This window comes from Haemorhous mexicanus, chromosome 1, assembly GCF_027477595.1.
Source record: "Haemorhous mexicanus isolate bHaeMex1 chromosome 1, bHaeMex1.pri, whole genome shotgun sequence".
Lineage (NCBI taxonomy): Eukaryota > Metazoa > Chordata > Aves > Passeriformes > Fringillidae > Haemorhous > Haemorhous mexicanus.
The window spans coordinates 134,403,174-134,475,262 of NC_082341.1; the positions used below are offsets into that span (position 1 = coordinate 134,403,174).

The window sequence follows — 72,089 nt, forward strand, 5'->3', positions numbered from 1 at the left end:
AATGGTCCCTGAACCATAAGGGATTCATAAGGGCCTTGTGTTCAGGGAAGACAGTGCCTGCAGAGCCACGTGGCTGCCTCTCCATTGCAGGGCCAACAATCCTGCAGAACTGTCCCTGAAAAACAAATAGTTGAGGATAATGTTTTTCTTCAGTACACACAGTCCCAGCTTGGGGGCTGGTCACAAAAAGAGGAGATAGTTGAGGCACTCTACCACCCCAATCTGAAGCATTACTGTGCCTAACTACGTGACTAAGTACCACTTTTTCTTCCAGACACAAGAGATCAGATTTGGTTTTGGATCTGATTCATCCAAAATAGCTGACAAGGGCAGTAAATCCTGGATTTGTTTTTTTCTGATTTTTTTCCAATGCTGCTGAGTAATTCCCTTTTATAGAGCTGTGTTGTTGAGATACATGCCTCACTCTTAACTTCCACTTCCTTTTACTTCTCTGTCTAACTGTTTTCTTGCAGAAGATATAAGTGGAAAAGGGAAGTAGACGGGGACATGGCACACAGGCAGAGGTTCACTACAAAACCCTCCCCTACTTGCTGTAACTGAAGATATATGAAAGCCATGACAGATACAAAGCTGGGTTTTACACAGTATTCTCAAATGTTGTTGAACTCTCACTTGTTACAGTTTTGACTGCACTCTTTCTGCTGCTCTGAGTTTAAACAATTTTCAGTGGAGTGCTTTACAGTGGATACTTCTAAGTAGCTGGCACTGATTTTGTATCTCTTATAGTCTAGTCTCCAATTCATGGGAAAAAACATGTCCTCAAAAAAAATGTCTGGGCTGATCTAGAAATCTCTGATTTTAACATAAATTAGTATCATATTTACATCTCCTCTTCTGTATTCTTTTCAGGATTTTGTGTCTGAGGTGTGAGTCTTGTCAGCCCCCAACCTATGCAGGCCTGAAGTGAGACATATGGCTGGCTCTAGGGAAACGCTAATGCTTGCAACCCTCTGCCCTTGCTTTTAAAACTGAAACTTTGATAATCAGCTTTAAGAGATCTTTCTGCATGTCAGTCTTGTAAGACATTTGCTTTGGTGATCTTGGTTATTACTTTCAGGGCTGTTGCATTATTGTAACTTGGTTTATCTGTAATTGGCATGACACAAGCCAGCCTGACAGCCTGACATTGCCAGTGGGACAGGGATTGCAGCTCAGCAGCCAGCAAGCAAAGTTCAGCTGCCTGAGGCTGTCTGTAATATGATAATTGCATTACCACATGTTGGTGACTAAAAACCCATAAGAGAACGATGGGGCAATGCAAACCCCTGCATTTGGAGGGGTCTCTGTGTCCAGCCTCTTCCCAAAACCCAGTGCACTGGCAACGATTTTTTTCACAGTGTAAATGCCCTGAGGCCATTTTTCAAATGATTCTATAGTTCCAAATAGAATGGTGATATTTTGGGAGCTGAACCCCATGAAAACAACTCAGGAAAGTATCTTTAATCCATTAGTTACTTCTTTTTCATTAGTGCCAGTGTCATCCTTAATTATTCTGGACTTTTACTTTTGGTGCCTCTTTAGTTTTGCCCTGTTTTTTGAATGCCAATAGTCAGATATACATGATTAATAGCTCTGAGCACTGAAATAATTAATAAGTGATAGTTTTTGACCTTTCCTTAGAGAAAAGAGTGTTGTGCTGAGCACAATAAATCATGCCAGTAACCAAAACTTCATAGAAAATGTGGGACATGAGAGAAAAAAGCACAAAACCTCCCAAGCACTGAGACTGAGCCCATGCTTGCTGAGGATGGGTGCCTCCCAGAAATATAAACCCCCATGCCTCCCCACCCAGTCTTTTCAGATGATGTTAGAAAAGGTCTAATAAAACATTCCTGTTGTAGTTAATCATTCCTTCAAGCTCTCCCAGCCAAGCTGAGTTGCACTTCATGAGGTCAGCACACTCCTTGTACTCACAGCCAGCGTTCCCTGTTTTTATTAGTACATCAACAGCACAGTTTACTCCAGTAACACAGCAGCGTCAGGGCCTCATTTTCCATGGCATGAAACTGTTCCCACTTCACCTGACAGCAAACACAACCCTGGCTTTTTTTGAGGTAGACAGACTGTTCCTATCTTGTATGCCTTGACTTTGTCTTGGAAGTTTCTCCTGACAACGTGCAGGCCAGTTTGTGAGTTATTACCCAGTCCCCCAAAGTAGCTTAATGCCTTTCCCACGGTGAGGAAGGTAATTTAGAAAAAATGTTCTCAAAGCCAGCTTGGTTGCAACTGAGTTGTTATCTAGAGTCCTTATTCCTGGCTTGTCATATGTGGACACTCTAAGGCTAACAGCAAACTGGGAGGCATGAGTTTAAAATATGCCAGTATTGTCAGTGTCCAACGAGTTCTAAAATATCAGGATGGTTTGGAAGGTTTTGGGACTTTCTCAGGCTATCGGAAACATGCTAATTAAGAAATCCAAAGGAATTGCAGAATCAGAGAAGCCCCCAAGGTGAGGGGGACAATCCTCCTCTTCCCAGCTGTCAGTGATGGGAAGAAACTAAAAGCGAGAAAGTATTTGAAAGCTGAAAAAAATAAATAGGCAGAACAGTTCCACATTTAACAGGCATAAAAAAAAAAAGCTGTGGGCTCTAAATAGCCCTGGAAATCTTGGGAGATAGGAGAGATTTGATCCTGGTCTCTGCAAGGTAAATAAAGCCCCAGATCAGCTATGGAGGAGCCTTGCTGATAACCAGGGTCTGTAAATGCATTTCCTTGTTTGATGTTTTTCATTTGCAATGCTTGCAATTGCAATGACTAAAACATCATTCTGAGCTTGTTGATGTGCTAATTTCTTCTGATTTTCATCCAGCATTAAAAGCAGTTCCAAAGAAATGTGACACAGTTCCTGTGTGATTCCTGAAGATGATGTACCCCAAATGCCATTTTTAGTATTAGTCACAAAGACAGACACATTTGGGGCTCCCGTGCAAGATGCTTTCCCCTCAAACTGTGTTTGTGAGCTGAATAACCTGATGTTTAGTGAAGGAGGGAAGAGAAATCTTCCTCACTGGTCGTCACCGTTCCTTCTTCTGCTACAAGGGAAAGGCAGCTGCACAGCAACCAAAAACTTTGCAAAGATGATAAAAGCAATGGCCAATAAAGGTGACCAAATTATTGAAAATTAAAAAGTAGGATCTGTGGGGAAATCTGAAATCAAAGAGTCTCCTAATCAGGCAGAGGACTGCCTGAGAGAGACTCAGGGATCACTTATCTCCCCCAAAAGAGAAAGATTTTGTGTTTCTATGGGGCAAATCAGCATAGATTTGAGAGCATGGAAAATATGCAGGTCCTGCAAAAAGGCAAGGAAAGTTACCTTGGGGCAGCCTTGCTTTCATGTCTTCCTTCAAACTTAGTAATGGAATTCCAGAAGCCAATAAATATTTGGATGTCAAAGCAAGTGCTCTTACATTTTCAGAAAACATAGAATTAACAAGAACATCACAGCAACTTTTTTCCTAAACTAAGCAAGCAGTGCTGAGCGTTTTTCACGTGTTAGATAATGAATCTTGAAATAAAGGATAATTCACAGACTGCTTTTCTGAGAAACCAGTGGGAGGATGGTTGGTTGTTTATTTTAAAATTCTTTGTATGGGTTACATATATCTCCCTCAGTTTCTGCCTGGAGGGAAGCTGAGAGCAGAATATTCTATTGTAAATTCTTCTGGAACTGTATTTTCAGCATTGGCTGTTTAAGGGAAGAAATTGCAAAAGGGAGGCAAAATTTAGCAATATGTTAAATCAGTGGTTACATAATTTTTTTAGCTGTCTTTTTATCCCAACATGCAAGACAACACGTCAGGAATTCTTCTAGCTTGAAAGGGATTAGGCTGAATCTTATAATTTCAGGCTGAGAGAGTCTCACTGGTAAGCATGGAAGTCCCCTGGGTCTTCCCAAAGTGTGTGAAGTGCAGTTAAATTTACATTTCCTAGGGTGCTTGAAGTGGAGAAAAAAAAAAGTGGTGATTAGTTTTGAGGGGGGAGAGCAGGCAGACACAGGGGTGGCTCTGGGAGGAGCTGATCCTGTTCTGGCATGGGTGGTAAGGAGCTGGGGCTGAGGAGCACTGGGGAGCTGGGCCCTGCCTTGCTGAGTGGCTGCAGGTACTGGCTGCATCATCTCCAGGAATATTACTGTGTGTCACATTTCTTTGGAACTGCTTTTAATGCTGGATGAAAGTCAGAAGAAATTAGCAGTTCTTACTGTACATCAGCAGGCTAAGAATGATGTTTTAGTCATTGCAATTGCAAGCACTGTTGCAAAAGAAAATACCAAGTAAGAAAACGCAAAGGACACGTTCTCAGACTGCTTTCCTGGACTCACCCAGAGTGTTTTCCCTCTGTGCTACCAACTCCTTTTCTCCCCAGCATCCAGTTTGCCTGACCCTGGGAGCAGACCCTAACCACACCATCTCCCATTGTGCCTGGTGTCCCTGGTGGGGATTTGCAGGGTGCAGGGCATCCACCCAGCTGTACAAGAGCTCGGCATAACCTGGTCCTGTCCAATCTACATGTCTAGCCAGAGCCCACATCTCAGCCAACGACAGATGGAAAATAGCATGAGCTGGACAGAGAGCTGTGCTTTAAAGTGATGTTAAATAAATGTCCAAAGTGGTGCTTGCATGACTGCCCCCTTCAAGCTCCATTCAAATTGGTTGTGTGTTGACAGTGGCAGGTCACTAGTTTCCATTGAGATTTCATTGTTGATCAGCGAATGTACAGACTAGCCACAGGGTAATTTCTTCTCCTTATTTAATCAAATGGAAACTTTCAATCCATTCTTGTGTTCACAGAACAGCCATTGCAGTTTATTTAAGTAGGTTAAATATAAACCAACACCAAAATACCCAGCAGCATAACAACGCATTCCCTTTTATTTCTTAATAATGATTTGATACAATTGGCAATAATTTATGTTGTCTTTATTTTCCTTGGTCTTGTGACTTCTCAGAAGCATTTCCTATAGTGCCCATTGACATGTGTTTGTTAGTGCACAAAGCTCTCTGATTTATAGGCTTTGACTTGGTGCTGGGGCTTCAAGGGCAGCAGATCAGCAACTGCAGCTCCAGCCCAGGAAGAAAAAAGTGACACTACCCTCCCCACTTTAAAATCAGGAACAAAGCTCTCCACGGATTTAAATGGAGCACAATGTGGACAGTTTTATTTTTTCACTAAATATAGACAGCACATTCTGTCCTCCAGATGTACAGAAATAGGAAAGAAGAAGATGTAGGTTTTATACAGTGGGATTCACTTGAACAAAGTGTGGTGGAAGGAGGGTGGGGGTGGCTTTTCCACAGGCACTGGGGAGCTCCATGTGGGTCACAGCCATGGTGTGCATCCCATAGGAGCACAGGTCAGGGACACCATATTGGCATAAGGCATTTACAGAAATTGACTGACTGGTGCTGTGGATGATACTGGGATACAGGTGCAGCAGGGCCAGGCAGATTTGGAAGGCTGGAAAAATTCCTCTTCACAGGAGAAGTTTGGGTTGGGGATTTTGTGTTGTTTTCTCCTTTTCACATTCCCTGTAACAGCTCTACACATGGAAAATCAAAAGTAGGAAGTGAGGGAGCAGGAGGGATGTCATTTACTTGAGGAGATCTGGAGAAGATTCCTGTCAGCACCTGACATGGCTTGGCTCCTTGAGTTCTGTAAAAGAGAAGAGATGGGAATAAACTCTTCCCAGCTAGTGAACACTGAGCCATTGCAGAATTAAAAGAAAGTCAAACAGCTCTCAGGAAGATGTGATTGTTTGATAAACAAGAACATTTTATGGTAATCTCTGTATTTACAAACACAAGGATGGATCAAATGTCTGCTCTTGGAAATTTTTTTAGTAGAAATTTCCTTTAAAGCCTAGCAGTTAGAAAATGCTTCTGCTAAAAATAACTTGTAAAAGGGATATATCAATCCATTATCTTTTTCTCACAAAATTTAGTATTTTTCAAATATTGCTGGTTTTAGATCACTCTATTTTTGGCAAGGTAATCTAAACTCCTTCATATCAGACCATAGCACCTGTAAATTTCAAAAAGCACTTAACTTCAGGCACATCTAGGAAAGATTTCAAATACAATGTCTGATGCTGAAAACTCAAAGGTGCCAAAACTGAAGAGGTTGTCAAAGACATCTACTTCAGTAGCTTTGGTGACAGTATATCCAAGTGTGCATATACAAATGGATATATATTGACATTTATGACATTATCCTTGTAGATGCCATTTTAACAAGCAAAATGTCAGTAACAAATGTAAGAAAAATTTACAAAGCCATCATTGAAATATATTGACAGAATTTGATGTTACATCTTTAATCTATGATTATTTTGATATACTTTGCTGATGAAATTATAGCTAAGGTAGAATTTAGAAATCTATCCTGATTGCTTGGAAAAAGTATTTACATTTCAGACATCCTGGCTATGAGAGGTTGCATGCTGTTTAGTGTTTTTTATCATTTAAGAAAAATGCAGACAGATGAAAGGATCAAAATGCCAAGAAATGTTCCTCTAACTACCATGGTCCACATCCCATAGTCTCATTTCACTGAAAATTCTCATTGTCTTCAGTCCTGCAATAGAAATTTCATGGAACTAGAAGGAATTCTGCCTACTAGGACTATGTAAAAGCCAAGCCACCTCTGTAGTGCTTGCCTGTTTTGTTTGCGCTATGTGTTTTGGAAAGATATTGGTATTGATCTGAAAGACCTTTATGAAAGTTGCCACTGTAATCAGATATTGAGTCCAGCTCTGAATCTGTAGTGCACAACAGCCCATAACAACTAAAACTGAACATCCTCAAAGAATTAACAGTTTTGTGTAACACATTAGGAAAGTCCATTTATACAGAAAAACATTGAACAAGACTAGTCATAATGATATTCTCAGATTTGACATAACACGTTTTTTGTTTAGAAAAAAAGCTATTTTGGATTAGCCTGCCCTTTCACAATATTTTCTACATCCAGCTGCTAAGGTATTTTTGTTAGTTCTAATGTTTTGCAATGAGGATTCTGTGTATACTTTTAACAGTTTTGTTGTTAATTTGCTATTGAAACAACAACTTATGTCATTAAACAACTACATCACAGCTTATAATAAGTTAATTTTAATACCTAATGTAGGAACAAGTTTAGGAGTTAAGTCTAAGTCTTGCTAGAGAGCTCCAAAATAAGATTAATGAGATGAGTAAGATAAATGCTAATTCCAAAATTGCAAATTGCAAGCTTTGATGCAGCTGATGACTCAAGAACATTACCACTCATTTTAATGCTGCACGTAGGCAAAAATTACTGTTCCAAATATAGAAACCTCAGAAAAATATCACCCATTTGGAAAGGACCTACTATATCAGAAGTTTGATATCTATGTTTCCCACCTATGTTTCCGTGGTAACACTGCCATTGTCTAGAGACATGAGTATTCCCTGTCTGAGTAACCTTGCCTGGTGTTAACAGTGAGCACAGGTGATGTGCCATCACATGCTGCGTTCCTCCCCACACCAGATGTTCAATCACCATTATTAAAATAATATTTTAATGATAAAAATAATAAAAATTATGATCACTAAACTACTTCTTATAAGTGACATGGTGTTGGTGAGATACTGATTTTAGGAAGATTCCAAAGACAAGGATGAAGTTGATGGCAACAAGATCCAGTCATCATTCTTTTTTGGCCCATTTGGCTACCGTTATATCTCCAACTTTGCCTGTGCTGTAAATTATTTGAAACAAGATTAATTTCTAAGGGTTAGAGAATAACTGATTTCTCATCTTTATTTATTCTTTGGGGTCTCTTCCTACAGGTATGCTGGTTTTGATGGGGGCAGTGATTTTCAGCTGTAGACATCTGTATTTTGAAAATGTAGATTCAAGATGCCCCAGCTGAGTTCACTAATTCTTCTGCACAGTGATCAGAGGTCAACACCTTCTGTTCAACACCAGTCTCAGCTGCAGGAGAAGCAGTGATATGGCAGATGTGCTATTATTGTCACCAACATTCAGCTAACCATTTTCCAAAAAGAATTTGAAACTTAGCCATAAATTGCTTGGATATGTACAACAGAGAAATATAGTGAGGAGGGCAAGAGAGAAACATACCATTCTTCATCCTACTCGTAATCATGCACAGCTTTCTCCACTTCCTTGTTGCCTAATATAGTAGGGAGATCTCATGGCTGCTCCTGCCTCCTCCCCACAGCCCTCCAGGCTCCTGAGCTCTTACAGCCTGGAAGCATGGTGCTTACAGAGATATACCTGCTCCTGCCTGTCATATCTCTCTAGTGTGGCCAAACTTTGTAAATGAGATTGGCTGATTGATAAAGTGAGGCACTATGGATTTATGGTAGACACCACAAAAGCTAGTTAACAACATTCAACCAGTATTCATTATATGTTGGTAAATGTTTCCTTTATGACCAAGAAGATCTGAATGACAGAAAACTTCTCCTTTGAAGAAGCCATTGTTTCCTTATTGTCCCTTGTGAAAAGATGAGAAGAACACACTAGTTTGATTGGCAAAAGCACAAAATCAGACGGAATGTACTTACCTGTGCCTGCTTTTTTAACAAACTTCTGGCTGTTGTTTTTTCCACACATTAGGTAGCATGGAGATGACTTCTCTTCCTGAGAGGTTCTTTTCTTCATGGGAGGTAGTGATCTCTTTTGCTGCTGTTCACCAAAGTCACAGGCACAGGTCTTGTGGGGTTTTTTCAATGCCACAGCTCAACGTGTATTTGATGTTCTTTGGCAACTTAAGAGAAAGGGTCTCTTTGCTAAACACATGGCCAAATCTGCATGGCTGAGCAATGTCTAAAACCAGAGCTTTGGATTCTGACCTGGCTGGGCTGTGCACTGTCATTTACAGCAGTGTCCCTGAGCTGTAGGTGAGCAAACCCAGAACTGGAGTCTTTAGCTGTGTTTACCTCATCACAAGGGAAAATAAAGCAACATTACAAACAGATCTGGGATAAGTACATGCAGCAGAAAACCCCACCAAATCAGAAAAGAAGGCTCCCTGGCAAAGAGCAATCTTATCTACGAAATGAAGCAACAGTCCCACACGTGCATGCATCGTGACACGGAGTTAACTTGGTAAAGCTACAAGAGTTTATGCACAAACACTTACAGTAATGTATTCCCAAAATGTAAACAAGGATTTTGCCTGCACTTTTCACCTCAGCCACTTTTCGCCTTGGCCACAGCACGTCCCCAGGAGGAAGGGAGCATGGCCATGTGCCAGAGGCACTGGGGAGGCACTGAGAGCAGGCACGTGGAGGGCAGCTGCTCAGAGAAGGGTGCTGGCCTGGGATCCCCTACCAGACCCTGAGAAAGGAGTTGGTAAATGAAGGCCCTACAATGGGGAGAAGCAAGCAAAGAGTCATTGCAAGAGTGTTTTTGCCACAGGCAGAAGCTTAAGTCCTTTCCACTGACTCCTCTCCATGACCTGAGCTGGGCAGAGTAAAGGGGAGAGGTGGGAGAAGTCCCAGACATGAGGCACAAGGGAGTTGTGCATGAATTTGCTGTGGGATGAGGCATGACTTGTGCCAAGAGGGCCCAGTGACACATGGGAATGGAGCAACCCCAGGAAAGAATCCTACACAGCAGCAAACTGGCCACAGGGCTGAATGCATTTAGAGATTTCTTTCCTATAGTTCTGGGCTTCACCAGACTCCATAAACTAGTTCATGTTTCAGAGCCATGGTATTTGATTCTGAGATGGAAGATAAAGTCCTTCACTAGCCTGACTGCCCTACTGGTCTTTCCTTGGAGCACACAGTGGTACAAAGTCCTAAAGAGTGAAAAAGCTCATTGCACTCTTTGACTTTTCTCGCTTGCCTTGAGATTGCTCAGGACTTCAACTCAAACAATGAAAGGTCTGGTATCTAGTTATGGGATTCAGAAGGATACACCAATTCCCAAAATCAATATCTTCTGCTGTGAGACACAGGAAAGGAGGAGCTCTCTGCTTTCTACGGCCCTATCATGGTACCAGAGAGCCAGGGGAGCCAACTCCCTTGTTCCTGTTCCACCACAGTCTGGTGCAGGGGTAGGCATGACTTTCACCAATAATTGATAAAGCAGTGGCTGAACCATAAAATTTATCTCAACAACTTTGATTGCTCCTTCTAAAATATGGGAAATTATCAATCATGTAATGATAAAACACTTAGGTACAGCAGCATTTCCAGGCACATCTTGGGCAGCATTGCAACAGGCTCTGTACAAACATGAACTTGGCATTGCCTGACACACAAGCTCCTATTTTAAGTAGCCCTGAAGAGGTAGAAAGAAAAGTATAGGGACACAGATGAAGGGATTTATTTTCCCTAGCCTGTAGTGATCTAAGATTCAATGCCTTACTAACAGAATGCCCCCTTTTAAATAATGACTAACATGCAAGAAGATGATTCTCACATGTTTTTTCAAGCAACAAATCACAACAAACTAAGTTTGACACTAGTATGTACATGCAAAGTAAATTAAATTCTAAAACGCATTTTGTTTACAAAAGTCTTTACATACCTAATTTTTTTAAGGCTTTAGTTTTTTCAGTTAAAAATCAGTTACACTCAAAATATTTATTTTCTCTGAAATGGAAAATTGTAAAGTTCCAACCCTGAGTGAAGATCAGCAAGCAAATCTGCTTAAGCTGCCATTCCCTGTGAACAGAGGCCATGGTGCTGGCCAGGAGATTGAACTTCTATGAAGAAGATTTTGCAAGAAGAAAGGTCTCTGCATCAGTCCCAAGAAGCCCAGACCTGGTAGATGACATAGGATGCTGCAGTCAGTGGAGAAGGAACTGGGAAATACATTTTCTCACATGTATGTCACACTCACAGAAACCAGCACTCAATGTACACAGCTTCATTGTATGTCCCTGATGGTTGGGGTAACTTGGGATGGCTGGTAAAGCACAGCTCACAAAGGGCCTTGCTGCCCTTTAATTCTTCTGAGAGACCCCAAGGGCCAGAGGGAGGGAGATGTACTCTACCAACACATACAGCCATCTGTGTTAGTCCCTGGGAGCCCAGAGCATTGACACAAATGCCCTTAGTGCCAGTGTCAGTGTCTGTATTTGGGCATCAGTGAAGTTTGCTGTCCCACTGGCTATTTTCTATTTAGCTTTCCAACATGACAGTTCTAGACAGGCTATTGTTCCCACTGTTATTTTTCCACCAGCTGCATGTTAAAAATTACTCCTTACTATTACACTGAGCCAAAGAAATTCACAGCTGATACAAGAAGTTCCATGAATAAAAAAGCAAACTAGAAAGACAGTAGAAACTGTAATGCGGTATCATTACACCAGGGAGTGAGTTTGTTGGGTTAATCCCAGCAGCAATTTCCCTTTGGAGCTCCTCTGGAGAGCATTTCCCACTGTACACACTGCACACACGGTGGACAGATACAATCTCAGCCTCATTGCAACTGCTGGGGAATGTCCTTGATGATCTTGCTGCCCCTCAGGTTCCTTGCTCCTTTTGGGGTTGGTATGGTTGGACAATGCATGGATACCTGCACGTGCTTTCCATTTTAGTGTGTCCCCTGGAGATTTTTGTATGGCAAATGCTTAAAGCACAGCGCCACTGAGAGACAGCCAGCTCCTGACTTGAGGGCAGCAGCTGAGCTGATGCACACGGCAGTGCAGCTTGGGTACAGAGCACCCAGGACAAATTTAAAAACTTTAAACTTGACATAAGACAAGCAGAAATGGGCATGATAAACCTTTCAGAGCTATCTCACTATTTCAGAAGGATGAAAAGCAAGTCAGTGATGACAGGACGTGAACTGGACAACTAAAAGAGGCCTGTTTCAGTGGAGCTCATGTATGAAATGCTGCCTGGTGTCCAGAAAGTGCTATGGACACAGCCATGCTGGACACCTGATGCTGTCCCCGAGCACAGATCAGCATTACTGCTTTTCTGTGGGAATCACATTCTAAATATGAAAAGAAACATGAGGACAAGACAAGATACAAATTAATTTATTCCACTCAAGGCTGGATTTTTCTAATGATATGAGCAGGATGTTATAAACCAGAAATGATCTGATGGTGCTCAGCAATGATTCATCTGTTCAGCAGAGATTACAAACAAAAGAGACTTTTGGCTTTGCTGCTGTTGCTGACCAGTGCCAGGATAAACTGATGAGCATGTCCATTGACACAAAGAAAAGAAACACGTAAAGAGAAGGATTTGCAGAACAGGCTCTCTGCCTTCCCCTACTGAATACTCCTGCCAGCAGCTCTGGGTGCAAAAATCCCCTATGGGCTTTACTCTGTGCTGTACTGCTGCTGTGTCATTGCAAGAGATGGCAGCCCACACAGGGCTCAGACTGGAAATCAGGCGCAGATACTAAAGCCTGCTTTTGTCTGCTGGCTCCCTGTCAGTCTGTAAAACCTCAGGCTCTGCCTCCTCTGCCTCCCTGGTGTTGATGTTGTTCCTTGCATGGGTGATGTTTATGCCCTACCTGGAGGTAGAGGAATACCACTCTGAAACAGCCTCCTTTAAGTCCTAACAACTTCTCCTCCTTTCTCTGCTTTGGGGATGGTTAAGGAAAACTATTGACCCCTTCTCGTTGTGCAGGTGCCTAGCTCTTCTTGGAGGTGGCCATCAGTGACAAAAAAAGACCTCACTCATTCTAATTGGGTTGTAGCATCCCCGAGGCACAGATCAGGGACACTTCCAGGGCACATGGCCCTGACAAAATCGAAAGTTCTGGTGGGAATGGTATCTCTGGTGCTTGGAGAAGAGACAGCAAAGGAGTGCCTGTGGTGTGACACTGATCCTTGAGTGGTGACACTGCTTGTCATGATATGGTGTTTTATGAAGCTTTGCTTTCTTCAGACAGGCTTTCTTCTTTTCCAGTGCTTCTTGGGTTTCTCTTCAAAACATGGACTCAAGGACAAATGCTACAATAAACATGCCAATTATAAGGGATAAACATTGAAAAGCTTTAAAGCTTTTTTTTTGGCAGAGAAACCACCTGCTAATTTTAAACTGTTAGAGGGATAAGAGACCCTTCTGCTCGCATTGTTAAATAGAACCACGAGTTGATTACTGAACAGCTCTTTTGGTTTTAAGCAGCTACAGCTCCATAAATATTTCTGCCAAGCCTTGTCATCTCCACAGCAGTTCCTGCTGCTGTCCAACCATACCAGCAGCAGTCCCACAAAGGTTTGAAGGGGCGGTGTTTGTGCTGTCCAGCCAAGCTCGGTCAAGGAGCTGCGTGACAGCATTGTTCTTTCCCCTTGGTGATATTTGCAGAGTAGCCACTGCAGAGCAGCCTCTCTTGTCAGGGCAGTCACCCACATCCATCCCATGCTGGAGCTGGGGCAGTTCATGGCATGGCTCACTGTGCTGAGCTGTGTCTGAGCTGGTGAGACATCCCACCCCAATCCTGACCCCCCTCCTAATGTCATCATTGGCCAAATAGCAGCTGAGCTCCAAGTGTTATTTAGCTGTGTTTAACTTTTCCATAACAGACATTTTAAAACAAGCTTCTGCTTTCAATGCCGAGTTAAAGATCATTCAAGAGTCACATGGGGACACTCAGTGGGCATAGTCCCCCCCCAACCCCTCAGCTCCTCGGGCTGAACACAGTTCTGCCCTATGGATGATTTTTCCACTGCATTTACTGGAATGACCCTGTCCTCCACCACTGCCCAAGCACTCTGTTAATAAATCTTTCTAGAGCCCAGCACCAGTGCTGCCAGGGCTGTGAAGCCACCTGTCTTGGGATGATGTGAAATTAAAGATGCACTTAGAGCACTAGAAACTTAGACTAACTATGTGCAATATCTCTTTTCCTGACCTACTGGTGAACACAGCTTACAACAAACCACCTTGGCTGCTCCTCCTCAGAAACCCTCCTCAGTGCAGAAGCAATTTAAAAAATTGCTCAACACACCTCAGGCCTGCACTGCCAGTGTTGTTCGTGCACAGTATTCCTTTGTCAGTAATCAGCACTTGTTCAGTATTCCTCAGCTCTGAGGCAGCTAAGGCAGGGAAGAGGATGGTCAACATGAAGCACAACAAAACATGCTGTGTTTATTGAAGACCAGAGCCTGCCTGCTCCAGCTGGGCTACTCCCCCTGGCCAGAGAGGGTGAGCATGGTCTCTCTGCTTTGATCCTGCCCCACTGCACTAGTCCTGGCAGCTGCCCTGAAAACCTGCATGCTGCAGGGTCTTGGTGGAGAAAGGGTTAATGTGAAAAAGCAAAGGGTGCCCAGAGCAATGCACAGAACAGCAGAAGGTTTGTTCTTTCTGCTCCTTTTTCTGGTGGGCAGAGAGTTTTGGGCAGGGGGGGCACTGATCAAGACTGGAAAAAGATATTGGGAATAAAGAAAAGGATGTGAATGGCCACATAAGAACTAGCAAATTTTTTTTTGCCAGTGGAAGACTGTTTTTTTTCAGTTAAACAATGTCATTCATGTTAAAACTGAAAGTTTCCATGGAAACACAAGTACGTCGGAAGTATTTTATTTTGGAAAAGGAAAACCTCCAGAAGCCTCTCAGGAAGATGAAATATTTAAATTGGTTCTATTTTTTGGTTTTGGGGGGTTTTTGGTTGGTTTTTTTGTTTTGTTTTTTTGTTGGTTTGTTTGGGTTTTTTTAATTTCAACAGTCAATTTTAAAAATGCAGTGTTTTTCTGTTACTTCAGGGTAATATTTTTCAAAATATTTGAGGTTTTCTTAGTAAAAATGAAAAAGTCAATATGAAACATTCTTATGGACAGAAAATGGTGGGTTTTCAGGATTTTAATTTATTTTGTGAGAATTTCATGGTGCTCTGTTTCAATTAGTTAAAGAAATTCCCCAAAACAAAAATTCTGAATATGTTCTTAATCTGACTCCTGCTTCAGGATGGGATCAAAAAAGAAATTTTATTTGTGTTTAATTTTAACCTGTGTTCTGCACTGTGCCCAGGTGGCCAAGAAGGCCAATGACATCCTGGCCTGTGTCAGCGATAGTGTGGCCAGCAGGAGCAGGGCAGGGATTGTCCCCTGTTCTGGGCACTGCTGAGGCCACACCTCGAGTGCTGTGTCCAGTTCTGGGCCCCTCACCTCAGGAAGGACATTGAGGGGCTGGAGCGTGTCCAGAGAAGGGAAACAGAGCTGGGGAAGGGGCTGGAGCACAAGTCCTGTGAGGAATGGCTGAGGGAGCTGGGGGTGTTTAGCCTGAAGCACAGGAGGCTCAGGGGAGACTCTTATTGCTCTCCACAAATACCTGAGAGGAGATTGTAGCCAGGTGGGTTGGCCTCTTCTCCCAGATAACAAGTGACTGGACAAGAGGAAATGGCTTCAAGTTGTGCCAGGGGAGGTTTAGATTGGATATTATGAAACATTTTTCACAGAAAGGGTTATCAAGCATCAGAACAGGCCACCCAGGGAAGTGGTGGAGTCACCATCCCTGGAAGTATTTGAAAGACAGGTAGATGTGGCATTTGGGAACGTGGTTTAGTGGTGGACTTGGCAGTGCAAGGTTACCGGTTGGACTCAATGATCTCAAGGATCTTTTCCAACCTATATTATACCATTATTCTATGATTCCACGCTCCTGAATGCACCCAGGTGTGTTTTAAGTTTAGCACCTGCTTTGTATGGTCAGCAAACTCTGAAATCTTCTGTAATTTTATGTGCTTTATTTCTTCTCTCATCCAGCTCCTGGATGGGTGCTGGCTGGGTGAGTACTTCATGTCTTTCCCACTCAGCTTTCTTATTTCTTTTCTCTTCTTTTCTTTTTCCTTTAGTTGCCATCCAAGATTTCTAGCAAGATTTCTAGCAAGACTCCCCTGCTTCTCCTCATGTCCTATATTCTCTGCCACAAGTATTGGTTTCTCTTCTTGTTTTCCTGAATCCTGGGGCCAATGAATCTCAAGTTCTTCACACACTTGCAGTTAATGTGAAACATGAGTATCTGACTTTTAAGGTCCTGTGCTCTGGAGTGGGCACCAGAGCAAGCCCAAGGCTCTTGGACACATCCATTGCTGTGCAAGATGAGGAATACACAGCTGCCTGGTTCCCATCAGCCCTGAAGTATATTTATTTGCTTTCAAAGGCACAAACTCTTAGGGAGCTGAAATGGAAGAACAGCCGTGACATATAAAGAAAGAAAAATATTTGCTTCCTTTGCAGATTAACTTCATCCAAGCTTAGACTTCAAAAAGATTTTGTAACTTTTAAACAAAGCAGTTCTCCTAATCATGTGTCTATGATAAAATGATGGTAGCACCTAATCCACTGTAGGCACTAACTTTAGATTGGTTTTGGTATAATTCACTCACTGTACCGCTGAAGACATTTACTGTTACAAGGAAAATACATGGTAAAATTATGCACAGCTTATAACTTAATATTATATAATGCATGGCCTGGGAAACGATGATTTTTCTGTAACTTTTTCTGTAACAGATAACCTTCCACTGCAAGAAGGTGGTACTATGTAATCTTTAAGGGAATACATGTTTCTGTTAGTCAGGAGACCTGGCAGTCCCAAAAAAGGGAGCACAGTATGTATCTCCCCACTGTGGAATGGTGTCAGTGGTGCACGTCCTGCAGTGATACAGTATAATCACACAAAACATATAATAACAATGCATAAAGCTTAACAGCCAGGTTGACATGGAGAGCTACTCAGTAAAATGGGAGAAATGAACTGTACTGCTGCTAAAGAAGAACAGGAGTGAGGGGCACTGCTGATGCAGAAGGTGGACACTTTTGGATTTCCATCCATACAGCATTTTATTCAAGGTCTAGGGCGAGTTGCAGAGCTCCAGTTAAACCAGGCTGACTGCTCACATGTAGGGATTCTTGTGGTGTTCGTGCCACCAGCAACAGCGGCCTGCCTCCTCCTCTGGGAACACACAGGACCACGAAGCTCAGCATCCCCTTCTCAGGCAGCCCTGTTGGGTGCAGTGACCCCTTCTTTGCAGGATCCTGCTGCGTGTATACCAGGCAAATTTCTTGTGCCAGTGCTAGTGCTGGGGTGATGTGCCAGTCTTGGTCTTCTGAGTCATAAAAGCCAAATTCTATCATCTACATTAATGTTGTTTGTAACTAGTTTAGATTTCCATCTTATGCCACTTTCCCTTATATAGATATTTTCTTCTCCCTGGTGTTTACTCTTTCTTGATGTATTTTTAGAAACCTTTTGTATTCCTTTTCTCTTCCCTGCTAAGCAGGCGCCGGTCCCTCCTGTAGGATAGTCTCCATTAGTCTGATCATTGTCTCATTTGCTCCTGTTTCAATTAATCCTTCTTGACAGGGATGCCCAGGAATATCCACAGTGCTTCAGATTGGACCTCACAGTGTGAGACACCAATATTCATTATTTGCTGGCTTCACATCTTTGCTTTTCTCGTGGCTGTGTGGCAGCAGTGGTTCACACTCATCTAACATCATACCACTACAGTAGGCTTGCCCTTAAGCCATTTCCTTCTGTAGTTTTAGAATCAGCAAAAATCATTTTTGATCCCCAAGTGATAGTGCCCTTCACAGCATTAATGTTCAACACATTCTTACTACCTATTTCTCAAGGTCACCTTTTATTCCTTAGTGATACTCTAGTTCTGCACTGTGCTGACAATCACAGACTACTTGTGTCTCTAGAAAAGGCCATTGGAAAAATACAGTATTTGCTGAAGTCTCAGAGGAAAACATTTAATTAGATGAAACCAAGTCTGATTATTTTATAAACCCTAACAAGGTACTTCAGCCCAGTAATTTCCTTTTCAATATTATCTGCTTTACCTTCTCACTGTGAAAGCCTGGTTTAATTTTTGATCCCATTTCTATCCTCTCCCTTCCTGAGTTATATTAAGCTGAGTTATATTTCCCATTTGACAGTGTATCAAAATACCAGCTGACACTCAGAGGAATTTGATCAGTTGGGTTCTGGCTGTTTGGTTGGTTTTGGTTGTTGGTATTTTTTTTGGTTTTGCCCCAGCACACTACTTTTTCCTTCCTGAAAAAATCATATTTCCTATTCTCTACTCATACATGCTACATTTTTAACTTGATACCACAACAGTGGCTACCAAAATTGTGATTTGCTGTAACTACTTCTTCTAGAATTTAGGGGACAGAAGTACATTATTAGAGTACATGAAGTTTTGTTTACACTTCAAAGACTATAATTTTTTTTCATTTCCTTGCTTGTTTCCATACTTTATTTCATTTTTCTAATTGCAAACTAAGTCAATGTATGAATTGGATTTTTAAGCTATTTAGTCCTTGCTCTTTCGTGGTTCCCCGTCATCTTTACTTGTTCTTTTTCCTTATTATACTACTGAAAATATGTTTTATTTTTCATTTTCATTGCAACCTCTAAAGCTATTATGGTTTTTGGCTTTATTCTTACTTTACATCTTCACATCCTGATGTACAAAGCTTGGTTTTATTTGCTCCTAAGAATTTGTTTGTGCTCTTTAAGGACCACAGCTTTATATGCTCATAAGTATTTGTATTCTGAAAGGACTATTCCTACTGTCTTGTTTGAGAAGACTCAGTCAATTAAGTCTGGAGTGCTTCTCTGTATCTCTAAGTTTGTCTCTCCCTACAAGTAGTTTTTGTATCTTTGACTTAAAGAAGTACCAAGATTGATCCTTATTCAGGTCTCTGAGTTTTTCAGTTCAGTCAACTTCACCATTCTTCTTTTTTTTAACCAAAGCTCATGATTTAGGACTTGCAATTTTTGTTTATTGACCTGTATTTGACAGCCTTTCCAGAAAATATGAATGTTTAATATTATAGCTAAAGTTCTATTTTATAATCAGGCCTTTTATAACTTCCTCCTACTTACCAAAGTCAAGTCTAAAATAGTATTACTTTTGTATATTGCTTTTGTTTGTTCAGCAGCTTTTTGAAAGTATCTCCTGGCTAGTATGTCTAGGAGCAGCTAAGATCCAGTTCTTCAAGCTGAACTTGGGAAGTTCATGATTACACCACTTTGAGTTGCTACATCCTGAACCCTGGTTCAGTTTGATGGCTAAGATAGACACTGATGGTCTGCTACCTGTTCTCAGCTCAGCTCCTGGAGATCAGATCTTTTCTGTCTTACTCTGTTTTGGTCAATGAAACTGCTCTTCTGTTTTTCAGTGGAACCACATCCTCTTCAGTGCTTTATTTCTGCTTTGTACTCCTGTATAAACTTTTTTCTTTACTCTTCCTCCCTCACTGTTTATTTCTTCTCTTGACACCACACTTCTCCTTCCTCGCATGGCGATGTGTGTCCTGTCCACATTCAGTGCTGCTACTTGCCCGGGGGTGCTCTGCTCCATCAGCCACATCAGGTGGGGCCTCATGCATAAACAGTTGCTGTCAGGTAACTCTTGCAACTTATGTCATCTTTGTCATCACACATCCATTCCTGGCAATATCTCTACTCCTGGCCTAAAAAAATTAATTTAAATTGCCATCATTGAATTTCTTCATCCCTTATGGTTTTTTTTCACAGTTGTTGCAGGGAAGTCTAAATACCCATTTTACACCCTTTATTAATTGTTTTCCTCTTGTTTGGCCCAGTCTGGTCAGCCAAAGAAAATCCTTTCTACTCCCTGTGTTCTGCAGCTATGTGGCATGATCCTTAGAGCTCCTCTCAGTGCCCTCACATGTCCCACAGGTAGTGACAGATCCTGACATGTGAGAAGCTTCCTCCTTGCAGCCTGTCCTGATTCCCAGGCAGCTGTTGTTGTTTAATGCCATGCCACATTACCACAGCCAAGACACTTGACACCATGCCCAGGCTAGAATGCTCCTTGGCCTGGGTTTAGAAAGCTAGAAACACAAATCAAAACATTATTTTGGGGGATGGGAAGACATTGCAGTTATTCTGCCAAATCTTGGAGTAGCTGATGCCTTACCATACATAATATCATGTGGTTCTATTGAGTTAACAACATTAAAGGCATGTTTTTCCTACTGTATGAACAAGAAAATACCATTCCTTGCTGGTGCACACAGGGATGTTCTGGAGTTTGCTAGTGAAAGGTGAAGTTCGTATTAAGGGCAAGTCCAGGCTTCTGTCATTGTTCTGCAGACAGTGAGATTCTGCAGTCTTCAGAAACTAAGTATTTCAAAGATAGCAGGAAGTAGTACAATTTAAGTTGGCTTCCAGGGAACATGCCTGCATTTATCAGAGCAATGAATGAAAGACCGTATTCTACACCTCACACAAAAAATTTTGGTATCTTTAAATACCCAAGTGTTTTGGAATGCTTCAAGTATGTTGCAAGTATTTTCCATAATAATAATGTAATATTTCAAGTAATGTTTCAAGTAATTTCCATAGTGTTTTAGCATTTGATTGCTGTATAGCGAAATAATACAATAATCACCTATTTATTTTCTTCAAAAAATAGAGTAATCTTTGTATTCTCTTGCCCTGGGACATCTTTTTCAATGTATTCTGTCTATCTAATCCAAAATAAGTGACAGAATAGTAGTATAAGTAGTATTTCTGCATAGTGCCTTCCAAGAGACCACAGACATTCTTCTTCTGGATCATTGTTTTGATCCTGGGAGTTTGGATGCTGCTCCAATCAACTACAAAATACAGTCTACCTTTTTGACGTGTGTTACCAGCTCATCAAAGGTTTTTCAGGTGAGTAGCCCCTCTAGTTGTAGTCTCCCAAATGGAGATTTAATGCTTTGGGGAAGTTCATTTTGCCATGGGGCAGCCAAAGCAGATGATCACTTCACCCCTACATGTACACATTAAAACCCATCTGAACTCTTCTTGTGGGAACAGATTCCTCTAATGCTGCAGTTAAATCTGGGATATCAAAGCAACTGGCAGGATGCTCCTTGCTCTCCTCAGTGATTAGATTCTTTTAACTTATCATGCAAGTAATCAAAACAAAAAGACAGATACTGAGTAAAGGAAAAATGCAAGTTATGCTATTCTGAGACCTCCCAGTTCCAACAGTGAAAAAATGTGCAATTTACAGAGGTCGTTCTGCTGGAATTATCCTAGTAAGAGACTTCCAGTAAAACTCCTAGTAGAGATCTTCCCTATCTTGGCAGACTAAAACAGCTACCTGGGATTTAAAGTAAGACTTGAGGGTTGCTCTGTTCTAATAAGGTGAGCTTTAATCCTGGATGTACAAATTGCATTAGAAATCCTGGAACATTAACAATTTCTGGTAGCCAGACATACAAACCAGAGATCTGAGTATCTATTGGCTCACGTAATACCTGAGATCACACCAGCCCACAAAGGCCTGCAGCACTCCATTCCACCCAGACATCAGTCTCCCTGTTTTCAGAAATCATCTTTGAGCTGCCTTCCTCACAAGCCCATACCTGACGACACCATCCTTGGAAATGGATGGCTGCATGCCAGGATTCCCCACTGCCCTTTAGGGTATCTGGTTCCCTGCAGTGTTGGTCAGAATAATTTCAGGCTGATTTCTTCTAGCTGGTGGTAAATCCTTATTCTTCTAAATGTCATCTGCAAATCTCTCTACACTGTTCTGTCAGCTAGTTCCCTGTGTTGGAAATGAGTGTTAGGTGACACCACCATCTTCTGAAATTTCATCAGTGCAATATGCTGTCTCCCAACCTCTGGCCAGGCTTGCTCAGAACAATGCTTCCAGGTCTTCGTTTTCCAAGGTGCTTCTTTGTCAGCTTGGGATTTTCCTTTCTTCCACTCTGAACCTACTGGCTGCATCTGAATTCCCAACAAAGCACAGATGACCTGCCACCATGTCAAGGAAGTTTGTCAAAAATATCTGCATTGCTTCTCTTTTAAAGCTTTAATTTTTCAGCTGACATCTGAGTTTTGGAAGTCCTCAAAACACAGGACAACTTATCACTGTTATCTGAACCTCTTTTCAGCTAAAGCACTGATGCATGCTGTGTTTTCTTGCCTGGCAATACCAGGCTCCACAAGAGACTGTCCCATTACACTGCTGAACCCTTTTCTGCTTGCTCTCACCTGCTTGTTTTCCTCCCCCATTGCTCATGGTCATGACTCTCTTTGTATGACACTCTCATGGTCATGATGGCTTTATAGTTACACACATCTTGAAGCCCAGAGGGCAGTGCCACCAGCTCCCACATCCACAGGCCAGGAAGGGTCTCCTGGGGATGCTTTGCAGGCATCCCCAGGAGGTGCTGGAGCCCCTGCAGGCCAGCAGGACACCGAGTGCTCCTCAGAGCAGGCTCAGCACCAGCTTAGGGCTCACAGGCATTGGTGGCTGCTCTGACCAGCCTGTTTACCCTGCTCCAAATGCTCTCTTCCCTATCCTCCTGCCTTTAAGGTTTGCTGACATTTTTGTTACTCCGGACTGCACTCCTGCTTTGCCATTGGATGTACCATGCTCAAGGCCCACTGAAGTTTTGAATCGTGACCTGACCCTCAAACATGGACCTGCTCTGTCCACGATTCCACCCTGACTTTGGTCCCAGCTTGTTCTGTTGCAAGCCCTGTCTACTTCCATTATCTCTGCTTTCCTCTGGTTTCATCTGGTCCACCATACATTCTTGATAGCAGGTATAAACTTGTTTGCCAGTCTTTTCATGCCACCAACCTCTGAAAGCTTAGTGGTGCACCCTGAGAAACAGTCGTGCCCCTGGCAGGCTGGTTAAAGCCATTCTGCTGTAAGCATTGTGTGATGACAAAAAATGGCCCAAGAAGTGGCACAGGAAACAGCATGATGACAGAGAGCTGCTTGGTCTCCCTTAAATGTTAGTTTTTACAGGGATGTTTCTTGTGAAAGTGTTTTATGAAAACACTTATTTGTTAAGACTACCTGCAGCTAACACTTCCGCATGCAAATCTGCACATTTTAAGAGCACCTTCAGACTATATTTGAGTTGTACCTCTTTCTGTTCCTCCTGTTGTGTGCTTTGGTGGCACCCTCTGACACCTCTGAGGGAGAGGGAAGCCCTGTTTTATACTGCACTGTTAGAAAATGGGGCTTCACAGGGGGTGTTGGCAAGAAGTCAATTTTCAGAGGAATATTTTGTGTAATTTGCAGTGACAATGGGGGCTAATTTCTGAAAATAAGCCATAGGTTCTACTGTGGGAATTTTTAACTCTCTGCACCATGGTAAAATGCCAGTATGCAGAGCAGCAGAAAGCTAGCAGAGTTTGTTTAAGGCTCTCAGTAACATGAAAACTGGTTAAAAACACTGGTTTAATAGCCACAGGCCTGTCTGAGGGGCTGAGAGATTTCCTAGCAGCAAATGGAACACTGGAAAAGGAAATGAATGTGCTTTGTGCGTGTGCAGGAACGCACATCAAAGGCAGACCAAGGCTGGGTGATAGGCCCTGCCAAATCAAAGAAGCTCTGGAGATTGCTAGTATCAATAACATTTAATATCCAGGGTATCTTTCACTCCCAATATTCTGGGAAAATGGCTCTCATCACAGCTCTGCTGTGATAACGCCTCCCTGAGCTTCTGGGAAAACAGCTCTTTCCTTTTCCCTGTAATCTGAATATCCTTTTCGTGGCACCCACTGAGTCACTTGGCATTTCAGTGTCTCTGGCCAAGCTTAATCTTTCCCTGCCTGCCTCACTCCCTGGCATTAATGCTTTCCCAGGCAGGGCTCTTGTCACGCCAGGGTGCTCTGCTGGGGCACCTTGGGCCACCACTGCACTGCCACTGCTGCTCATTGCTGCTAATGCCAGGCATTTGCTCAGTCTGCACAGAGCTGTCTTTGTCATCAGAGCTGGGACATCATCCACACAAACAGCCTGGAAGGAGCTGGGTGGTGGATGAGCTGCTGGAGGCTCTGCCTGAGCCAACAGCCCAGTGAGGGCTCTCCAGGGCATGTCCGCAGCCCCATGCAGGGGATGGAATTCCATGAGCTGACTTCAAAGGCATTTCTTGTCAGGTTTGGCTTTTGCAGATGAGGTGTGCAGATGGCAGAGAAGGCACCTGCTTCCAGCTTCCAGGAGCTAGGCCTTAAAAAGGGCACTCACACACGGGCTGGTGACTGCAAAGCAAAGAAATGGCCAATACAAAGGGTGGACATAATAGCATGTCCCAGCTTGGGGTATTCACCTGCTGTCCCTGGGGCCATCCTCTTCTGCACCATCACAGAGCTCTGGAAAGCCAAGAGACATTAGCAAGTGACAAAGCTACAAGCCCAGCATCCAGGCTGTTCCTAAAATGCAAGGTATTTGTGACTAAATTACTTATTCATATAAAAATGGTTTACTGATGCTCAAACCCACATAGCCAGAAGAATGAGTAAAAACAGTCACTGCCTAGAGCTTCACATGTGTCCCCTTCTCTTTTCCTTCTTATTTTAACTAATTAGTTAAAATAACTCATTTAGCTTTCTTTTGGCCTCAGGCCCCTGATGTAAGCACATAGGAATATGCCCTGTGTCTTACACACTCATCCAGTCTGCTAGCTCACATTGACAGTCTGACTTACACAGAAATAATAAACCCTTCTTAGCTGTGCCTCACTTAAAAGAAGTGCACTGTGCATCATGGAAAAAAAAAGAAAAAAGGAGCCCAGCAAAACACTCAACAACTGAGACCTAAGACAATAAACGTAAGGCTCTAAAAATTAGACTTGGCAAAAGTCTAATGCAGATAAAATCAATAAGGAAAGGATAAGAATATATTAACACAAAATATTTCCTGGGGAAATGGAAAAAGTTTCATAAGAGTAGATCTTAACATTAACAGAGTTATCCAAAGGGCAAGAAAAAAAAATCTGTAGCCTTTCAGATGTTGGCCAAAAATGAAAGAAAAACAGGCGCCTTCTCAGTCAGGTCTGGCAGCAGCAGCCACCAGCAGAAGGAGCTCAAGAGGGGTGGCAGCTGGAAATCACTTGGCTTCTGAAGTCCCTGGCACTTTGCTGCCTCTAATCCTCCTGTGGCCACCAGATCCAGCAGGATGTATGTGCAGCCTGAAGTTCACTCACATCCTTCCAGGCAGGAAAGGCGGATGGTTCTGAGGAGCTGCACAGCCTTCAGGCCTGTCCACTCATTCAGGTCTTCAAGTGGGGCTCCATTTCTATGCTTCTGCTCTCATTTTTTGGTGTGTCTTGCTTGGTGCTGCCTTCCTGTTCCTTCTGCCTGCTGATGCTCCCACCATTACCTCTACTGGTAACCCTTTGCTGTCCAGAATGAGTGTGTGAAAGCAGCACAGCAGCAGCTATACCTGTCCCCACCTCTTGTTAGTCTGTTCAGCTGAGTGGGACAAGTTATTTAAAGAGTCTTCTTGAGTTATAACTAAGGTAAATCAAGCCAGAAAATCATCACTGGCGCCACTCTGCTGCTACTAGTCCTCCACTCCTTTTCCACAACAGCCTTTCTGTGCTGAGTGAGCACAGGCATATCACTTTGCTGGGAAGGGAGAAGCAGCCCAGGTGAGCTCAACTGCACTGCACAGAGGTATGGGATAAACCCTCTGTGAACCTCACATGAGGAAATGTCTTGTGGATTCAGCTGTTGCATCACTTTAGCTTTGACAAACAATGGAAATAACTCAAATGTAGGCTTGTAGCTCTGCAATGAAGGACTCAGGGTGTGAAATCTTCAAAGAGGCTGTTTCTGGCAGGTGGAGAAACTGCTGGAGGTGTGTTCCTATGCTGGCTGCCAGCACTGGACTGCAGCTCTTTTCACTTGGTGATGGAATTATTGCACCAGAGGGATCTCCCCTGGTCTCCATATTCCACCTTCTTTTTGGTCAGTTCCGAGAGCCAGGAACCATGTGCTAGATCTACACCTCCCTTAGAGGACTTTCATGTTGATGTTAGTCCTGAGGAATAGAGAACTGGAAAAGGAGGCTGTAGAAACACATTTCTTGACCATATTCAGCCTTCTGGAATGATTCAGGAATGGTGAGATGGAGCTTGCTTAACCCCCACTTTTAACACTGATGTCATAACCAGACGTAAGTGGGCAATAAAAGTTGTCATCTTCTTAGCTGCAAACACAAGACACTTCTTCCCCTTGAGCTCATCTGTGGCAGAATATCTTTTTGCAGCTGTACCCATCACCCATCTCTGGCCCTGAAGCTGTAAACAGAACAGGCTCAAGCAGTTTGTCTCCCTGTGCTGTATAGTCTTTCACTATCAGTGGAGGAACATGCTGTCCAGCAAAGAGTTCAAAGAGCTGCTGCTGGCTTGCCTCTAATCTTCTGTTTTTCTTTTGGAATACGCAATCAAAAAACTGGAAACATTTTTCCTGGCTTAGGGTCCTTAGCATGATCATGCTGTCCATCTTGCTGAATGTTTCTGTGGTATTTTACTGCACTAATGGATGCTCATGTACATCATTGCAACCTTTTGGTCACAGCCTGTGGTGCTCCATTTTTCTGAGCTCTGTCCATAGAGGATCACAGAATCACAGAATATTTTAAGCTGAAAGGATGGTCCCTTGCTGTGGCACAGAATTGTTGCTCTGGGACTTTGTCTGGCAATTGAAGTGGCAGATTTCTGAGTCCTCTGTTCAAGACCTAAAGTCAATCAAGACGGAAGGAGAACTTCTCTGACTGGGTGAATGGCATTGGAATACTATTTAAAGATTGAGTGCAAGATCTCTGGTGTCTAGAACCAGTGGTAACTCTGTGGATTACATCTGCTCCTTGCCCTAGTTTGTATGAGCAGTTAGCTAATTTCAGCTCCCAGTTCTGGCAAATCTGTGGAAAGCAACACCATGAATAAATGTGTTTATTTATTTTGAAAGAAGGTCTTCTCAAACTTCTAGAGAGGTGCATTTACGATTAGCTGCTGCACAGAGGGATTGAGAGAGTACCCATCTGCTTTCAGCCAACACCAGTTGCTCTTTATCAGCCAGTTTCCCAATCCCACCTCAATTCCCTCTCTGCTCCTCCACACGGTGCTGGCCTACCCCAACAGCACAGCTCACTGCAGAGCCATTTTTTGGGTGAAAACACATTTCTCTCTATATTCCCTAGATCTGGGGGGAGTCTGTCCCCCAGACATGGGGGGGGACATGCCTGTGGCTCCAGCCAGCTGCATGGCACAGCCACCCCAGCCGTGCTGCCGGCACGCAGCCCTGCCCAGCATCCCCATGGCCCAGGGGCTGCCTCACCTTTATCCCCGTTAACAGGCACAGCAGCAGCTACGTGTGGTGCTACAGCCTCGTAGGTTTGATCGTGTGAGGGCTGATGAACTCTCCTTCAAAACGTGGAATCAGGACACGTTCCCCCACCCCGCCAAAGCTGCTGTCCTGTGGCATTTGTTCTGTAAACACAGATAAAAATCTTGTTCTTACTTTTCAAGTTTATATTTACAAAGGGTGGAAAAAGAGGCATAATGACAGTTTAATTAATGTATGCCATTAATCCTGGAGATAATAAAAAGCCTGATAAGTCTCTAATCTTGTAAAAAAGAATTAGAAAGCACTGAAACATCTTTTGCGATCTGTAAACCTTTTAATGAGATGCTGCATGCTTGGAGGAGGAGCCATGGAAAGGAGCAGTGCCAGAGGACATATTCTCAGCAGATTTCATCACTGGACTTCTTGTGTGATATTATTCTTGGCAAAACTGGAGTCCAAAGTCATCAATGTTGTTTTTAAAATTTGTCCTCCTATCAATGTATAAAGCTATTCTAGGAATTTGTGGTTATAAATCAGGAGAGCTTTCGCATGTCCACCCTTTTCTTGTAAGTGTCATATATTCAAAGCACTGCCTCAGCTTTCACTAATTACTTCCTAGTTATCCTGGCAGGTGTGAAAGTTGAGCCAGTATACAATATCCATTATTCAAGCAGAAAAAAAAATAGAATTAATAGAAGGCAATATTTCCAAGGTGTTTAAAAAGTAATAATGTGGCCAACTTCAGAGAACTGTTTTTTTTTTTTAAATCTGTAGAAAATTCTTTTTTCAATGCTGTCCATAGCTTTGCACTTTCATATGTAAAGTGCAGTTTATGTTGTCAGTTATTGCCAGTAAGTGTCAATGAAACAACTTTGGAGGATGCAGTGACTAACAGACATTGTCCAGATTTTGAGGAGCTCAAAAAGACGTGCTCATCCTTGAACTTGGAGCAAAAGTGTAATGTACAAGGGCGAAATGTCCTAATGTCTGCCACTCCTGCAGGGACCTGGGAACCAGCTGGAGCTGGTGGGAAGCATGGTGGGAAGGAGTAATAATAAGTATTGCTTCTCTTCCTCTCCAGAGACCCAAAGAAAACTGAGTTTGTCCTCTGGAGCTGAGGCCGGGGGCAGCAGTCTGCCGCAGGGGGAGAGTTAAGGCTGGGTGAGAACTTTTGTCTGGCTCCCAAAAAAGACTAAACCAATGAAGGAGCCAGAGCAGGACTGGGTTAAATAAACCCTGGAGGGTAGGAGGAGAAATTCTGGCAGGCAGGCAAAAGGAGGGTGAAAAAAATGAGAATATTTGTGTCAGGGTTGGAAATGACAGGGGGTTTTTGTTGGTTTTTTTTTTTTTCTTTAATTTTGTTTAAGTTTGAACAGTATGAGCAACACTAAGAAGCAGTGGTTGCCTAGGCACAGCTCAGCCAGCAGCTGAACTGCTTGGGTATGCCCCTGCAAGCATGAACATCCCAAATCCCTTGAGCACAAGGGGCTTTTGGCAAGTGGGCTGGGGAAGGGGGCAGAGGTGGGTGAGGCAGTCAGGGTGCTGCAGGCCCTGCCTGTGCCCTGCTGCAGGCAGAGGTGAGGGCTGTCAAGGGGCCATTGCAGCACAAGTGTGCTCAGCCCTGCACCCCAGGGCAGATGCCAGAGAAGGAACACCCCAAGGGGATTTCCTTCAGACTCTCCTACCACATGTGAACAATATTTAGTAAATCCCTGCAGGAAGGCTGATTCCCAGTGCACTGAGACTGAAAGTCTTCAAGACTGAAAATGTGTTTAAGACCCTGAGGAGGGGGAACATTTTTGCTGGTCTGGTGGAGCTGGTGGAGCTCTGCTTTCCACCAGTCTGTGGGCAGGTGAGAGAGGATGCAGTGAATTACCCCATGAGACACAAGAAACAGAGGAAATGTGAGGTTGGGGACAGGGACAAGGTCCTGCTGTCAAACCAGTCCTGAATGTGGGTAAATGAGGAAAAGAAATTTTTTGACCCGTCTCCAGAAAAGAAATTGTTCAGAATAGGAGATGCACTTGAGTAAACTTAGCAAACACAAAGAGAGGTCAGGGAGACAGAGCAAAGGGGAACTTCTGCACATTTTCCCCATCTTCAGATAAAGCCGTGTTGGTATACACAAGTACAACGACTGCTGATCTTTGGCTCCTTTATTTATAAAACAATATACTAATCTTAATCCCTGGACACACTGACGTAACTGAATGTCATACTTTCCAAATATAATGGATTACATTCCCATCATAAAATAAATACATTCCAGCAGTGAGCCCCCCAGCAAATAACAGAGATCCAACAGCTGGGGAAGCTGGGGCAAGAGGTACAACAATTGGATTGTGTTGCTGAAGCCCAAAAGCAAAGTTTTTGCTGGCAGCATTCTAGGAAAACCTATTATAAATGCAATGCTACCCAAAAAGTGCTCTTTTCTTTCTAGTTCTGTGCTGTATGCAAAAGCCATTAAAAAAAATCCTGGGTAAACAAATATGCTCTTTTCCATATGACCTTTTCTTGAATGTTTTCAAAAGTATATTGTCTTTTTGGTTTAACACAATATTTGTCAGCTTTTATTTATAGCTTAAAAGAAAAGCCTTCCTCAAACTGTGACCAAAAATGCCCTTCTATAGGCATGCTGTCAGGAGAAAGGCTTTTTTCTCTGAGTGTAACCCTGGGTTCAAATACATTTTACTGTAACTAGGATAGACATGGCTCCAGCAATCATTGCATCTGGAATCAGCTGGACACATATCACTCTGGCCTAAGAGCCATTTTTTAATCTGTATTAGGTGAAAGTAAGGGTTAAATATAATAGAGAACCAATGGGTTCTCTATTGCACTCTATAAGCAGCAATGGGTTGCTCTCATGCACTCTCTCATTTTTTATTTATTTTATAAAATAAGCAGGGACTAAAATCTTTAAAGAACATTTTTATTTTTGTCTTATGTGTAGGGGCAAGAGCAATATTTGCAGCAGTATGATGAAACAGCATATTACCTACATGACTCGGCATAGGGGTTTTTTTAACTTGGAAACTGTAGTGAAAGGCCATGGTGCTTTCACTAAAACAAACTGGTTTTACTCTATGGGATATCAAAAAAGAAAAATTGAAATGTCACATTGATAGTACCAATTCAGTATAATGTAAGCAGGCATGGCCCAGGGCAGATTACAGATTGCAATGAGTTTGGGATCTCCTTTGCTGAGAGTCAGAGACATTCCTACAGCTTCATGGGGTATCTTCAAATGTAGCATAGGACTATTCCCCAGTCTGCTGTTCAGTGACTTACTGAATTGGAAAGAGACAAATATGTGCAGGTCAACCAAATGTAGTCCTCTGTAAAGTCCATATTTACTTCAGCTGTCAGAGGAAGGAGACTGGTCCCACGTATAGATCCCTGAAGGAGTTCAGCATTTGGTGTTGTCAGGAGTTAACATTTTAGTCAAAGCTGATAAGCTTATTAATGGCTGCTGCTAAAGGTTACACACGTTTTATGTTTTGAGGCCAACCCCCTGGGAGTCTACTTTTGCATGTTTTTTTCATGTTTGTGATAGTACATCTCTGGGCTTCGGAAGCTTCACAGTTCACTCATTCACAACCCAAAGGGCGGTTTTGTCTCTTGATGAAACAGTCATTAAGTCAGTCTGTTGAGTTCAGCATTATCTTTTGCATCCTTGGGATGGCTCTTTTCTTTTTTCTCTTTGTGTCTCATGTGCCAAAACGCACCCGCTACAATGGCACCTGAAAAACAGAGAGCGTTTGTCTGTAAAGGGAAGAGTAAACTTTCTGAAAAGATGTTCCAGCAAGGGCCATGACACTGCCCTGCAATATCCACAGTGTAATATCCACTTCTTGAACAGAAACAGCTTTGAGGAGGGACCATGCAGCATGGGACCAAGAGCATCAACCCAAGGCAGTGCTGGGCAGGATCAGATGCCTTGGGGCTCAGAGGCCTTCCCTCAAAGGAGGACTTTTCCTCTAGGGTCTGACCAGATGGAAAAGTGTCTATTTTAGCCCCCCCTCCCTCTGAGCAGGGATCTGTATGTTTGTCTTGAGATGCAGTCCCATATGAGTATATATATATTTATAGCGTCATTTGATCTTTTAAAATCATGATGAGCTCATTATACTGTATATACAATTATTTCCTCTTTATCAGTGTTAGAAAGAATATGAAAGATGTAAACCTGCAAAGCTGAAATAGGAGAATAAAATGATGACTATAAGCTGCAGGTACAGATACCAGAAGTAGGAAGTTTCACTATTTTCACTATAGTCTGAATGCCCAAGACAAAGCTCAAATCCCCTCCCTGACAGGCAAAGGGCAGTAAGTGGCAATGAAATGACACTATGCTACAAGTTCAGCAGTTTCTTCTGTCCTTGCTGGTTGTTGTGCCATTGGATGTTTTTCTTACAACCAAAACCTTAGAAATTTGCAGCCATCATGATACACAATCATGGGATCTTCCCTCTTTCACTCATTCTGCAACATGCTGGACAAGACTTCACCCAGCAAGTGAATTTGTGTCAGAAATGCAGCAGCACCATCATATCTCAGAGGTCTGGCTTCACATTAGGCAGGAAGAAGTGACTTACCAATGATGATCAGGACTCCAAGCAGAATCCCAATTGCCTGCCCAGCGGTTGGCCAGGAGTGCTGACGGTCTATTTCGATAAAACATGAATTTTCACTGGAACACTTGCAGATGCTCACTGCAAAAGGAAATGCCATGAGGTTAATGAGAAGTTTAGTAGTCACATTTGGTTATTTATAAAGGTAACTGCTGTCTTGAAGATAATAGTTCTGCATAGAATACCTTTAAGATTCACTTTGTTTTCCAAAGGCGGTTTTCCATTGTCATTAAGTATTATTGGAACATCATACACCTTCTCTTCAAAGTTACCATGTTTAAGGGACAGGTAGGCATGAGTAGCTGTAAGTAGGAAATGGGACATTCATGTCAGCACAAGAAAGAAAGTTAGTTCACCATTCATACCAGCTGCAAGTGATCTTTTTTTTTTTAAAGGCTGCTTTGCATATGATAGCAATTCCTGTTTTCCTCAATGTCTTCCAGGATCTCACTGGTTTGCAGACATTAAGTAAAAAGGGAATACCTAGAAGCCTAGTCTGGCCTTCAGCATAATATGACTATAAAATTTCCTTCCTAATTTCTACACCAGGCCAAATCTGATCTTGAGTAGTGCTACACTCATAGCATCCCATCTAAACCTGGAATAGTCCCCTATACTCATAGAGACCACTACCAGCTTAAATTGTTCCCAAGGAAATGTAGGACAGACCACCCTTCTAGTGAACTTACACAGTCACATCTAAGACTCTTTAAAAACTGGAAAAGGTAATAACAGCCATTGGGATCAGATCAAAGGTCTGTGGATGTGAGTGTCTTGTCTCCAGAATAAATGGAGATTACGATAAAAAGCAAGCATGTGTTTTATTTCCTCCTCCCTCTCACACTTAAAACATTTTCAGCTCAAGGACTTCTTGAGCAAGATGTAATTTCTTGCTTTGAACTTGTAGAAAATTTCTGCACAGACAACACCCTGAGACAGCAAGTTCCCAAGTCAGCTACCTCCTCGTTCTATCTGCACTGTAAATTACTCCACAAGCTTCACTTGAGGGTCCCAGGTTTGTGCACTGGAAGAGAGAGCAAAGGATGAGCCCTTGGCCACCCTGACCACAGCATTCATAATTTTATATCTCTCTATTGCATTCTTTCCCTACTGTCTTCCAAGATTAAAAGTAGTAGCTTACTTTGCTACTCCTATACACTTCCTTATATCAGGCCATTCCATAACTCTGATTATCCTTGTCACCCTATCTAAGCCTGTTTCCAGTTATACTGCATTTTTATGATAGCAATGGAGTTCAAAGCTTCAAGAAATTATGGATTTATACAGGGTCATAATGATGTCCTCAGGTTTCTTCTCTGGTTGTTTCCTGGTAATCCTCAATATCTGACCTGTTTATTTGAATACTGCTGCTCTCACATTTCCGTGGAACTGCTTACAGTTCTCCTTCCTGATTCCTAATGGCCAGGTCAGCACCCATGATTTCAAAAGTGAATTTGGGAGTCCAGAGTTCACTAGCACCTGTGAATTTTATTGTTCGACCAGCACAGTCTTGGAAGAATGTTCTGAAATTCTTCAAGCTTGGTTCCTATTCAAATCACTTTGTATAATGAGTAAATTTTGCCTCCTCATTGCACATCCATATGTATTGAGTTATGCAGATCCCAGCAATAAACCTTTGGAAAACTACACATGAACTCCCTTCACTTCAAGAGATGGCTGTTTACTCCAAGTCCAGAATTTTAAATTATTATTTATTATTTCATAACTTTAAATTTTGTGGCAATCCAACTTTCTCTAGTGGGATAATTCATCAAACATGTTTTATTAATTCAGACAGACTCTATCAGCCAAGTACTTATTCATGTGTTTACTGTCCCCTTCAAAAAGCTCCATTCACTTTGTGAGGCAGGACTTCCTTTTGCATGAACTGTCAGAAATGTACAGTTTGCAAACTGCTCTATTTCTTTTTCAGTAGTGTATTGTGTTCTTTAAACACACATATATTTCGTACTTACATGCTTCTGCTATCAAAAAGACTCATGAAATTATATCTTGGAACATACTGGGTTTTATCTCTTGCAAAAAATAATTAATGACTTTGGTGTTCTCAACAATCCATTTTTTTTTCTATGTGGAACACTGGTTATGCAATAATAACAGTGAAAAGGAATTCTGTAATTCTTTGTATTCACCAGAGTACCAAATCAGTCCCATATCATTGTAAGAAAGGCTGAATTAGCTTACCATTGAATTTTGAGAGTTCCCAATTATTTCTTGCATTCATCTCATCCACAAGGGAAAAAGTAAATTTTGAATAAAAAAATTGTTCATCAGCATCAGTAGCTTGAATGAGAGTTCTCTCTCCTCCACTGACCGGGTAGCAGAAGAAAGTAGGATAATCCATAGCTATCTGTGGGTAGTTGTCATTCACATCACTCAAGTGGAGAATCAAGAACACTTTGGATTTCTGAGCTGCATTATCTGTCGAGTTTAACAGAATGCAAAGTTACATGCACATCTTAGATTTACACTCTGGGCTATTGCATTTGCAGCTGTCACAGAGGTACACCATCAGATAGGCAGTGAAAGGTGGTGTTCTGTCTAGAGGTGGCAGAAACAAGGTCTCAGGAGGTCCTGAGGGATTTGTGGTAGCTGCCACTTCTTTTTAACGAGCATTGTTTATTTACCAGCAGCTCTTGCTAGCTACAGAACGCTAGCAAGGGAAGGGAGGCAGATCATATCTATTAATCTGTCATGTCCATCATGTCTGGCAAGCAGTCACATCCAAAGTGACCAGTGCTCTTTGGAACACTCAAGCATGAAATACCTTGAGTTTCCCACCCCTCTTCTGTTTACAGAAAACACAAGCCAAAATTGAAAGATTTAATGGCTGGAAATAGAAGTCCTAATATATTTCAGACCTGACGCAGTATTTGTTTTAATTGTTACAAAATGAAATTCTGTAGAAGGTTACAAACATACTCACTGAGTATGTTTTCAGGAAGCCTAACCATACCTAGGAGAAAGACTAAAATCTTCATAGCTGTAGAGAAAAAAGCGGCAGAAAATATTGATACTGAAAACAGTGAAAAAATTTGAATCTTCTCTATATGTCATGAGGTTCAAGCAAATATAAGACCATACCCAAGTTCATGAAAGCTATTTTAATCCTTGTTATCAACAGCATCAAGATTTCTTCAAGAAATTTAAATTCTTAAGAAATATATACTTCTAAGGATACACCACAGGGTGTATATCTGAGATTACATGTTCCAGTACTTTTCATGGATTTAGTCATGGTAGGTATGATAATTCCTCATAAAAGAGTAAGGACAGGGGATTCCTCTGTGTGTATATTTAGTTGTTTCATCACTTACTTAGCTCTGATGCAACAACCTCTACTGAGTATATTTCTTCAGTTTCTCGATCCAAAGGGGAAGCAGTGTACACCTGCCCAGTAGCTGAGTCAATTCTCAGCCATTTTCTCACGTCACCTTCCAAGGAGTATCTTTGGAAAGAAATAGGGGGGGGGAGGGGGGAAATCATATATACTGTTCCAAATTGGGAAAAAATTCCAACAAAGCAAATACTTCTTTGTTGACTTTATGTAAGAAGCTTGATTACAGTTGTACTCAAAGAGAGGGCTCTTGGAAGAGTCACAGTACTACAATACTACAGCCAACCAGGAGACACAGACAGAGGAGACAGAAGAGAGGCCAAAATCATCCAGAATAAGAGTGAGAGCAGAACCACAGAAATGCCATCTCTGCTGTAGCCTGTGTGCTTGCAATTCCACTTTCCTTCTAAATGGGGAACCTGGGATAACACCGAGATTTTAGTCCAGAAGTGTGATTAGTCCAAACCCCATGCCCATCTCACTCCATAAAATCTGCCTCATGTTGGTTTGGATGGGGGCACAAGCCAAGGGCTGGGGGACAGAGGGGCCAGTGCAGCCAGGAACCCTGCTGTGGACCGAGAAGGGACCAGGACCCCAAGGAGAACTATGGTGATTATCTTCTGGCAGTCTGGAGCAGCCTGCTACTACCATTGGGGCAGCCTTGGAACGGAGTGTGCTTTAAGCATCACCACATAATTGCATTGATACCATTGTTTAAAAAATCACCAAGGTCCCTGGGTATTTACTTACACAAATTTAACCATGAACATTTGACCCAGTTAAAGCACAGGCACTTGCTTGCGTAGAAGTGACCAGACCTTCTCATTCAATGTTTTTGTTCTTTCAGTACCCTTTACACTAGAAACAGCATGCTTGTACATCTTCTACTTTTCATACTTTTTATTTTGTGCCCTTTAACCTATTTTTAGCAGAAATGTGGTTTATGTATAGCTAAATTCCTGTCATGTGTCTCTGTCATGATCCCCCAGAGCTTCTGGACTATGTGGCTCACTTTCAAACTAGCTTGACAGAAGGCCAAACATGATAAGTTCCCAAAAGTTAGGGACAAGTAGAAAGCCAGATGAGAAATCTCTGGGAATAAGAACCCACAGGAGGCCTAAGAGTCACATTGTGCAACTCCATTAACCACTTGGTGTTTTGCTGAATTTTAGTTAAATTTGAAGAACTATTTATTTTGAGTTGATCTGCTCAGCATTCCAGCTGGGAATTGTACAGCAAAAGTCACAAATAACTCCTCTCTCTGACTCTACTGTGTGAGGTACATTTACACCATGCAACACAGCACAGGAGTTGTCTTGCACAGAGCTTTGCATCCACAATAGAAAGAGACGGGTCATTTCTGACAGCCAGGAAAGAAAATGAATTCTTTTTCAGTTGTAAACTTGAGGATGTGCATTTTGGTGGAGAAAAAGTTGAGGTTGTGCATTTTGGTTGTTTTCTGAGCGACTCTTCTATTGGTTCAGGAGTACTCAGTATATGCCTTATTTTTTTGATAAAGGCATTATAGACATGGAACCTTGTTATTCTCAGTCCAGCTCTACCTTTTTCCTGGAGATACAAATTAGCCTGCTTCCCTTATGGTTTCCTGTTTCAAGGCTGATGTTTGTCACAGCACAGAAAGAAATCTGGTCAGAAAAGTACTACCCAGCTGCAGGTGGGTCGCTGGCCCCTACCCCACCACACATCCACCTTCTACTGGGAGATAAGACTTCTGTAAAAACAATATTTTTCCACATGCCAAGTATTGGGCATATTTTCCTTTCATGTCCTTTAGAACAATTTTTCAAACTCTAAATTCAATTAATTGATCTCAGTCACTCTTTTTTACCGTACAGAATCCCCTTCAGGATCATAGGCCTCCACGCTCATGACCAAGGTATTGACAGGAATGTCTTCAGCCACTTCTGTTTTGTAAACTGGCTTCCGGAAAGCAGGTGGCTCATCCACATTTGTCACAGAAACTTTTAACTTGGTAAGAGAGCTCGAGTTGTACTCCACACCTTCCACCAGTGGCTCGGGGTTTGTGGCATTGATCACCAGGTTGTACACAGGCATTGTTTCAAAATCAAGAGCCTGGATGAATTAGAAAAAAAGAGGATCATGAAGCAATGGCTCTGCTGCTGTGGGGAGCTCCAATGAGAAACTAAAAAGTCCCCCTCTCCTCAAGGAGAAGACTGTGTCCCAAATACAGGCAAAATAAAGGAGAGCTGTCAGGAGACAATGACACAGGGAATGGTCCATTTAAATGAAACCATATGCCTGTTTAGAGGCCTCCTCAGCAACTGCATTTTCTAATATTATTGCCACCTGCACAACTAAGTTTAATAACAATATCCTGTTTACAGAAATAGTATTTATAGCTCTGTATGAGAAGGCCTCAAATGACCTCTGGGTGCCAAAAGTCATGCAAGGGTTGTTACACTACAGAGTTTCTCACAACTGCCTCCTTGGGAAAAAACGAGGCTGAGGCTGATGCTGAAGACAGTTCACCAGACGCTGCCTTGTGGGAGCTCAGCATATCACTCCTGATGTCCAGAGCTACCGAGAGAACCCTTGGGGGGCTCGAGAGTCTTGGAATGTTGCTAAAAGCACTTGGTGGCTTGATTTTGATCCATCTAGGGATGTGCCACCGATTTATGAGGAAGTGGAACCTGTGAGAATCACTCGGGTGTGAATGGTGAAGGGAAGATATCATTATAGGGTGAATCACAGATTTTGGGGTTTTGGAACAGGGGGGTTGTAGAGACAAGATGGAGGAATCAGGGCGTGCCACCAGGCTCTTCTTTCTTCTTCCTGTCTTCCATCTTCTGCAGTGGTGTTGGCATTTGGGGATTGGTCTAGGGTGAGGGTGTACTTGGTGACGAGGGTGATAGGTATTGGGGATAAAAGGTAAATATGATATACGTAGTTTTTGTTATAAAAGATGCGACTGCCTTGGGGATGGGCAGAGTGCCTTTGGCTGCCATGCTGGTCAGATCCTTTGGGCAGAGAAGGGACTTTGTAGATAAGAAATAATAAACAATTCTGAAGACCGAAAAAACCTAGCATCCAGACTCATCTTTTGAAGCCCAGCGTGCAAGAACCATCCTGAGCATGTGTGGGGGCAGAGACAGACAGCCGACCCCCATACTGCCTCTGCCTGCACTTGGCCTGGTGGCAGCACACCAGCTGGAGGCACACAGTACAGCACCCCTTGGAAAATGAGGGGTAGCTTTCTGGAGCTATAGTCCAAGCACCTTTGAGAAGGGTCATTTCAAAGGGAGAGGAGTTTTGTTATTGAAATTCATGGATGCAGCAAAAAGTGCTCCTTTTATCCCTGTCTCCAGCATTCCTCATATGGGCTGTATCACCTACTGCAGCACACGCTGTCCTTGGCTTGGTCACAGTTAATGCTTCCCTCACCAGGAACAAACTGCCTCTCCATGCTGACATCGAGATGTGCTGGCTACACTTGCACCTTGCTCTGCAAAGGCCACTAATGGCCAGAGCAACTGCAGGGAGGAGAATCTGCCCCATCACAGCCCACCACTACCACCACACCCCATGGAAGCATTAGCTGGCTTTTTCTTGTCCAGAAATGCTGCTGCAAAATCACTCAAATAATGTAATTCTTTTGTCATTATGGTGCATAAAGACCTACTTCATTGGCCAGAACCTGCTCTTCTGGAGAAGCAGCCGGCAGTAGAGCCAGTGGAGGGAGCTGCTGCTGGTGGTGAGAGCACAGCAAAGGCGAGAGGAGAGGTGTGTGTGAGCACTGCACAGGCACAGAGCCTGAGTCCAAAAGTGGAGCCTCCTGCAGGCTGCACCATGCTTAGGGTGTCCTTACCCCACACCAGTCAACTCCCTCCTCATAAATCATTACCAGGGCAGTAACTGTGTATGACAAATAAGTAACACTAAAGGAGAAGAATAAAATCCATCTATTCACCTTGTTAATCCTGATAAACCCTCGGTTTGTTTCAGAGTCTGTCTCTATGGTGAACGTGTTGTTTGGATCACCTTCCTTCACTTGGTAAATGATGAGGGAGCTCCCTGTGGCAGGTTCATCTCCATCAGTTGCTTCAATTTCTAATATCACACTTCCTGTTGGAATATCTTCTGCCAGAGTCACACTGCCATACTGAAGAGAGAGAGTTGTCATTGAAACATGGCATACCATTTGTGGATAAGAACTTCAGCACAACCATTTGTGGGCAAGAACTTCAGCACAACCACAAGCTTGTGGCCCACATGTATGGGAATATTTTAACGCACAGCAGCCACACAAAGGAGGGAAGCTCTTTAGCCACACATTTATCATAGGTGGTGGGATCTATGTCAGTGCTACTAGTACAGCACCAGGCCCAAATCTTCAGCTCCTCTGTGAAAACCAGCCCATGATCATGCAGAAGGGATAGTACAGCTTCTTTGTACCCTGTGAGCACCCTGACCACTCATTGTTTAATATTTGATTGCTTCATGCACCATAGGTTATTGCATTGGCATCCCAGCTCTTCTGACTCTTTAATGTGTGCCCTTACCCAGAAGCCTCACCTTGAGACCAGGTCCTGGACCAAGACCTTGAGGTGAGATGGTGTAAAACCTGCCCTGCAGGCACCTTGTCTGCATGACACTGGGCTGACCTTGCCATCAACAGAGAGCTGGGCAATGCAGTCTGCAAGGCCCAAAACCCAGCACAGCTTCCCTGAAAGGACCACTCTGCCTGAGAGGCCAGACACCCACATGGCCTGCAGGGGTGGTGGGAGCTGGGACACCTCTGTGTAAGTACTTCAGCCCCTCCAGTGTCTGCCAGGAGGCTTGACCCACCCGGCAGAAGTCATGAAAGGCCTGCAGGTCTCTGCCAGATGCCAGCACCTCCACCAGAGAAAAGGCAAGAGCCTGACACCCATCCTGGAATCAGGTTTGGGCATGGATCACTGGACCACTGTTTCTGGCCAAACCACACCAGGCTTTTGATTCCCATTTACCTTCTGGCTGTTTTGGGTACACTAGTGCTGTGTCTGGAAAGGTACTTGGGAGATGCCAGCTTTTTTTCAATTTAGCTGTTTGATTAATTTTAAAGCCTTTTCTTCCCCTTTCCCTTCAGAACTTGCATTTCTGGAATAAACTACTTTAATAGAAAAATATCTTTCTGTACAGTTTTCCACTGAGCAAATTACCTTAAATTTCATAATTAGCTGTTTGTCTGTCCCATTGCTCACGGTCAAGATAGAGCTTATATGCAGACTTGCAGCAATATTTTACCTTCATTTTTACTAGTAGTTACTCTGTTCCTTGTTCTGAAAATGGTAGTTTCCTGCTGACATCCTACAGACATTGAAGGTATGCTCAAACACTTGTCAAAAGTTATTGGAAGATCCAAAATGGTGTTAAAAATACTCACATCTGAATTTTTAAAGATGGGAATTTCATCATTGATGTCGATGACATGTACTTCCACATTACAGATTGTTTCAAATTCTGCATGGAAAGAGACAAACAACGTCACACCAGCCTCTCTGCCAAAAATAACTCTCCTCCAGAAGGGTTCACTGTGAGCAAAAGTGAGCATTGCCCAATCTAAGCACTAAGTTGAGAGAAGCACTTATCTCAGAAATCTCTTAGTCAATGACAACCTCACTCTCTATCTTACAATTGATCTTCCCAATTTCTCCAGCATTGTCCCATGCTGTCTCATTTCCCTCACTTTTTAAAACCATATCTGTTTACCAGGATGATGATAGCTATGAATTGTGTTAGCTGTCTCAGTATCACTTTTCCATGTCAAAAAGTAAGCCCTGGATTGTTAGTGCTCCCTTGTCCTCTTGGTCATCAGGCAGCATCCCCAGTTTTGTTACAAGCAGACTTCAGATTCATGTAAATCTAATCACTACCTGAGCAGGGGCACCCGTAGCAATGGCAGGTTGTGATTTTAGAAGCGTAATATATCCATATATAGATGGATTTTAGTGTTTTATGAACATGCCTCATGAGCTGAAAGCTAAGGAAAATTCTAAACCACATCGTTTGGATGGAATTCAAATAAACATCCAAGACAAATCACCAGCTCTCTCCCTCTGGAAGGTTTTCCACCACCTACCAAAATGATGCCATTTTGTTTACAGGCATCTTTTCATGCCAGTTCCTTCCTGCACAAGTTTTGCCTCACTATAGGGATTCCAGCACAAAGCTTTAAGCTTTGGTATGAAATTTGATTTCCTTTCCATTCAGTGGATCACAAAGGACCCATGACAATTTCCATAAGGGACAAGATAATTTTTGAAGTTTAATTTCAGCTTAACATTCTCTTAGTGTTTTAAAATATTATCTGGACTGTCTGAGCAGCTGTGTTTAATTTCTTGGTTTTTTTTTTTTCAGTAAGTCCCTTTGAAAGATCTGGGGGAAAACCACAATCATGATCTCTTCATTTTTTTTCCCCTGTGGAAGGAAATCTCTGTCTTAAGTACTTGTTAACAAGCTTCCCAATTTAGCCACATTCTGTCCTAGAGTTGGTTCCCTTCCATGCTTGCCTTATGAATCATGATTAATCTCCCTGCATCTCAAGAACAGGACAAGTACCACGCCAGAGCAGGACAGCTCTCAGTGCTACTGCCTATTCAGCAAATCCTCCTTGTCTCCCCACGTCCCATAGACACTGAACACAAGTCATGCCAGTGTGGACAGTTATTCCAATGTGTAACAGCAGGCATTGCTTACGTGAATCTGTCACCAGGACCTTCAAGAAATACTTGGCTGAATCACGCTTGCTTAAGGAACGGCCAGCTAATTGCAAAGTCCCGGTGTCTTGCTGAATATAGAAGAGATTATTTGAGGGAAATTCAGGTTCCTGACTTTGGATTTGGAAATGCAGACGAGAGTTAAGGGTGTCCTTCTTATCCATGTCCGTAGCAAACACGGTGCCAATATTACTGCCTGTAGCAGAGCAGAGATGGGAGTCAGACAGAATGCAGTGGTCCTGTGTCTCCACAGAAGTACACGGTGACAACAGCAGGTAGAGGGGCAATAAAAACAAAGCTGTATGGAAAACACTTCAATGGGCATGCAATCTTTTCACTTCTGGGAGTTTTTGCTTTAGCATCCCAACATGCTGGTTTGGGGTCAGGGCAGGCCAAAAGACTGTAACAGCAGACTCCTCAGTCCTGAAACTAAATAACTGATGTCAAGACATTGGAAGATTTCGGTAATGGTCTGCTGAAGTCAGAGGCATTATGCTGGAGTTGCAGCTGGATGAGGGAAAATGGGCTCATACCACTTCAGGAACAGTATTTCTTGTATTGGTAATAAAAGAGGTGTCTCTTTGCACAGTCTGAGAGCAATTATCCAAATCTGTGGTTGTGGGAAAATACAGTTTTATATTTTAAATAAAACAGCATTTTTAAAGTAGGTGTTTTGGGTCTGTCCTTCTCAGGTTCTTGAAATCCTTTCCAAAGGAATTATTGAAGGGAAAACAGGAGGGCTATTTGCGCAGGAAAATATTTCCCTGGGACAGCTATGTTTTAATCTTTGGGATTAGAATTTCTAGCCTCATTCACACACAGCTGGAAACAATGGGAATGCAATGAGGTGTATAAATCACAAAAGCTCTTTTCTTACCTCCCTTTTCATTTTCTTGAACTTCAATTATGGTGAGGTCCTGCTGACACACAGGAGGATTGTCGTTGATGTCTTCCACAATAACGTGAATTTGCAGAGGCTTGTCCACCAGTTCTCCTGTGTTATCTTTTGACACCGCAAAGAATGTATACTGCAACAAGAATATAACAATTAGATGGTTTGAATGTCCACTGTGACAATATTTTGCATTTTAGATGTAACTACAGGAATATGAAATATCTTCTCATGAGCTTGCTCAGTATTTTCTCTCTGTTTAAATAGGAACTCTTCCATCACCCCTTAGCTTCTGAGGGCTGAGTTCTCAAAGGATTTTAAAATCTGTGGTCCCCAATGTCTGAAGTAGATCTGAAACCTCCAGATCTCCTTCACTCCACACTTCCCACCACGTGCCTCTTACTTGTGCACCTACAACTCTGCCACAGCTGGTCCATGCTGTACATTGGACATGTGCTGTGGGCAGTGATTGCTACTGCCAGACCCACTCCAGGGCAAGAACCTGAAGCCTCTTGAACTTTCACATATATCACATCATTTCCAAACAGAAGTGACAAGAAACAAAACTTTTACCTATTCTCCCCTTCCCTGTCCCCCTTCCTTTCTGCTGAGCTTTCTCATATTTACTCCCACACCAATAGTCAGCTTCCTGCTGTGCTCTCTGCCATCAGTGAAGTTTTATGTGTTTACTTACATTATCTTTTTCCTCCCTGTCCAATGGTTGGGTCACATAAATATCCCCATTCTCACTGATGGAAAATGGGAGCCTTGGCAGATTTTCTTTTTCAAAAATGCCATAAATCACACCTGGTTCATTTGACTGCACCTAAAAGAAACCCCAAAAATAAGTCAGGATAGGAAGTCTGAAGTGTAGAATGGGATTATTTCTGGACCACAAACAGAAACAATTGCATTCCTGTTAGTTTCATAAACCAGAAAATTAACAGTTTGGCGGGCTCTCGGGATGAACTTCAGAAAATCGGACTGATAATCCACCTCTGCTCTCTGAATTGTGTGCTGAAGCCACTTTATCACAGTTCCTCCATCTGCCCAGATGGGATACAACACATATCTTGTTATAAAAGGATTTGATGAGATGGAGATAAATAGTGATTATGAGGAAAAAAGCATTATTTTCATTTTAATATCTTGGTACTAATGATTTCCTCTCCTAACACTCTCTATTCCTGCCTGTTGTTTTGTTTTATTTAATTCAGAGAAGTGGAACAATGAAACAGCACTAAATTAGAAGGAGCTGCCAACTCCCTCCAGGACAGAGAGGCCCTGTTGAAAGACCTTGATAAATTATAGAGATGGGCAATCACCAACTGTATGAAGTTTAACAAAGTGACAGATTCTGCACCTGGGATGGAGCAACCCTGGTTGTATGTATAGGCTGGGGAATGAGAGGCTGGAGAGCAGCTCTCCAGAAAGGGACCTGGGGGTCCTGGTCAGTGGAAAGTTGAATGTGAGCCAGCAGTGCCCTGGCAGCCTGGAGGGCTCACCCTGTCCTGGGGGGCATCAGGCACAGCATCACCAGCAGGGCAAGGGAGGGGATTGTTCTGCTCTGCTCTGAGCTGGGGCAGCCTCACCTCTAGCATTGTGTGAAGTTTTGGGCACAACATTATAAAAAAGACATTAAGCTATTTGAGAGTGTCCAAAGGAGGACCATGAGGATGATGAAGGGTTTAGAGGGGAAGCCTTAGCAGGAGCAGTTGAGGAAACTTGATTTATTCAGCCTGGAGGAGACTGAGGGGAGACCTTAACATCCTTGTGAGGGGAGGCAGAGGGATGGGACTGATCTCTTCACTTTCTTGACCAGGGGCAGGACTCGAGGAAGCTCAGTTGGGGGAGGTCTGTGTTAGATATATCAAGAAAAGGTTTTTCACCCAGAGGGTTGCTGGCCACTGGAACAGGATCCCCAGGGAAGTGGTCACAGTACCAAGCCTTCCTTAGTTCAAGAAGCATTTGGACAGTGCTCTCAGGCACATGGTGTGACTCTTGGGGTGTCCTGTGCAGGGCTGAGAGTTTGTACTCAATGATCCTGATGGGTCTCCTCCAATACAGCATTCTATGATTCTGTGATTCTGTGAAAACAAATATCTGGTACCTATCTGTAAATAGGTGCATGCACTCTCTTTACATTCATCAAAGCTTATGAGGAAGGCTCTTTTCTGGGGTGCCACACATTTAAAATGAAATGAACACACAGACTGGTTAGTTAATGGTGTCAGTATTAACATTTATGTTCTACATAGCAGCAACTACATTTCATTTTCCCCTCGGCAAAATCAACTTGACATTGGCTAGCACATGAAATGTATATAGTAGTAACCCCAAAATTGGTGCACCCTTACATGCTCATCTTCCTGCAACTGTTTTCATTCTGGATTTCCTTGGGCTGTCACTGAAAATAGCACCAAGCTAGTTACTCTCGTGAACAGGATCCATGGAATCCTGCCATGTTTAAGGGATGACAGCATTGGGGGTGTCATTGCCAAGGCATTTTTCAAAGTCAAATATTTCTGAAAGGCTGTTGGCCTGTTAGTTAATATGTACTGGTGTATACACTGCTATTGGTCTGCAGTTATCAGCAAAATATTTCGTGCTTGAACTGTAAAAAGAGGAATATTGGGAGTGCAGGATGTGAAGGAGGGTATTTCAATCCTTTCAAGGTACTTTTGATGCAGTAGTTGTGCTGCATGATACAAAACCGGTCACAGCAGGTGTCCCTAAGTGTGAGGGACTGCCCACAGCAGGGCTGTTGTGGAGCTGGTACCCTGCCCTGCTCTTCTGCAGGTGGAAGAAGCTAACCACAAAATAAGCTCCAAAGAACTCTTGGTTTGCTTAAAGCCTGGAGGACCCGTGACTTGGTTTTGGTCCCAAACTGAAAGGCAAAGTTCAGTCACTAGTGTTTGTATTGACTGTATCCCAGTCACCTTCAAACTATTAACTTTTGTGCTAACAAAAAATCAATGAGACCTCCACTAACAATCATTTCCAAAGGATGCCGTGTTAAAAAAATGACTGGGAGGTGTCAAAGTCCTTCTGAAGATCCTGGTGTTGGATGCAGTGGGGACACCTTCACAGTTAGTTGTGAGGAAACAACTGTGTGGTACAAGGAGAAGTTCAAGGAATGTGCTCAAGGACCCTACCTTGCTGATGTTGACAGGGTGGACCTGGGTTGAGTTTTCTTTGATGTAGATGATGGGGGGAGCTTTCCACAGGCTCTCCTTCACAGTGATGATCACATCAACACTGCTGGTGAAAGCATTCGTTGTCGTCCCTGCCATGTCCTTCACGGAGACTACAAGTATGAAGGTGTCCTGCTTTTGAGGATCCAAGTAATAAGAGCCTAAAGACAGAGAAAAGAGTCAAGAGAAATGACACAGAGGCTGTGAGGGCTGTTCATCTGCCCATTGTCTCCTAGATCACTACGGTTCTTTAACTGCTTCAGACGTACTCCTTACATGGTCCTTTGTGACAAACCTCAGCAAGCCACTTCCTCTGGGTTCTCTGAACAGCACAGCACCATGTGCATGGAATTATATGAGGCCTCTGGGCTGTGGTCTCATTTTGTGCAGAGGCATCACTGAACAGCCATTGCCCCAGTTAGGCACTTGTTCAGCCCAGCAGAATAGATGGGTGTTTCTAGTCATTGCAATTTTGCTGGGATCACATGTCCAGCTGCGTTTTCTCTGCATTTTTCATGTTACTGCTTTTGGGTTTCTGGATCTCATGGCAGAGAATTAATTCCAAGATATGACACAGTGTAGTCCTGAAGGCCAGAGGATCCGCCTCTCTTCTCAGTGTACTTTTAGATCTCAATCTCCATTTCTACTAGCTTCCCTTGAATTTGATGGGACAAAACACAAGTTCCCCAAAACCAGGGGTTGAGTGGAGTATGTCCCACTGACTACATTTATTCACAATGTAGCATCAGACCCGTGTTGTTGTTTTGTTCCTATGCATATCCCAGAACTCATGCTTGCTCTTTGCAAACAAGAATCTTTTGACGTACCTTTCCTGCTTGGTGAGATTGCCCCAGTTGCATTATCAATCTGGAAAAGCATTTCATCATAAGGGTTGGGAAAATGATGGAGAATGCTGTAAGACAGCTGTGCATGGAGAGTTGCAGGATTGTCACGGTCAGTGGCATGGACATACATGAAGGGCTTGCCTGTTTGGATTGGAGAAGAAGCAGTGGTAAGAGAAGAGACTGACCCTTAACACATAATCCACTCCAGCTCTCAAACCAGGAAAGCAATTTAGGGGGAGCTACCATTGTTCCATAATGCATCTTGCATGGGAAGCCATCAGGTCAACCCTCCACCAGTTCTGCTTAGTAGGATCACAATAGGGGTGGTGACCAGTTGGTGAAGAAGGTGACAGAGTTAAATCAGCAGAGAGCTATCTATCACACATGAGTGCCTGAACCCAGAATTCAGCTCACTGGGATCTCTCCTTTAGGCCACTTTGCTGTTCTCACACAAATCAGTTAAACCCAAAGCACCTTGATAAAAGTGGTGCATGACCTGTGACACAGATACAATAAAAGAACAATCATACAGTGAAAAAAAAATGGAGATACCCAGTACTATAAGTCAACTTTTATCTTTTGCACACCAGTGCAGCATTCAAAATCTTTTTGACTTGGATACACAGAAGAATATCCAGTAATATGTTTCAGAATAATTTTCTGATCCCATGGAGGTTTATATGCATATTATTTAGCAAAAGTTTCTTCATGAGTCCATAACCACAGCAATAACAGCTGTATGAGTCCTTTATTTCCGAGATGTACGTCTCAACATACTGCTCTTTGATACTTGCACGACTTTTGGACTGGATCACTGCAATTCATAATCTAAGACTCTCTTCTAAATGTTAAGGTTTAGCCCATGTTCTGAGAAGCATCATTCATGGTAAGCACATACCCCATATCTACCCTGGCATTTTCTTTCACTGATATGTAAAGACTCAGATAGTCTTAGCCTTTTCTTTCTGTACAGTCTTTGGTAACCTTTAAATTTTAAACCTCTTCTAGCATAAGGTTTTGTAGGTTTTTTTTTTTTTTTCCCCAGAGCAATGTAGAGAGCAGCATTATTTGTCTGTTAAGTGACATTTGCAAAGAATAAGCAATAAAAAATAATTCTGATTGCACTTATCCCTTTACACAACACAGTGGTCACCTCTTTGCCCTTTCCTTATATTACAGAGGCTTTCATCCTTATTTTGTACAGTCCAGTGGGAAGAAAAACCGGTCTTTTTTCAACTTGTATAGCAATCACTTTATCTTCCTGCTTAATTACCTACCTTCCTCTTAATGATAATATTTAATTATGGTGGCAATTACCTGGACGAGAGTTCTGCCTCACTACTCCGTAGTACTTTGTCTGGTTAAATTCTGGTGGGTTGTCATTGATATCCTCCACATATATTGTAACAGCATAAGGACCTTTAACTGTCTTTCCACTCTCATCCAGACTTTCCACCTGATTTGAAAACAGAAGGAACAGCAAGTAAATCTTATCATCCAGATAGGTTAAAAGGCATAAATTAATATCAGGATGTCAGATGCCAGGTCACTCTTACTGTCATGCAAATCTGGTGAGAGCCACCACTGGGTAGCTCCACATACAGGGAAAAATTTGCCACTGTAGCTCCCTGACAAAAATTTGTCACAGTATATAATGCCAACAAAATGAAATAACCCACTCCTGCTTCTGATGACAACTTTCAGAGGACAATTTCCTACTTCCAGATTCAGCAGACTACTTGTATTTTTGCACAGCTTAGAATTCATGCTTTTCTTTAAACAGCAATATATACTTTCTAGCAAACAAGGAGAAAACCCAACATGATATAGGATTTATAATTAATTGCCATTATGAATATAAATCAGAAAAATAGTCTGATGTAAGGGTTGGTATAGAAAAATTAATTCTTAATTCTAATGACTTTTTTTCACACAATTTGACTTATTTTCCAGCCTTCTTTTACTTTAAATCACCAAGTATATAATATATCTGTCACACTTCATTTTGTTTGCACATAATAGATAAAATCATGATTATTTATGCCTAACCAAGCATGACTTTTTCATTCTGTCATCACTTTTTGTCTATAAATGATTCACATGCTCAGGGTTATTAACTGCTGGGGCTAGGAAATTGTCCTTTCTAATTCCAATCTAAGAGTGCTTTAGAGCTGAGAATGTGAAACCGTGAAACCTGAAGTGATAGACTTTAGAAAGATTGCTAAGGCTGGCTAAAAAATCATCATGTACTTAGTCTGTTCAGATACTGATCCTCTCATGATCATCTCTTTCTCACCTGCTAGTGCCTCAGAAAAAGACAGCACCATTTCTGACAGGGTTTAGGAGGACAAGGCTACACTGAGACCCAAAGACTGCTCCGTTCTCAACAGTGCTTGCACTAGTGAGATCCTCATGAAAAGGGTATAATAGCAGGACAAGCACACGAAGCTTTTTCCTCTCTTGAGGAACAAACAGCTTTCTGCTGTTATCTGACAGAGGTTAGATCTGTGCAACTCTGTCTAAATGTCTTTCACTCACACTGTCTCACAGAGTCACAGAATATTCCGTGTTGGAAGTGACCCACAAGGATCATCAACCCTGAAGTGAATGGCCCATACAAAGGTCAAACCTTGGCATTATTAGCACCATGCTCTAACCAACTGAGCTAATCTCAGTTTGGCACCATGTATATTACAAGCTTTCTAAATTATTACAATAGTTCATTTTTCCACTCCAGACATGGAATTCACCTTATCAGCCTCCAGGGGTAGCAAGAAAAGCTCATTCATGAGGCTTGATTTTACTTCCAGTCAAGTATTCCCCTCATACTAGGAGAGTTAAGGGGTTGTGTTGGCATCGCAATTTTTGTTTTCTGAACATAGCCTTCCTCTGCTAAGGAGGATTTTCCTGTTCAGTCTTTGAGAGCTAGAAAACCGTATGTCTTCCAGCAAATCTTGATATTAAAAATTAAAAACCTGCCTGTAAACATAGGCAAAATAAAGGATTCCAAATTCCAACAGATTTCTCTTACTGCCAGGTATAATAAAAGGGGATGGATGTGAATACTTCTCCCTTCCTATTTTTCATTGAGTTTTTACCTGCAGCTTGTGCACTTGTTGGGTCTCCCAGTCCAGAGACCCATTGATATACAGGATGCCTGTCCTCGGCTCAATGTCAATAATTCCAGCTTTTTCACCAGACGTTCTGAAACTCACAGCAGGTGGCTCGAGCTTGAACTACAATGGAAAAACAAAAAACAAAACCAAATCAAAAACAGTGGGAAAAATCATCATTTTTTTCAGCATTTTCACCATAATAAAAATAATTTCATGCTTTTGTGACTTTTAAAATCTATTGCCAACAGTGTGTTTGGCTGGGAGAATGATATTCCAAGAGTCTGCTCAAACAAGTCTGCTCTTTTCTGATCCTCAGCAGAGGAGTTTTCACATTGTTTCCTGAATGCTGCAAGAAATCCTGACTGCAGTTTGTTTCCAAAGCAAACGTCTGCTTAGGACAGGCTTTGTCTGAGCATGGGAATGGAAAAAAATGACACACATCCTCCATTTGCCTGGAAGCTGGATCTGTCCTTCTGTGGTTATGGCTTTGGGAGGAAAACCTCAGAGTCAAAGGAAAATGATGACACAAGTTACATGGAAAGAAATTCTCCAGGAATGTTGATTTTATTAATCCCTGTCTTAGGATATCCTCTTAAATATGTGTTTGAGAGGGGGTTGTCTCCTGCTCTTTGCATGTAGACTCTTGAATTCCCAGAGAGAGGAATTAACAATTAATTTTGGATCCTCTTGAGGGACTGTTCTTCCCACCAGCACAGAGACCACAACTCTTCATAGGTGGTCTCTGTGTGCAGGCTGTGGTGTTCTTGACCAGAGTGGACAACACGAGACACTTGATTACCTGGTGAAGGATGCGTGGACCCCCTCCTTCTTGAACAGAGAAGTCCATGTCCTTCAGAGGCCCAGTGACACTCAGGCCCTCCAGACTAAGCCACATAGCCTGTGAGAGAGAGAGGGAGACAGAGGGATGGAGGAAAGCAGCTGAGGGATATCTGCTGCCACCACACACAAACAGCAGCTCCCCACCCCTGAGCCTCCTTGAGCTGTTTTGCTACAGTAAAATGGCAGAGACTCTTCCGGGCTTCCACTGAACATCTCCAGGCTCTTTAGCATACCTAATTTTTAAAAGCAGTGAGATTTATTAATAAATTAGAGAACAAAGGCTTGTGCCCTGCCCTCTTCTGACCACTATGTAATTAAATGAGATTGGATCTACCTTGAAGAGCAAACAGAAAAAGGAAATAGATGAACGTAGACTAAAAGCAAAAGGGAATTCATAAAATCATTGCTGGATCTCCTCTGTGTCCCCAGTGGGACCATCCATGAGCTGTGGCTGCACCCTTTGTAATTTTCCCAGTAAATCAAATATTTTTTGTATGTGAATGAGGTGGCTCTCCCGGGGTTCCTACAGCACCTCCCTCAGTGCCACAGCCATCTGGGCAAGCCACTTGAACCCGGTGCCTTCGCATCAATTGCATGTGCATGCAAACCACAGAGAGAGCAAACATGTCCTTCAGATCTTTGGCTTTTACCTGATGGCAAAAATGTCACACAAACTTGTCTCAGCCTCTGTTTTCTTCCTAGCAGCTAGCAATGTCCTAACATCATGGGTTTTTTCCTTCCAAATTTTTATGAGGTTTTTAACCACCCACTCCCCAGTGCCCAAAGACCTCCACACTCCTGCCCTAACATTTCAGGGCTGTTCTTGCTTCCAAACAAAAAAGCCAAAGTGAAAATGAGCCTCTCAGGGCAGGCCTTGCACACAAGACAATTCACACTCTGGTTCAGATAATCAACCTGTTTCTTCAAAGGAAAGACCAAGATTCCCCATATTCCCTGTCTTCATCACCTATCTTGACAACATTGAGGATCTGCCTGTTAGAATAACAGCTCCATTATTTGGCTGCACAGGTAAAGTTTCTTTTCTTCCATAGTAAAAAATAATTTATTTTGCTTTACAGATTTAGAGTACCACTGCCACCCTGTCCACCACACCACAGAGTTGAGTGTGTGTTCTCTGCTACATGACTTTTCCTCTGGATTTGATCCTGTTGCTGCTGGGACAGCTATTCAATTTCTCACAGAAAAGCACAGTCTGCATATTACCAAGGGAAAGCTTAATTCTGCCTATGAAAAAAACAGAGCAAAGTTTAGCACAATTCACCCTACAGCACTGCTCTGTGTGTGTGTGCCACAAGTTGTGTTTCAATAATTCCATACTGTTCTTAATAATAGCCAGAGATGCTGTCCTGCTCGTCTACAAGGCTTTGTGACTCCTTTTGAGAAAGGGAAAAGCAGAGAGCTGGGGAAGGAGAGGGAGGGATGCTAGTGAACACTAATGTTAGCAGAAGAATATCAACAAATGCAATCTGATTGTCATGCATCCAGGAAAACGCACTTTGCAGCTACCTTTTTAGTGTTTTTGCAAAATGCTGACTGCTGGCCAGGGACCAGATACCAGGACACTGAATCTGACCTGCTACAGATATTCCCATGTCACACAGGTTGGCACAGCCTGGCTCCTGGAGGCTGTTCCTGGGCCCATTTTATGGACAGATTTTCCTTTATCATGTTCCCTGCCATGGAGGAACAAAGGCTGATGCCATAAAAACCAACAAGTTCAAAGTGCAGCCTGTTAAACAAGTAAGCGATATCACTGCTGTTGATTAAAACTACTTTATGTGGACCATAAATATTTCCAAACACATTTCTACCACATGAATCACTTCTTCAGGAGCTTGAAAGGGAAAGAGGCTTTACCTCTTGGTCCATATCCATTGGTAAATCTTCTGAAGATGGCTATAATGCTTGCAGAGAGGCTTCATGGGGGGGGCAGCACTGCCACAAGCAGCAGCTTGTGAAATGGGAAGGGAAATGGGGGTGCTCACTGTGGCACCCTTCAAGGTCTCCATATTCTGAGGCATTTTTTTTACTGAACTTGAATTTCATGCATTTTTTCAATCTTTTCTGTTAATTTCAATTGTGAAGTAGAAGTCACCACTGTTGTAGCCTTTACAAACATCAGTAAATCTATTGCATTTAATACATTAGAGCATAATTAACACATTTCAGTTCCAGAAAATACTCTGAAAAGGGATTCACAGGAATCAAATAATGAGGATGCATAATTAATATGCATAGTTCAAGCTATGAGCCATTATATGTCTTAGAATACATTTAATATGTCAGCACATGGATTTTAATGCAGAACTCATGATACTGATGTTTTCACTCTCTGGTGATTAGTTGCAGCATGTTTAACTCTTTTCTAGCATGAAATTCACATATTGGAAACAGTGATATCTAAAGACGAAGTAGAAGAGGGAAAACAAGTAAATTGGTGCCTTCTAGGCTTTTTGAAGTTTTTTTTCCCTAATGACTGAGATGTCTTCATAACTTGCTGGGGGGACACACACCTGTGCTGGGGACGCACCCAGAGTTACAGCCACTCTGCTGGCACCAGGACTGCCTGACCTGCAGGCTGGCACACCCCACGGATTAGAGCTCAGAGGCTCACAGGCAACCTTTGCCATTTGCTCACAGATAAACAAAGGAAAAGCTCTAACTCACCGAGTGAATGAGAAGCAGAAATTGAAGTCCACACAGCTTAAGCATACTGGAATATGCTTTGTTTCAGCTCCTGCAAAGAGATGACAGTCACTTTAGCCCCACAGAGTTGGCCCAGGCTATTTGCACACCAAGGCAATGGCTGAGTTTTCCTGAAGCTGCAGGGAGAGAGCTGAGGAGTGGGTCCCAAAGGAGCAGCTGCAGATCTGCTCTGCTCAGGAGAGATGAGACCACTGGTACCCCTGGGCTGCCAAGGAAGGCTGTGCCCATCAGGCTCTGCCTAATGGTGCAAGAGATGCAACCTGTGAGATTGCCAGAGAGCTCTCAAAGATTGAACCCAGCACCAAAAAGCCGTGCAACTGCATTGTTACAGTGATTCTGTACTGCAAAGCCATTCTCATTTCTGCTTTACAGGAGATGTACTTTTTTTAGATGATTTTTACTACAGATGTTCACAGGAAATGCTATAACCACAAGAAAAAAAGGCTTGCAGAGGCTGTCCTGAGGTGTCTGTCTTCTGGTTCCAAAAATTTAAATTCCAAAAATTTCCTGAAGATTGCAGAGGCAAAGGAAGCCTAAGGTGTCTGCACTCCCTAAAAATACATGGCTTCTGGAAACAAACTTTCCAAGTCCAAGGAGCACTCTCTGCCTCAAATTTCAAGGAAATGTTGAGCACACACTTCCACAGTTTATGTTATATCCTCCTGAAAATTAGATGGCTTTTGCAAAATGCTATCCTACTTCCTCACTGCCTCCAGATTTTTACAAATGGGATGAGGCCAGTTCTGGAAGGAGGCGAAGCTGGCGTATTGTGCTGCCATCTTCAGTGGTGCTTCATGTTATCTGGCTCACACCTGCAGGAATCCTTCCACAGATGTGTCCCAAGGAAGCCCCCAGTGGGAGAACACAGGGTGGAGGCACAGCTCCCTCCAGGTGCCTTGCTGCTTGTTCTTCCCATCACACCATTTCCCCCCCTTCTTTTCTTTCTGCAATGGCTGAACAAAAAGGGGACCTGTAAACACAGAAACTGCTACCCACACTGCTGTTCTCTCAAGCACTCATGCTAGGTCATGCCACAGGAATTTATCTTCCAAATCCCATTCTGAGCTGTGTCATACTGTGTGCAATTACAGCCTTTGAAATATTGGGCTCTTTCCTTAGGCTGGAGATAACTGTGTGGGTATTGGAAGAAAATAATACGACACGCTTTTGAAACCAAAAGTGATCAGAAAAAGCATTAAATTTGTCAGGAGACAAGGGCTGAAACTGAGCCCCCTGTAGATGCTTGGCTGTGATGCCTCCTCAGTGGGTCCTTCACAGACTTCCTGGAGCCAGAGGAGGTGGCACAGGCAGAGCAGACAGAAGGAGAATACACTTTGAACCTCCTGGAAGGACACTTCAAACCAAAGCTGTTGCTGATATTCCGGTTACACAGTCAATGAAAATTCTTTCTGTTCCTTTGCCTATACAACCTCTCCCCTCCCCTCCCTTCCTGCCGCTCTCTTCTGAATATATTGGTCTGTTCCTGCTACACTTAGTAGCCATGTGGGAACTTCAAAAAGCTAATTCCTTATTAATTTGTGGCAGAAGGTGGGACAGAGTGCCCAAGGTGTTCCCTCTCCATCCTGTAAGACAGCAGTCTGTGCCCAGGGGCTCTCTGCAGGGTTTTGTCCGTCCCTCTGGAGGAGGCATGGCTGGAGGTGCCCCTTTGCCAGCCAGCAGTGGAGGAACACCAGGGAGCTAAAAGTACTGAGGGAGGCCATCAAAACAGGGGGAAAAATGTATGGGGTGGTCTGGGGTACCATGGTCTGGATCCAGGGAAAAAAGAAGGAGCAACACCTACAGGGGGAGGAGAAAGTTTCAGAGGAAACATCCCACCTTACTTTTGGGGACAGAAAATGCTGGCAAATTAATTGCTAAATGTGACTGTGTCATGGCCAGGTTCTCCTGTCCAGATCCAACTATCAAATGCAGCAGTGGAAATTCAGCCATTTCACAGTTTGCACGACAAGTGCCTTTGATGTCCCCTTCTCTTTGAACATAAACATCATTTCCTTATGTCATTTATGGTGCCTATTGCAAGTTTTGATCAGTCCTTGAACGTTTATTTTTGGGTGGAAACTGTTACCAAGTCTCATGACCCATCTCACTGCCAAGGACCGAAACCCCAAAATCCATACTCCTCTGTCACTCAGAACAGAGTTCCAGTATATATAGATCCATAGAAAAGTTTTCAGTAACAGGCAGTTTCAGGATTAGAATAGCATCAGCTTAACTAAAAGCAGCTTGAGATCTGGGTGGAGGACTGGAGCCATATTTTCTCCTTCATTTCTTAGCTTCATCTCAGTGCTATATCCCTAATAATCCCTCACGCTTCCTAAGACTGAGGAGAAATCTCTAGGATAACCATCATACAAATATTCCAGTGACTTTCAATAATAAACATTCAGAGAACAAAGAATATCCCCGGAGATTAAAGATCAGTAACAATCACAAGTATTTGGTTCCACGGAAAAAAATATTATTTTCTTTAGTTGATTGATTTCAGATGTTCAAATTCAGCAAAGAGAAAACAGAGGAAATTGATCCAAATCAAATATAAACCAGACTAAGCCTTAGCACAGCAGTCATCCATTTTACAGGGACAGCTGAGTTCCTAACACTGCTTGAAAATCCTCTAGCAAAACCCCCGCTTCAGCTTTCAAAATCTTTCAGTGAAATGTCAGTTAGATCATACCTTACCTGTGACATGAAAGGCTTATTTTGCTCTAAAAATGCTTCTTTCTTTCAGCTGTGGGAATCACCTTTGCACAGGTTGGTGATGTCTGTTTGTGCTTATCCAGTTTATAGTTCCTCAGACTTGCCCTCAGAGATTCAGCAGCTCAAACATTAACTGCAGGACAATTATTGATTCTAATGACTAGGTGTGGTATGAAACAGCAGCCCTGTAAGGAAGCAAGGTAGCTCCAATGTAATTCACAGTCTTCAATATTTTTACATCCTTTGTGATTTTCTTCCTGACTTAATTTTTTTTCAGTCAGGCTGTGAAAAAAAAATATGCAGGGCATGGGTTGGAGGCACTGGGGAAAGACAGGTTTTCTGTGAGAGAGCAAGTGGAGAGGAGAGGGCATGGGCCTTGAGTGGAGAGCATGTTTGCTACTTGCCTAATCACAGGAATAATTCACATTCAGAAGACAAGAATTTGGACATAAAGGTGGCTTATTTTCACAGCAGATCCTTTCATGAGAAGGACCCAGATGAGTTAAAATAATTCATCAGTCCTCATATTGGAAAGTTCTAATTCTGTCTGAGCTCTGCTAAAAATTTACTTTGGGTAACTTTGGGCAAATCAGTCTGTCTGCCATTTTCCAGATACTTATCTCATGATGGATGCAATCATTCCTTTCCCTTTTGTGCCATCTTTCTCATCTGTTTTATGTTTGCAGCCTTTCAAGGGAACTAGTCCCCACTAGTCTCTGCATTACAGCACCTGCAGTGAAGGGAATTGAAATCAATTGGGCTGCAAAGGACACTGGTAAAACAAATAATAAATAAAATATATTTGAAAAAAAAAACCCTACTTTTTTTTTAAATTGCAGTTCTTAAAATGTTATGCTTTTTGAATCTCACTTTTTAATATAGTGCTTATTTCAGAAGTTTTGGACAGGCTTATTTTGTTGTCTTGAGAAATGTTATTTTTCATCCAGGTTCTAACTTCTGCTTTCAATTTCCTCAGTCTGTCTTGAACACTGTTAAGTTATTTGTGCAGTTCATTATTTTCTGAATTATGTATCTAAAGAAAGAAGTGTTTAGAACTGATTGCAGCTCTCAGGTGTACAGTTCTGGGAAAAGTTAGGCCTTCGTGTCTCAGATCACACTTTTGCCTTGAAATCAGTATTTGTTTCTCCAGGAAAAAAACCTCTAGGCTATGCTTTCAGCATGCTTTAGAACACAAGTGTCCTCCATTCACTCATGCACTCAGAATGATTCAGACTCTCTCAAAGCTGTCTGCTAGCAGTGAGCTATCTTTAGAGCACGGCTCAAAACCAGTTTCGAATAAAGCATTAAAACTCGTTGCTGCTGATTTCTAAATAAATATAATAAGAAGAGGGAAATTAACTTTCTCAGAAATATGTTGATTTTAAGTGACGTACATGCAGATTAACTGTGTACTAGTTGGATATGAATGAGCAGTACTTTCAACAAGAAGCACTAATTTTTAAACAGCGAGATTTCACATGGCGGAACCAAATTCACATCCACAAATTCCTAATGACATTTTTAGTCCTCTTTCACATGACAAGTGTAGAGTAACTCAAGTCATGATGTCAGAAGTGCAATCCCTATAAACAAGTCAAGCATTTGTCTTTCAAGTGCTAGTGTGTCTGCTTGGAAGTTCAATTACTAGGAAGTGCAGTGTATTACTTGAAGTACAAATACACAGACTAAGGTACCTAGCATGCCTAATTGAATGCCATTATTTAAAGTCAGAGGTGAGCCTGTCATACCCAGTATCTTCCTCTGGCTGAAAAAGTTTCCCAGGCACAGAGCAACTGCTTACAGGTTGCAACTGCGCAGGAGAAAAAAAAAAGTCTCCCATGTCAAATGCATTACAAAGTCCAGAAGCACTTAAAGCTTTACAACAGTCATAACATGGTGCCACAGATAAAATCACAAGAAGAAACTCAGCAGTGAGACTGGGCCCTTGAGCCAGCTGTTTCTCTGAGTAAATCCAACGAAAAAAAGGCAAACGTCCAGGTGTTTATTGTGTGAATCATTGTTCAACGAGTCAGTTTTTCCAGAAACAACTCTTCTCATATCATTAGTCACATCCTTTTCACCCTTCCCATTTATCAACTTTGTCATTTCTCCCTCACTCCTTTTTCATTTTCTCTTTTTGTCTTTTTACTTTTTCTCCTGGTTTCAACTCAGCTGACATCTCTCCATGTACCTCTTTCACTTCCCAAACTAGCTGGACCTGCCTGACCTCAGCTTCTTTCCCTTTCTGTTTGTTTAGAAAATATTTCTTTTATGGCTCTATTAGGGTGTGATAATTTCACAATATAATTAATGTGTGTTAACATGAGATAGTACCACTGGAGGAAAAAGAAGCATAGAAAAGTAATGCTGAAAACAAATTTAAGTTTCTATTGACCTGGTTCCTTCACTTCTGATGCAGCAGAATCACCTATACCTGCAACCTCCCTGACTGTAAAATATGCAAATAATGACCAGTCTTAGTTTCCATAGCTAATGCACTGTGGGACTTTCAGCATGTGCTCATTCGCATGGATGGCCTCTGTACATTGCTCAGTCACTCCACCCTTGCTGATGACCTGTGCTCCCATATTCTCCCAGAAGAGACTTTACAATGCTGCTGAGGAAAGGTTCCTACAGAAAGTATCTCCCAAACAATGTACCTCTTACCAGTGCACTTATAATGTATTTTCATGTTATCTTCAGTTAATTAATAGTTATGTCAGTTGCACTGACATAATTATCAATTATGGTTTTGTCTGTATTTGCCTACTTTATACACTCAGTTTAGTGGTGCAACCTAATTATAATTGTCTGAGCTTCTTTGAGAAACTGAGAACAGTGATGAGCTCTGATTTAGCAAAGATTAGCTCTGATTTAGTTTATTTTTACTAACCTTCCTAATACTATTTTGCTTTGGGACATATGTAATTCACTCCATTTACAGAGACACCGAGTCATTCCTGCTAATGCTTTTCTTTGGTTTATTCCTTATGAAATTTTTCTTATCACTAATCTTATTTTATAGAGGTCTGCTTTTTTCCAAGTTCACTGTAATTTTTCTACTTTTCCCTCTTTTCCTTTGTGAGGACTGTGGATTCTCATCATGGTATAATTACCAACACTGATATCATTGCCATCTCTTGTACCCTGCAATTCAAAATAAGTACGTGCATCCCCATCAACATTTCACTTTTTTCCTGACAGTTCTCTTTTCATGACAATTCTTTCTGAAACACTTTACCCTTCTACACAAACAATTCAGTCCTAAATTATTCAGCCAAATCTCTGTAGTTCTCATAATCTTGAGAATATATTAACTGTTAAAGGACCACATATTCCTTCCATTTAAAGTATTCTTCAAACCTTCCTTTGACTTCTCTCACTCTCTTTTGGTAGCTTTGCCCTTTCTATTGTTTATACCCCAGTTCACATTGAGATAATTTGTCTTTATACAATGGTGTGAGAATTGTGCTGAGGAGAGGGTACCTAGACAAAAAAGCCCAAACCAAGAAAAGCAGATGAATGTGTTTTTGTGAACAATCATCCAAAACAAGAGACATCATGATAAAGGGCATAAGGGGGAGAGGTAAACCACGTAGGCATGTGTTGGGATAGGACCAAAGCATGGCACTGACTGCTTAGCAAGCTCTGCACAAAAGAGGGAAGGCAGAGGTGTCCAGTAGTTCACAGTACTAATGCTTGCTGGCCAAAGTGAAGCTACACCATTTGTGTGGCCCAGTTCTCCTCTCCAGGAGATAATGGCTCTTTGACTGGTCTATGTGTGCTGTGCCTTGGATGATGGAAACCTTGCCTCTACCACCCCCGTCCCCAGAATATGCTCTTCAGTTTTGTCCTGCTAATCTGAATTCTCAGTTGGATCAGTTCTCCTGTCTGAGGTAGCAGGAAACAGATGACCAGGAACTCAGGAGAGGCACCTGAAAAGGTTCCCCCACACTGTCTTAGAAGCAGAGACACTTCCTGCTTGCTTCCTTCCTCTCAGCAGTCGTTATGGATTGCCCATTGCTGGAAGACACGGGCTCTGCTCTTTCTCAGGGAAGTTCACATGCAATTTTAAACCCCCTGAGGGGCACAGTCCTTCCCTGTTGGTGCTGCCATGTATCTCCAGCTTCTGTGTTTGGCTGTCCTCAGAGTACTCCATGTCCATTCTACTGGTGTGATTGTCCTAGCCCCTGCTGTGTCTCAGCCTAGCCACCATCCCCCTTTACCCACATGGTACCTCATTCTTGGCTTGCAATGACAGTGATGCCACCTCTCAGCTTGACAGATGTCTCCCAAGCTGGTTTCATTTGTTGGTAGGTGTGGCTGCTCTCAAAGCAGGAGGAAGCTGAATCAGTAGCACACCTGACTAATGAATAGCACATGCCCACCTTCACTCTCAGAGGATCTCCCTGGAGGGCTTGGTCAGCCCCATCCCTGCAGAAGGTGCCCCACACACGTGGCACTCTCAGGCTCGGTCCCCCGGCATGGCAGTGTGACCTCTCCTGCTGCACACAGGCAGATCTCACTGTCCTGCCTTCTGCACCACTGGCACAAGAGGCCTGCTCAGAAGTTCCCCAATTTGCTGCTGCAGGCCCTGGCCCCTGTAAGCTGCTGAGCTAATGCTGTTGAGCTCCTTAGCTATTAAATTTGCACGGGTCAAGATGATAGATTTTAGTTTTCCTTCTTCTTCTTGCAAGCAATGACATAATGGAACCAAGTGGCTCTTCTGGAATAAACAATGCATATTCTAGAGATTACTTGTGTTTACTCTACATGCAAGACCTCCAAAGAAGATTAAAACTTGAGCTGCATACTGTAGCATGGAGATATTCCACTTCTTTCAGGATGCTGGTGTCCTGTAACATGATGTCTTAAGGTGGCGTACGCATTAAGACTTATAAACTCCAGATTTCAAAATTAAATTTTTCCTCATAAATGCAGAAGAAACAATCTTCTTACCTCTTGCATCCATAACTCAATACCTATATAGATATGTCCACATTCACACAGCTAAAAATATATAACACAGTGTAAAATCTAAAAATAAAATGCAAATCTTTCCTCATCTATAGTCTTTTTACAAGGCTTGATAGTATTATGATAAGAAATAACCATCAATTGGCAGACTGATGCTTCTTATTTTTATTCACACACATACATAAATGCAGATGGTCTTGGAGCAGTCTATCATCTGGGTGTACGTGCCCACCTGTAGGACACAGAAATAGAGATGATAAAACAAAGTAGTCTCTAGGGCTTTGTTTATCACTGTGATCACAGATTCTGCTGCCTGAACTGTTACATGTAGCAATCACTGCATGAAAATCAGAAATTAGCTCAGGAGCAGAGCCCAGATACCAAGATTCCTCCTTCAAACTGAAGCAGGATTTAGGTGCTCTTCATTCTCTTTCTCTTATCAGAAATCACAGCAAGGCAGTCCCCTCAGATTTTGGGCAGGATCTACAGCTCTGGCTCCCAGGTGTAGGGACAAACACTTTTCCTGCAGACATCCAAGCCCCAGGGCTGGGGCAGGTGCTCACAGCCAGCCCTGTGCTCAGCCTCCCCTTGAAGGGAAGCCCCCACTACTGCAGCTCACTGCTTCACCTCCTCACCTTCTGGGTTTGACCTCCTGAGGTTTTTTGCTGGCCCTGTTAGCTGAGTCAGGAATAAAGGCTTAGAGCTTTAGGAATGAATTTTGCTCTGTGCTTGAGAAAAAGAACACCTTTAGGAATGAATTTTGCTCTGTGCTTGAGAAAAAAACAAGGCCCAGCAGTGTTTCAGCTTTTTATTATGTCTTGTTCTTAATTTCTTAATTAAAAATGAGTATTATAACACCCATTTTGTGTATATGATATATGAAAGGTGTTTACAGTGACTGACTGACAAAGTAAACTGAAATTCAGTGGACCATATAGACAAATCTGCAGTGCCAGTCCATGTCCTTCAGCTCAGAATCTGGAAAACTGGCCTGTGAATGAAAACATGTTTCAAAACCCAGCACAAATGACTGGAAATTGGTTCTCTTTGTGTCCCTCCCTCCCAACCTCCCAGCTGTGAATACAGAATGAGTTTCTGCTGCTCAGGCTTACCTGACTCTCCCTTTGCCATGACTGTGCAAAATCAGCAACATGAAGGAATATCACTCCAACACCCTCATCTCAAGTCTGATGACTCCTCTAAAGGGCAGGATTTATTGTTGCCATGCTAGTACAAGCCTCAGAAATGCAGAGCTGGATCCGTGAAGAAAAACTGGTCAAGGATTATAGTTTATAACCAACCAGCTTGTTTTCCTGGGATTAAAAAAGGTTAAAAAAATGGTTTTTGCATGAGCACAGATAAGTCAGACATATCTCATTTTCTCCTTGGTTTTAGCTCTTCTCTTCCCCATGCAGACAATATTCATACTGACACTGCTTTACATCACAGGGTGGAACTTTCAAAGCTGATAAGGTACCAAGTGTTTCCTTGAGCACAGGACTTCTTACACATACTTGTCCCAGCAACCGTAATAGCAAGAAGAGCAGCAAATTTCAGCTCATCAGGAATTCTTGCAGGTAATTGAGTTCCCAGAGTATGTTTCCCTAAATGATATCTGCATTTCTGACACTGAAATAGCTTCCTTGAAGCCTTTGACAAGGGTAGGAATAGATAGCAAGGGACTGAATATTCATTCACATTGATTTGAGCATGCAATGAAAGTACTTTATGTCTAAGTATCAAACTTGGGGTTCATTTTGGCACACATTCTTTTCAGAGGAGCTTCCAGATGGCCCTAAATGTGATTCCTGCTGGGAAAATTGCCACAAATCAGTTGTGTTACCACTCATCTCAGCAGGACCATGAGGTCTGATTGCAGCTGTGCCCTCCACTGAAAGTATTACAAACTTCCAAAGAAGTGACAAAATGGGAGTCAAACCTTCCAAGGTTTTGGCAATTTCACTTCAGAGTCAAATTACATGGTTCACCTGATAAACCTGAATCGATGCTGAGACTGACCTTTAGCTATTGGACGGAATTCTACATTCATTAGAATGCCAAGCACAAATACTCACACTTCTTTCAATTACCTACTTTGGTAATCAAGACCTAGTCATATGGGCGAGCCATTAGAGGATGAGGCCTATGATCTGCAAGACAGGAGGGTGCACATTTTGTGTTGCCACCACCTGGAGTGAACACTATTTAAAGAACTAATTCCTGTGCTCAGAATAGAAAACGTCAAAAATACCACATAATTTTAACTTCTGCCAGCTACAAATGTCCAGCTTTTGTTGGCACACCCTACACAAGCTAGGACCTCAAGGGACTTTCTGTGGGACTTTCATTTCTGTGACTAAATTACTGTGGTATTGGGCTATCAGTGTATGTACTTTGTGTTCACTTCTGTATTTCCAAAGATTACAGTGCAACCATTTTAGCTCTTTTTCTGTTTTCCTTGTGACTTATATGGAAATGCCTCCCTGGACATACACCTCTGCTTGACATTTATGGAAACTCCATGACTTAATGCCCTCCATCATCTCTCGTCTTAAAGCCTCAAGTGTGCATCTGTCTTACTTCCTTTCATCTTCAGCAGGGCAAATTCATCAGTTCAGAAATATCTCTGCCCTTTTGCATCTCAAGGTCAGTGCAGCCAGAGAATGAACCAGTGCCTTTGACAGTGCCCATGAGAAGAGGTGCTGTGGTGCTGGCCTTGGCTGCTGGCACCAGTATCCATCCTAGACCTCAACAATCCCAGCCCAGCAAAGCTGAAACTAAATGCTGTGCTTTCAGGAGTTAGTTTCATGCTCAAAGACAACAGGACTGACTTCCTCTTGAGGAGCCCAAACACGAGGTCAAAGGTTTCACTTAGAGACAGAAGCACAAAGCCACTTCCTTTTCCCCTCAACTCCAAGCAAGGTCTTGTGACAGGTTGGGCTGGGGTGAGGGCAGCACCTCATGTCTGCTCTCAGGCTTGCATTTCCTTCCTGTAGGTACAGCCCAGGCCATATCACCAGCACAGGTACAGCAGGGCAGGGCTGAGCAAACAAGAATCCTGGCTCCCAGCAACCTCTGTGCCGTGGGTTGGATTCTCCTCCCAGTCCAAAGGGAGACCAACACACTTTGGAGCACATCTATTAAACCAAAACCAGCCTGATGAAGAATACTTTACCTGAACTTCTTGGTCTTAATGTGTCTTGTCTAAGTGCGGAGTGAACACAGCAGTTCATGGGATCTTGAATAAGTTGCATAAATTACTGGGAAATAAATACATTTATACAATGCATTATGGGAGTTCCAAGTATTTTGTAGATTTGGATTAATCAAATTCTGCAAGATCTATAAGAAAACCATCTCCTTTCCACAAAAGTGGTCCTGCCATCAATTCCAGGAATTCAAAAACAGTAACTGAGGCCCCAAAATACCATAGTGGTCTTAAGGTCTCAACAAGAACAACAATGGGAAGGAAGGAAGGAAGGAAGGAAGGAAGGAAGGAAGGAAGGAAGGAAGGAAGGAAGGAAGGAAGGAAGGAAGGAAGGAAGGAAGGAAGGAAGGAAGGAAGGAAGGAAGGAAGGAAGGAAGGAAGGAAGGAAGGAAGGAAGGAAGGAAGGAAGGAAGGAAGGAAGGAAGGAAGGAAGGAAGGAAGGAAGGAAGGAAGGAATATATATTTTATTCACCTTTTGCTGTGTGACCCTTGATGTTTCATTGCAATTATGGAGATTAGAGGGAGTTTTTTGAACAACATAAATGTTCTCACATACTCATAAATTTCTAGAATCTATCTAACAAAAATAAGACTGTTTCAACACAGTGTGATTAGAAAATAAAAATATAACTGTCTGAACTTCCTATGTACTTTTCAAATGAATTACTGAGCTATTTGGGACTACAGAGATCTTTATCTCCTATCTCTAACTAATCTAAAGCATAAATAGCTTGTTATCAGTCTTTGAGTTATGCTCATGAAACAGTAGTTCTGGCAGTATGTTTTTATGAATGACTTGCTGGTAAGTTAAACAGGACAATGAGCAGCTAATACAGAAAGAGAAGCAATACATTTCCAATGTCTTTGGTGTTCATGCAACCTACTGTAACTAGATCACAGAGAAGAGAGATAGGATGAGGATGGGATCTTGCTCTTTGTGGTACCTGTCCACATTCTTTTAATAAAACCAGAGAGGGTTTTGTCCTTTGTTGCCCAAAATATGTTTACCTACATTCCTGCATATTTTTAAAACATTTTACTTTTACTTCAGTCCTGAGATTTCTGTATTGTATAGTTCTTTGCTGATTTTCTCTTAGGATCACAGAATTGGTAAGGCTGGAAGGAACAGGACCACAGTGGGTTATCTGATCCAACCTCCCTGCTCACCTACAGTGAGGGAGACTCCACAATGTCTCTGGGCAATCTGTTCCAGTACACCACCACTCACACAGTAAAGAAGTTCTTCCTCATGTTCAGGTGGAACTTCCTGTGCATCAGTTTCTGCCCATTGCCTCTTGTCCTATTGCTTGGCACTACTGTGAAGAGCCTGGTCCATCCTCTTGACACCCTCCCTTCAGAGACTGATAGACATTGATGAGGTCCCCTCTCAGCTGTCTCTTCTTCAGGCTGAACAGGCCCAGCTCTGTTAAGAGTTTTAAGAAAGATGCTCCAGTCCCTTAACCATCTTTGCAGCCCTCAGATGGACCTGGAGTCTTAACCTATTTGCATCTTTTGGTTATGGGGCTTCACTACTTATAAAAAAGTGTCTATTTTTTTTTTAATTGTATCCTGTATTTAAGAGGTGTGTCCATCACTTTTGCCCTTGGGGTGGTGGTGTAGGGGGACAGGCACTCCCCAGCCTGGTCCACTGCACAAGCACTCTCAGGTGGGTGCTGATGTGCACCCTGCTCAGCCCAGCCAGCTTTGCTGGTGGGAGGTGTTCTCAGTAAGACTCAGCTGCAATGGCATCAACTAACTGCAAGACCACCTTGGCCAGACATTGACTCTTTCATTCATTCTCTCTTTAACTGAAGTTTTGTTTTAAAAGTATCTTTTTAACTAAGAATTGAATTTTCTTTACAAAATGCAAATTGTTTTAACTCAGAAATAAAGAGAGATGCACAAGCCTAATAATGCACTTGATATTCTGGTTGTTTTTAAAAGCAGCCTTGAGAGAAGCAACAGGTTTTGACAATGGTATAGCATTTCAGGTAAAAATAAAAGCTGAAATTGTGTATGTATAATTCTACTACAAGGGGATTTTTACAGTTAATTTCTACAAAGTACTAATTACTCTTAGAATTGGTCACTTCATGTCTCCACAAGCTTTTGCTGAATGACAGGAACAAATTTATTTTCTTTATTTTTTACTGTTTATGGAGTCCTGTTATAAATAAGCCACATTTGCAGACTTCCTGCTACTCTTTAAGAGTGAATGTCAGTTTTAATGGATTAGGGTTTGTCTTTCTTTGCTTTTTTGCTACTATGAAAGTTATGTCCATATTTTTACATAGACATGTTCTAGGTTGCCTACAGAAAGAAAAACAATTTGTTGAGTAAGCAGAAGTATAAGGGAATGTTATATAAATGTTAAATAAATCTTGTTTAAATAGCATATCCTTATTGTCTATTATAAATAATAAAGATTTTATTAATATAACATATAAATTCATATGTCCTTAATAATTTTTTATGTATTTGCTCTTTATCTCATATTGTCATAGAAACACTTCATAGCTTTAGCACAATTCCATTATACCTGTATAACAGTACCTGTAGCACTGTTCTAAATTTTTGTTACTAATTTTTACCCAATCTGAAAAAAAGATCTTATATTTTATCGGAGGTCTTCCAAAATATATTTTCATGCCATTGGGGATCTCTGCAGGTGACTTTTGCTTCAGGGGTCAGCTTCTAGCTGAGCCTGTGGAGGAATACATTCAATGCAAGTAGCTCAGGCCAGGGCACCTGTGGCAGCAGCCAGGTGATCAGGCACTCAGAGAGGCTCAGAGACAGCAGCAGCTGGCACTCAGCAAGGAAGAACCCAGAGTAACACCCACATAGACCATGAGGGCATGAAAGCCCGGGGTTTCCTTTGTTCAGGGTCCCTCTGAGCCTGAACAGCTCTGTTACTCTGCTGTTGTACCAATATTCAATGACTTTAGGGAGTCAGAGCCCTGAGATGCTGCTGTGGGAGATCTGGAACCAAGCTGCTAAGGAAATGTGGTCTGGCTGCAGGAGAGTGAGACGTGCAGGGGGTCAGAGGTGCACCCGTGGGGTCACTGAGGCGCATTGGTGGGGTCACTGCAGCGCAGGGGTCAGTGCCAGCACTGAAAGCCTGTGGGGTGGGGGTGTGCCAGCCAGAGGGGCATCCGAGTGTCTGACAGGAATGCTTCCTAACAGGCTGCTGGAGCCAGGAGGCTGCTGTCAGACCAGCTGATGGCAGCTGGGCAGCACCACTGGCTTCACAGATTTGCTGATAACTTTTGATGCAAAGGGCTGTTGCAAAATAGCAAAGATTGCGATGGAGAGCTGCATTGGAGCTACTGACAGAGCCCAGGAGGGCAGGACTCAGGCATGCATGTCACTCGTGTGCCGGGGTCGGGGCAGGAACAGGCGAGAGGCAGGATCGTAGCAAAGGCAAAGACTGTATTCAAAAGAACCGTGCGGTTTTTATAGAGCGGTACGATGGATTCTATTCTACTGGCTAACTAACAGAAACATCTTTCTCACGCACTGTCCTTGAGAGAAACAGAAAAATAAAGTAGAAAAACAGCACCTGCAAATTGTTTATAGTCAATGGTTATCACATCTTTCCAGCTCTCTAAAACCTCTCACAAGCCGCTGTGAGAACGCTTGCCGTTTCTCTCTCCCTGTCCCATGGCATCCACTCAGGCAGAGCAGGGCCACAGTGCTTTCTGGTCTTCCAGGGGATGTGCAGAGGTGCTGTGCTGGAAGACTCTTGCTACACCAAAATCCGTGCGGGTCTGGGAATCTGCACAGAGGAAACACTGCAGTATTTTCTCATTTAAAGTATTTTCATTTTCTTTAGCCAGGCTGGTGTTCACCATGGATTTTGGTGTACGTGTAAACATTTGACCAAGGTTATTTTATTTCGGTAAATGTGGTTAATATTTCTGAAACTGCTTTAAATACATGTTGCATATGGTATTTTATTTCTGTAAATGTGGTTAATATTTCTGAAACTGCTTTAAATATATATTGCATGCAGGCAACAATGTGACTTCTGAAGACAAGTATAATTTTTAATCTCATGTTTCAAGGTCAAAATCTCAACACTCTCTAACTCCATGTCTTACATGCATTCTCTTGCCATCATGCTAAATTAGTTTTTTAATTAGAGAGAGAAGAGTTTGTTTATTTATTTGTATTGCAGTAAATGTTGGCAAAGATTTTGCCAAGGATAGAATCACTGCTGTAATTGCACAGTGGCAGAGCCTGCACATTGACTGAGGCTACAGTTCTTCAGAAGGGTTTCCTCTACCATGTAGCATACATCTCTCTAGAGTGCTGTAACCACCCACAGGTGGACCAGGGACAAGGATTTCCCCCCAGGAACCTGAGTTGTCACTGATAGCTTGTACTTCAGCATTGCAGCAGGTGCTGTCCACCAGGGATGCAGATGTTCTGCATAGTCCCTGTGGAACTCATAGCAAATTCTGCTTTCCAAGGAAAAGTATTTAAATCTTTTTGTGCATCTGAAGCCCTCTGGTCATTTGTCTCTCCTATTTAAACAGAAATTCTCAATCACTACACTGGTGAAATACTGCAAGTAGAAACTGTAAAAGAAGTGGCCCTCAGATGTGGAGCTAGACCATAAATAAGGTTTGTCTGGACCTCTCCCAGCAGCAGGTCTGTAAGTCCTCAGCCTTCTCATAGCAGAGCCCATGTTTCTTATCACCCTCATGTCCCTGCAGAGCAAAGGCACCATGCTCCACATGTGGCTGGCAGGGCTGGAGGTCACCTACTTCTTCCTGAGAACATACTTCCCAAAACACAGCAGCAGCTGTGTTCTGCACTGGCACTCAAAATGACATCTTTCAACCACATATGGCAGAAAAGAAGGCAATACTGCTCTCAGCAAGAAGAGAGCATGAAGAGATACAAGTGAAATATGAGTTTTTTTGAGCTAGGTCTTAGAAGCTTTTGGAGATATATTTCACACTCAAGATAGTTCAGCTACTTTAGAAGGCATAAAATCAGCCTTCTGATTTCACAGAAGCAGGATGGCTTCTGTGGCAGTGTTGGAAACAAAAAGGTTTTAATAAAAGGTAAAATAATAAAACTCTTTACAGAGAAAAATTGAGCTAGGTGTAAGAGTCTTTGCCCTTAGTAAAACACCTCACAAAAGCAATTAATTTCTTTGTTCTCTTCTTTTTTTAGTAAATTGCTTAAGCGGGAGTTTTTGACTTCTGTCTGATTAGCTGTCCTTAAGTTTGAAGTCCCCCAGGTCCTATGAGATGTCTTTTCACCTAACTAAAAAGAGAAACTTCTGAGCTTATTTCCTTTTTAAGAAGACAAAAGATAATTTTATCACTCCATCCACAAAAAGCACATTCCTATATACAAGTTTGTTAAGCAGACTGTCAATAATTGCATCTGAAGTCAAGGGACAGATTACAATTAAAATTAAGACATCATCCTTAACACAGAAGTTGCTGTAAACTCAGAGGGATCTCTTTCCAACCAAATTCCATTAATGAAATTACTTTTTCAGGGAAATGTGAGTTAACTAGTGGACTGCATGCTATCACATGGACAGTAGCTCTTTTTAATGGCTTTTGGAAATACGGACCTCAAGTTATTAAAGACAGTGCCTTTACAAATTAAATGGAAAATTATACTTGCACAGAAATTTTATTTTCCTTCATCCAGCTTGCCTCCATTTCTAAGCAGTTTAGAGAAAAGTTGGCTTATTCTCTCATACAATACAGTCTTGTTTCTATGTGTGCCGAAGCACAGAGCTCTTCCAGGCCCCCACCCATGGGAGATAGGAGCACACCTTCAAGGAAGTGGTCCAGGTGAAACCATGACATACTTCCTTCTCATGCGGCAGAGTGATGTAACTTCTTACTCACACACAAAACAACTGATCCTTTTTTGGCACCTAGTGCTTCATTGATTCAATAAAAATGAACTGTCTGGTCCTCAGAAGACCATTACTGGGAGTAACATCAGCCAGACTATTTGCTTGAGCAAAAATCTGCAAGTCTATTTGCTGCAGGCATCTGTCTTCCTCCTCATTGTATGATGCCATCCCAAACCCTGGCAGGGGTGACAGAGCTGCCCTTTGCCAACTTGTCACCTCTTTCCAGGTTTCCATATAAGATACTTATCTACAAGGTCTTGATCTGATAATACTTATGAGGAAAAATCTTGTTGCACTCAGCATATATAAGTTGTAACCTGTAACCAAATATATGTATTTAAATCCCTAATTAGGACAAAAGCTGTGCGTTACAAATTGGTAATTTTCAAAATATTGCATGGAAGAGATGCATTTGAATGGAGCATAGTTAACATAAAAACTATTTTTTGATGATGAAGGATCTCATAAGACTGAGTGGATAGAAAGATGGCAGGTGAGGAGTCACAGTTCACTCTGGTCTGAAGATGGTGTGTCATGGCAGACAAACAGGTCAACAAACATGTCAACACACATGGGACATAGTCAAAAAGTGGACTGAAAACATCAAAAAAAATTACATTTTGTCAGTCTAACACAGGAAAAAACCTATATTTTGTCATTCTCTAAAATTTAGCATCAAGAGCAGAATGCGCTGCAGCCTTTCTCTCTCTCTTGCAGAGCATTAAAGAAGGAACAGTGACAGGCAACAAACACAGTGAAGTGATTTGAGCAGCTGCCTTAGGGGAAGTACTAGCAGATTTTGGACTTTTCAGTGTGGAGAGGAGAAGGCTGGTGGGGAGAAGGCAGATAATTTCAGTTTCACATAGCTAGTGAGGAAAGAGAGTGAAAAAATGCTTCTCACAAGGTTCCATAGGTGATATTCTAAACAGCATCTCCAATTGCTGCTTTGAGGCAGCACAGAGCTGGAAGAACCATAAGTCCAAAGTTGTAGGGCATTTCTTCTCTCTGGGTTCTTAGATTCTTATTTGATAGTTACTCAGGGTCAGTCTGAAGTCCATAAACCAAGGAATATCAATTTGCTTTGCCAAGCTGCGCTAGCAGCATCTGTTCCCAGGGCTTCAGCAGCTGGGCACACCATCCCAGCCCCAGCAGAGATGCCAGTGGAGCTGCTTCTGTCAAAGTCCATGTACCATACATCCTGGTGGGGCTGGGCAACTTCCAAATACTACTGCTGGCAAAAATCCTACCATGGGTGCTGAGGGCGCATTCCAGCTCCAGTGGCTTACTTTGGAATGGAGCAAGGCAAAGAGGAGCAAATGCATCCATACATGACACTAGATTGCACCAAAAGGAGGAGGAAAACCTTAAAGCACAGAAGACTGAGAATAAAGTTTAAAAGCAACTAAAGTGGCATTGAGGCAGCAAAGCTTGAGAGCATTCCACTGGCCACCACTCAGGGATTCAAGGTGTGTAGAGAGGGAATACATCCTGAACAATGTGAGAGCAAAGTTGTGGATTGTAGAAAACACACACGTTACTGAAAGCCACAGGTAGACACGAAAATAGTGGCCCGGCCATGACAAAATTATTGTGGTGCATTCTGAGCTCAGTGGAAGTTCAACCAGTGAGCAATTCAGTGAAACACAGCCTCAGAGAATGGGTTTATAGCTCAGCAGAGCTGGAGGGCCTTCCTCCAGAGGAGCAGCCACCAAGCTCCCCCTCATCCCTGCATGGGAGGGACACCACTGCTCCCCCTGCTCTCCCAGTGCTCAGCACTCCAGGTCTGCTGGGGCACATGGTGTCCCTGGCTCACCACACCCACCAAGTGCAAGTGGGGAAGAAAGGCAGGTGCCTGCATGTTAGTACAGATGCAGGAGCTGAAGTCAGGCATCCTTCA

At 42.5% G+C, this 72,089-nt stretch overlaps 1 protein-coding gene and 1 long non-coding RNA gene across 3 annotated transcripts; both read right to left on the bottom strand.

Annotated features, from left to right (window-relative positions):
• Positions 1-4,871: 4,871 nt before the first annotated feature.
• LOC132336329 (uncharacterized) lies at positions 4,872-9,053 on the bottom strand. The gene is made up of 2 exons (XR_009488853.1): positions 8,571-9,053; positions 4,872-5,670 (listed from the first exon to the last, which is right to left on the bottom strand). It is a non-coding gene; the product is annotated as an uncharacterized LOC132336329 (long non-coding RNA).
• A 20,921-nt stretch (positions 9,054-29,974) lies between these two features.
• CDH17 (cadherin 17) lies at positions 29,975-56,213 on the bottom strand. Of its 2 annotated transcripts, XM_059863746.1 has the most exons (18): positions 56,100-56,213; positions 53,361-53,430; positions 50,632-50,730; positions 49,815-49,952; positions 48,034-48,172; positions 46,699-46,857; positions 45,833-46,032; positions 43,372-43,503; positions 42,663-42,813; positions 41,766-41,981; positions 40,453-40,529; positions 38,998-39,189; positions 36,898-37,142; positions 35,029-35,159; positions 33,896-34,132; positions 31,876-31,992; positions 31,655-31,771; positions 29,975-30,799 (listed from the first exon to the last, which is right to left on the bottom strand). In XM_059863746.1, exons 2-18 carry the CDS (start codon positions 53,403-53,405, stop codon positions 30,693-30,695), a joined length of 2,502 nt encoding a protein of 833 aa, XP_059719729.1. In that variant the 5' UTR covers positions 53,406-53,430; positions 56,100-56,213; the 3' UTR covers positions 29,975-30,692. The 2 variants fall into 2 exon arrangements, with proteins under 2 accessions (XP_059719729.1, XP_059719720.1); XM_059863737.1 differs by lacking the exon at positions 56,100-56,213 and having other exon boundaries at positions 53,361-53,724.
• Positions 56,214-72,089: the final 15,876 nt, after the last annotated feature.

Bases quoted from the DNA above. Each gene is read 5' to 3' on its own strand.
- CDH17 (XM_059863746.1), bottom strand. From the start codon at position 53,405: ATGCTTAAGCTGTGTGGACTTCAATTTCTGCTTCTCATTCACTCG. The intron at 39,190-40,452 runs GTGAGTATTTTT...CTCTCTCTTCAG, and splicing joins CCATCTTTAAAAATTCAGAT to TATGGCAGTGTGACTCTGGC. The intron at 30,800-31,654 runs GTAAGTCACTTC...TCTGTTTTTCAG, and splicing joins TGGAGTCCTGATCATCATTG to GTGCCATTGTAGCGGGTGCG.